At 35.7% G+C, this 70335-nt stretch overlaps 8 protein-coding genes across 8 annotated transcripts in view; 3 read left to right on the top strand and 5 right to left on the bottom strand.

Annotated features, from left to right (window-relative positions):
* Positions 1-4485, bottom strand: part of LOC137748764 (NAC domain-containing protein 75) — a 5362-nt gene extending 877 nt beyond the window's left edge. The window contains exons 1-6 of the mRNA XM_088689434.1: positions 4366-4485; positions 3679-3969; positions 3270-3447; positions 2384-2988; positions 1460-1789; positions 497-616 (exon numbers count right to left, since the gene is read on the bottom strand). Coding sequence (XP_088545560.1) covers positions 497-616; positions 1460-1789; positions 2384-2988; positions 3270-3447; positions 3679-3801 — 1356 coding nt within the window. The 5' untranslated portion in view covers positions 3802-3969; positions 4366-4485. The remainder of the gene's footprint in view (positions 1-496; positions 617-1459; positions 1790-2383; positions 2989-3269; positions 3448-3678; positions 3970-4365) is intronic.
* Positions 4486-10001: 5516 nt separating this feature from the next.
* On the bottom strand, positions 10002-14068 carry LOC137747543 (mitochondrial-processing peptidase subunit alpha). Its single transcript, XM_068487673.2, has 13 exons — positions 13699-14068; positions 13013-13273; positions 12605-12901; positions 12343-12510; positions 12067-12234; positions 11897-11977; positions 11673-11739; positions 11360-11457; positions 11193-11265; positions 11034-11104; positions 10874-10923; positions 10414-10523; positions 10002-10319 (listed from the first exon to the last, which is right to left on the bottom strand). Exons 1-13 carry the CDS (start codon positions 13735-13737, stop codon positions 10258-10260), a joined length of 1545 nt encoding a protein of 514 aa, XP_068343774.1. The 5' UTR covers positions 13738-14068; the 3' UTR covers positions 10002-10257.
* A 1752-nt stretch (positions 14069-15820) lies between these two features.
* Positions 15821-19313, top strand: LOC137748308 (ATP-dependent 6-phosphofructokinase 3). Its single transcript, XM_068488444.2, has 13 exons — positions 15821-16298; positions 16398-16444; positions 16637-16676; positions 16807-16869; positions 16959-17096; positions 17181-17339; positions 17426-17479; positions 17571-17639; positions 17748-17877; positions 17974-18239; positions 18340-18388; positions 18492-18646; positions 18908-19313. Exons 1-13 carry the CDS (start codon positions 16056-16058, stop codon positions 19109-19111), a joined length of 1617 nt encoding a protein of 538 aa, XP_068344545.2. The 5' UTR covers positions 15821-16055; the 3' UTR covers positions 19112-19313.
* Positions 19314-20567: 1254 nt separating this feature from the next.
* LOC137748566 (AP-4 complex subunit sigma) lies at positions 20568-22365 on the top strand. The gene is made up of 4 exons (XM_068488737.2): positions 20568-20825; positions 21709-21795; positions 21888-21956; positions 22076-22365. The coding sequence occupies exons 1-4, from the start codon at positions 20685-20687 to the stop codon at positions 22208-22210; spliced, it is 432 nt and encodes a 143-aa protein (XP_068344838.2). The 5' UTR covers positions 20568-20684; the 3' UTR covers positions 22211-22365.
* Positions 22351-26020, bottom strand: LOC137748565 (glutathione hydrolase 3-like). Its single transcript, XM_068488736.2, has 7 exons — positions 25732-26020; positions 24739-25079; positions 23841-24359; positions 23496-23731; positions 23145-23409; positions 22926-23063; positions 22351-22839 (listed from the first exon to the last, which is right to left on the bottom strand). The coding sequence occupies exons 1-7, from the start codon at positions 25847-25849 to the stop codon at positions 22567-22569; spliced, it is 1890 nt and encodes a 629-aa protein (XP_068344837.2). The 5' UTR covers positions 25850-26020; the 3' UTR covers positions 22351-22566.
* A 2186-nt stretch (positions 26021-28206) lies between these two features.
* LOC137747309 (uncharacterized) lies at positions 28207-36509 on the bottom strand. The gene is made up of 22 exons (XM_068487399.2): positions 35244-36509; positions 34972-35087; positions 34595-34803; positions 34348-34467; positions 34036-34164; positions 33817-33942; positions 33400-33455; positions 33225-33324; positions 32992-33109; positions 32644-32853; positions 32160-32490; positions 31811-31904; positions 31321-31429; positions 30862-31133; positions 30604-30731; positions 30201-30435; positions 29893-30081; positions 29503-29792; positions 29243-29426; positions 28877-29119; positions 28680-28765; positions 28207-28585 (listed from the first exon to the last, which is right to left on the bottom strand). The coding sequence occupies exons 1-22, from the start codon at positions 36062-36064 to the stop codon at positions 28438-28440; spliced, it is 4314 nt and encodes a 1437-aa protein (XP_068343500.2). The 5' UTR covers positions 36065-36509; the 3' UTR covers positions 28207-28437.
* Positions 36510-37567: 1058 nt separating this feature from the next.
* LOC137748862 (inositol oxygenase 4-like) lies at positions 37568-39948 on the bottom strand. Its single transcript, XM_068489049.2, has 10 exons — positions 39825-39948; positions 39475-39664; positions 39081-39367; positions 38799-38858; positions 38656-38708; positions 38446-38568; positions 38279-38348; positions 38115-38193; positions 37895-37976; positions 37568-37808 (listed from the first exon to the last, which is right to left on the bottom strand). Exons 1-10 carry the CDS (start codon positions 39853-39855, stop codon positions 37782-37784), a joined length of 1002 nt encoding a protein of 333 aa, XP_068345150.2. The 5' UTR covers positions 39856-39948; the 3' UTR covers positions 37568-37781.
* Positions 39949-63346: 23398 nt separating this feature from the next.
* Positions 63347-65168, top strand: LOC137748310 (zinc finger CCCH domain-containing protein 20). Its single transcript, XM_068488448.2, has one exon. It carries the CDS (start codon positions 63399-63401, stop codon positions 64614-64616), a length of 1218 nt encoding a protein of 405 aa, XP_068344549.2. The 5' UTR covers positions 63347-63398; the 3' UTR covers positions 64617-65168.
* Positions 65169-70335: the final 5167 nt, after the last annotated feature.

Below are 70335 nucleotides of genomic sequence, written 5' to 3'. Positions count from 1 at the left end.
GTTTTCACAATGTACATTGCTATGTAAATAAATATTTACATAAATATTTATATATTGTTAGGGTTGGTCCTATTAAGTTACCTCATTTAAGGAATAAAAGAATGGGTTTACAAAGGTGACATGAACAGAAATCTTGTGTTTTGATTTTTCGGTTTGAAATTATTCAACATAACGACGGCTTTACAGTCGGGTAACAAGAAAGATTATATTCTGTATAGTCTTTTCTTTTGGGGGGAGGATTATAAAACCACCAAAAACATATATATAAATGATAAGGCAAAAAAAAGAAAAGATAAAGAGAAGGGGGCAAAAAGGCTTTGGCTTCTCTCAATCTTTAATTTAAATTAATACTTAAAGAAATTGGTTTTTATTGCTTTTGGTTCTTTCTAATGATCCTATGCTTACTTTTCCTTTCTTTTTATCTTGTAATTAGTTTGTATTATGACAAATCAAAGGTCATGAAATTCAGAGTCAAAAAGTTGGTATATGTACTCACTTCTTTGATATCACTACTGCTAGAAGTGCAGCCCATTATTAGTTCCTCCAAACCAGATGCAGACCTAGCTCCCATTTTATGATGCTGTTGGTGGTGGGGGTGTTGCTGCTGTTGCTGCGCCTGTTTGGTTATGAATAACAAAGAAATGCATTATATAAAAGACAAACTAACAAAAAAACAAAAGGAAATTAAATAAATATGTGCACATCTTAATGATATTGTCTTCAAGGACAAAAAAGTGAAAAGACAGTTTCATGTTTGCAAATACTAAAAGCTACAGAGATAGGTCTGCCACATGTACAGTACAGCATGGCATGGAAGCTAGGGTTTTGCCGGAGGGATTTTCCAATGTATTCGGAATAGTATACAAATACATATGTTAAATGTCATTATATAAATGGAGAAATATTTAAAAAAAAAATTTTTCTTCATTTATATAATAACATAGGTTTGGCGGCATAAATTAAACTAAGGACAATGCAGTTTTGACAACGAGTAACGTACTATAATTAATCATTTATTTATTTTATTTAAATGGATGATTAAATGATTTTAACTTAATTGATTTTTTGTAGATATAATTTTTAAATATTGATAATAAAGAATATGAAAAGTTTCGTTTTATAAAGTTTGTGTTATAAAAATATGCTAGTCATAAGTGGGTAGACAAGTAGCTAGGTTTGCACACAGGGTGAACACAAGTGTGTGTGCCAAGTAATAACACTTGACCACTAGAAGAAAAAAAAGAATAATGTAAAAATTAAACCAACTAGAATAAATACATCAATAAATTTAGAGGCGGTGAGCTCTAACTCAAGTGATGTTGGAGTAGGGTGAGAAAATGATTAGTTCAAATCTTAATCATACGTAAAAATTATTGTTTCATTATGTATAGATATATATGCTAGCTAGCTAGGGTTACTTGTGATAGTACGAAGATATGGACCGGGTTTGATGGATTACCTGGAAATTTTCGTTTTGGAGCATCAACCGGGAGTAGGAGTCCTGATCAAGAATGATGGACGTGTGGTGGAGAGGAGGTGGAGAGATGATGGTGGAAATGGGATGTGAAGGGCGGCTGATGTGGAAAGCTGCAGCTGTTGCAATTTGTTGATGGTGATGCAGTTGCTGCTGCTGCTCGTGATGATCAGATACTAGTTCATGGCTTATATGATGATGATGGTGATGATGAGGCTGTACTGGTACTGATCTCTGGTGGTGCTCTCGTATCTCTTCGCACGTGCCAGATGCCAGTCCTTCCCTTGCAGTTGAAGCCTCTCCTCCTATCCCCACCTGCAAATGTACACCTCCATGAACAAATTCGCTACCATGTCTTTTTTATATCAACCACATTTTATTCACTTCATTTTCTTATTAATTTTCTCTTTGTTTTAATTTGTTTGTGTGTGTTATTAGTCTAGTACCAAAAAAATTTCAAACTATAGACCCTTTTGGTGGGTGAAGTAGTTTTTATTAGCTGAGAAATATAATCAAGAGTGGCCCCATGAAATTTGTAATGCCGCAATTGCAAGCAATGGGTTATGAAGAAAATGACAACATATGGAAAACATTTTTATTATTAATATATAGTATATATATGGCTAATTAATTTTTTGGGAAAAAAAAAAATATTTACATGCATGTAAAACCTGTAAGTGTGTTTGATTTAATAATGAATAATGTTAGTCTTATCACATTTTTATATCACATATAACTTGACAAACGATTTGTAAATACAACGTTAGTTAAAATTTTTATCTTAATAATTAATAAACGTTAATTTAATTGTTTTGAAGTTGAAGATGTAGAAAGCATTAATCTAATGTATATATGAGATTTTGACAAAAAAAAAAAAATGTAAATATGAGAACATGAAAGAATTATTACCTCATCAAAGCTTTTTCTGAAGGGGGCAAAGCTGAAGTGATCTGACTTCAACTGATGAATGTCAATCCCACTGTAGCTTGAGATTGGAGCAGCAGCTGCAACCGCAGCTGCTGCTGTTGCAGCCATTTGGTCATGATCTCTATGAGGATGAGAAGGTAATATTTCCTTAGAAGAACTACTCCCACTCCCACTATCTCTTCTGCTATTAGTAGCCATAATATCACTGCTTCCTTCACCAGTTGTTGCACTCGCTCTATCAGACCAGTTGCATTGCCTTGGCTGAGTCTGATAGAATATCTTTGACACCACAAGCTCTCCTTCTTTCTCCTCCTCATGCTGCCCAAGATGGTATTGGTGCATCACCCAATTCGTCTTTTCGGGTTTTCGGTTTTTGCCAAAGTTGGTGTAGAGGACTAGAATTTTCTTGCACCCTTTTTGTTTTCCATTCACCATGACTGGCCTGGTCTTGCCTGTCTTGTGCCATCTTGTTTCCCCACCTTGCAAGTCACATTCTGTTTGGATTTTTCTTCTCTTTCTTGTCCCAGTTGTGTAGGCTTTTGAAGGTCTATGGAAGAAGTGCCTGCTCAAGCCATCTCTTGTGACTCCTATTGCAAGAAAATAATGTGATCAAGAAATTAACATTATCTCAAATCAAAAAGTTAGGTTGACTTAGGTATGAGAAAATGTGACACAATATTTAGCTTCTTTCAAATTAAGTCATAACCAACTGAAGTAGTGTATGGTAAGAAACAAACTAATTGCAAATCATAAAATTTCAACTTCACTAATTTTGGGGGGAGGGGGGGGGGGGGGCAGAGAGAGAGAGAGAGAGAGAGAGAGAGAGAGAGAAAGAGAGAGAGAGAGATTAATATTCAAATACTTTTACCTGGAAGTTTTTCAGGATGGGTGTAACAAATTCCATCTTCTCCTTCAATTGTAGGGATGAATTCATCAATCAAAGGGTGAGACTTGGAGTTTTTGGCTTCTACCTTTGCTTCAAGGTGTTCAATTAGTTCTTGGTCTGTTGGATCAAATTTCACTCCTGCTGGTAGACCTAACCAGTCCTGCAGTAAATTAACTCAATTAACACAATTCGAACTAAAAATACCATTAAAAGCAAAAAAAGAAAAAAAAAGAAAATACATTAAAGTAAAAGATAAAGATCGAGGGACCCTTTTTATATTAGCATAAAAAATTTACTCTAAATTTAAAACAATTACTTTCAAACAATATTATGCAAGAAGCATAATTCTTCATGTGCTAAGCTGTAAGAATTAATATGTGATTATTCGTACCGGCTTTCCTTCGAGTTTGTGTCCACAACCGGGACACTGCTTGGATCCGCACATCTGATGCTCTTCAAGCTTTGCATCAATGAGATCAGAACTTCTGATGGACCCCAAATTACTCTTATTCATTGCTCTTTTCGAAAGAGATGCTATCGTCTTCTTTCTCTCAAACTCATCAACATACCGTCTTCTGGGAAATTTTCGTCATCCTTGTAAAAACGCCTGCTGCTCATATCCCAGCCGCTTGCTCTATATATACGCAAATCATACACAACTTTGATTGAGATCTGGTGATGACTGTATGCACAAAAGGGTACTCTTAAAAAAGGGTAATGAAAAACATATATTCGATATATATATATATGTGGGTTAAATCTGGGAATTTGATCGAAGATTGAAATACGAACTAAATATCAAGCAAGAAGAACAGCTTCATCAAGCTAATGAAGAAAGAAAGCAAAATATCAAAAACAAGTTTTGAACGATTATAAAGTTTATTCCCTTTGCTGAATCAATTAATATGAGAAAAGAAGAGATTTATTTGCAAAACCCAAGTGAGAAATATGAAACCTAGCTAAGACAGAAATACAGATATTTTGATTGAGGAAAATCGGTGAGGAGGAAAGAAGAGGGAGCTGAGGTAAGCTAGGGAGAGAAAAAGAAACTGTCACAGCGAGAGATTGAACTATAAACCTGCTTTAACCATGGAAAACACCAGAGAGAGAGAGAGAGAGATAGATGAGAGTTTCCTTCTCCACTTTAACTGAAGGGGCAGTGAGAAAAAAAAAAAAGGAAAAGTTGCCCTCAAACCCCTATACTACATACCACCTTTAAGCATTTAAAGCCTTATTTCCTAGGCGGTTTGGGGGGGGAGAGAGAGAGAGAGAGAGAGAGAGAGAGAGAGAGAGAGAGAGAGAGAGAGAGAGAGAGAGAGAGAAGAGAAGAGGATAGAAAGAGAGAGAAAACCAAGTTGGTTAAAGAAAGCTAGAGAGCCTTGACTACAAAAGCAAAGGCAAGAAACGGCCTCCACAGCTGTTACTAAGGCACAAATACAAAAGCAAATGAACCCATCCTGGCAATATTTATATATTGTACAATAGTTTTATATATTTATACAAAAGTGTGTCTGTGCAAACTTATGCCTAGTCAATAGAACATTGTTATTTTTTCTCTAGATTCAAATTCGATATTTCTCTGTAATTTAGATAAATTTAATATAAAAAATTATTCATATTATAAAAATAAAAGTGTGTATATGTATAAAATAATGGTTGGTATTTTCATAAAAGGTGGATGTTAATAAAGTTGAAAAACAAATAGAGATATACTTGAGCGTATATGTCATCAGACTTTGAGTGACAAAGACGAAATCAGGAATTTGACAGTCCCAGGTTTGTTTAAAAAAAATCATATAATTCCTATCAGTTTTTTAGTTAAGAGGCGTACTAAAGCCAAAAAATTTCTTCATGGCAATGACAGAATGAAAAAACAAAGGGTAATTCTAGGGAAATAAAAATTTTAAATTAAATTATGTGATTGTTGATGATTGAATTATTACTTAAATATTAATTAACGTGTTTATTTCTTATTAGTAACATATCATTTAGTTTGTAACTTTGATTTAAAATTTGGCCCATTTAGTATTATCCAAAAACGAAATATATAGTAGAGAGAAAAAAAAATGATAGGTGCTCACATGGGTTTTGAGCTGGAGTGCTGATCATGATGCTTTGGTCATGGATGTTGCCGAGAGATAGAGAGGTATTAGAAGGTTGCTTGATATGCAAGGCAAATGAGCAGTATACTTGATGGACCACCACCACCCCTTCTAATTACAACTTATGCAAAAAATCACTTTATAAAAATAAATAAATAAAAAAATAAAATCCGGAGGAAACTTGAGGTAGAAGAACCCACCCGGTAAATAAATTACCTCATCCGAAAACAAATCATATGTTTCTGCTTGCAAAATATGTTTTTCAACTTTAATCCTTCAAGAAAATTAAAATTTAATAAAAATTTGTTGTTAAATTAGATATTGATTTTAGTCCCTTAATGTGTACTTAATTCAAATTCATATTACATTTTTATTTTAATTTTTAATAGACATCTTATTTAATGTCATTACATTAAATTTTAAATTTATTATTATACACATTTTAATTCATTAATTTTATTTACCTTCTTCTAATTAATGTACCTAAACGTCCGTATCATAATATATTTTACTAATTTAGTGTACCAAAATATCCGTACCTAAATATGTTGCAGTGAATTAGTGGCACATAAGAAAATATGAAAAAACTAGTGTACCGAAAATTCCGTACCTAACTATATGATATTAAACTAGTGTACCGAAATGTCCGTACCTAAACATATTATACTAACCCAGTGTACCGAAATGTTCGTACCTAAATATATTGTAATGAATTAGTGTCATATAAGAAAATATGCAAAAACATAAGTGTACTGAAAAATCTCTACGAAAATATTTTCTTATATAAGATACTCACCATAATGAGAATTAAAATGCTGACATTAAATCAATTTTTAGTCTTATATAAGACATTTTTCTAAACTTCATCTTATTTAGGAATTAAAATTTAATTTTCTAAAATATATTTATCTATGGCCCTTGTTTCTGGCTTCTGTTATTTCTATTTAGGGGAGGAGATCTAGGGTACTAAGCACACATACAAATTTTGTGGAACGAGTGGGGTCCCCAAAGGGTGGGACCTAGACCCTTGCGGCCACGGAAAATCTTGTGATATCAAAAGTGTCTTGATATGCATCAGATGATTGTGAGCCGTTCACGTTTATAACATTCATTCAAGCAGCCAAACATAAAATGATGGATGGTCCAACATGCTGTTTACACAGGAGAGAGATGTCCATGATTGCTCATTTGTCTGATATTTCCTCCCTTTTTTCTTTAATTAAAAATACGAATTCCTAATTTTGTTTTTAATTTTTTAAGCCATTTTTTAATGAAAAGATCAGATATCATTGATTCTGGGGAATATATAACATAAATACGTACAGGGGCAAAAGCCATGCATTCTACTTGTTTAAAGCCTTGGATTGGTCCTGTCCTTTTCATCCCTAAGGAATGAAAGAATCAGATTGTCCGGATTGTATTTTTTTAATAAAAACAGATTATCTCAACACTTTTTCTTTTTTTTATTTTTTTTATATTTTTTTATGCTTTATTAATGATACTTCGTACGTAGAAATTCTTTAGTGTGACCAAGTATTCTATTTATCGTGAAATTTTTTTTGTTGCTGATGATTTAGCTTGTTTGGGTTTATCATATAGTTTGAATCTTATTTTTTTTAAGCAAACTCCTCTTTCTTATCGTCAGTTGTTAATTACAGATATAAATTAGTTTTGTGACCTCAAGATATTCTTATGTAATCTTTATTTTTCCTTCGGGCTTTTGCCCCGTTGTCAACCAAAAAAAAAAAAAAATTCTTTGATAACAATGAATAGACGAGTGAATTTATAATGTTACGAGATCTGACATTAACACTCAAAAAATTTCTTCAATACATGCGGCATGCATATCCCCAAATTTTTATTTATTTTAAAACTGGAAATTGTTGTGTCTTTTCAGCAATGGGAAAAATTGGGACAAAAAATATTTACTTATAAGGGACAATTGAAATTTAGCATTGCATAACTATCACAGGGTGGTCCAATTGTTGGAGATGAATTTCAAACCCGTATTTCACACAACACGTTCTGAGTTCGGTTTTGGTTTTGGTGAATCACATGATGGTGGTTAGGGAGATGTTGAAATGACTCTGTGAGTTTTCCCGGCTCCTAGAAGGCTTGGATTGCCATGTCGAAACTACTAGCTGGTTCCTTTTAAAACTTTCAAAGCACTGCATTATTTGGGCACATTTATGGGGAAAATACTCCGTCTTTATGACTTTTTGGTGGTTAATACTTGGGTACACGTACGTGAGTATTTACCTTTTGGTTTTGTCTAATGATATTTTAAAACATGTTTTATTGTTTTAAAAATAAATGGACATGTTTTAATTTTTTCTTGTCTTTAAAAAATAAGGAACACATGATATTTTTTTTAATAGATCAAATCAGAAAGTGAGTACATAGAATACTGTACCTGAGTATTATCTTTTTTTGGTCAATCACTCTTTATGAATTATATATAAGTAAATACATGTATGAGAATATTAGTTACAAGTAGGTAGAACGACTAATTAATACTTGGTACATGTAAAAAGAATATAAAGATTATTCAACCCAACAATAAAAATAAAAACCTTGCAATTTTGCAAGTTATATTCATAAAACCCTTTGAATATGTTTCCTGAGCAAAATTCAAGGCAAGAATATCAGGAAGGAGAAGGACAGAAGGAGTTGGGTAAATACTAAAAAGCCATGATGTCTGAGACCAAAAGGAAAATGCTTCGTATGAATACCTGTATTCAAACACATGCTTTCAAATGTGGACATTTTTTTCTTGAAAATGCTTGATAGGCATGCCACATGCGAACACAGACACAAACGTTTACAATCGAATATACAGTTCCTGAATTTGTAGTGCAGTCAGATTTGACTTGAAATGATGTAAATGCTTCTCCGGCATCGCTAGCCAAAATTTGCATAGTCTTAAATGTTTAGGATTCATTTGGAAATGCTTTTAAAATAACTAAAATCGTTTTTTGTGAAATTGATTTTGAATTCCACAAGCACTTTAAGTGCTTTTTAGAAGAAGCACCATATATGTTCTTTTTGCAAGAAGCACTTAAAAATGTTTTTCTAAATTCCACTTGGATTTTTACTAAGGATTAGTTTCAAAAATATTTTTCACTAAAAGCACTTTCAGTCATTTTAAAAGTACTTCCAAATAAATCCTTAATTGTTTCTGTAAAGTAAAACTCGCTTCAAAATGTAGTGCATTGGTAGGATTTGTCTAGCCTCGCTCACTTGTAATCAACATTGTTCGGAAAACTAAATTTGGCTCATGGTAACTAGTTTATTTAAGGAGTATTTTGAGAAACTTGGAGTAAAAACATGAGTTTAGTCCATCTATTGGAGATGATCTTAAAGCTCTTTTGTTAGCAAACATTTACCTCCGCACTCAAGTTCATAGTTCAAATGGTCTTCAAAGTTTGACCTCTTTGTAACCAAACAAAATACACTACACATATAGTTGATGAATTTTGGTGCAAAATGCAAGAGGAGACCACTCATTTTTCCCTCTTTAGGAGTGGGGGTGGGGGTGCAAAGACCACTTTGTCATCAAAATTATGGTTGTGGAAAGCAAACAACGTACTTTAATTTGGAAGAAAATAATATTAATGATGACTATGAGTTAACCATGATGGTGTTTTTGCATGCATGTTTTAACACATTCCTCATTGCCAATCTCATCTCATTGTAAAAGTAAAACTGCATATCGTGGGTGAGAGGGTGAGTGGGTGAGTACCAAAATGCCAATGGATGTTCGACACAAATGGTAAATCCGTCGGCACATTCATGATTTCTCAAACAAGAAAGGGAGAGACGAGTAGGGGAGACAAAAGACACGAATAATATAATTTTCTTTTTCTATTTTACTTCTCTTTTCTTTTCTTTGTTTTGTTCTGTTCCTTTTTCCAGGTTGACAAGAAAATAGAAGATGCAGAGGGAGAAGAATAATGAGAGTTTTGTCCCTAAATCTCTTCAACATTATTTATATCAGAGTTGACGTGAGTTAGTTCAGTTCATCAGAATAGTATATTTACTTTATCAAACCAAGAGTTGGCTAATACATCGTGAGAAATACTAAGGGGACTCAAAATAGGACTCTCCATGGACTCTTTCGGTATCAACACTGTGCCAAAAACATGAGGTGACAAATAGTCCATGAAGAGTCTCCTTGGCATTTCTTGTATATCGTATAGGGTAATGATAGACCAAATTTTTACACCAAATTTGCAAACCAAATGATATGTCATTACTAAGAAATAAGTAAGTTAATCAACAGTTAAGTAATAATCCAATCAACAACCACATCATTTAGTTTCCAAAATTTAGTTTAAAATTTTGGTCTTCCTAACACTATCCATATCATATTTATGATCCCCTTAAACCAAGTTCGGATACTCTAATTTGTAGATTAAAATAATTCAGAGTATGGTCAATAGTTTAGAGTATCTTCTTGTGATAAAATATATTATCCGACAAATTTGAGTGTACGGACGTGCAAGATTTGTCGTTGTAAATTGTAAGTTTGGTAGGATAGGACTCCTAATGGTTGGGAGAGCATAGCAATGCTGATGTTAGGTTTATCTACCATATCTAACATTTGATTCCATTTCTTCAACAATTTGCACCTTGACTTCTCCAGCACCATTTGCTAATAAAATTAGACATAGTGATACAATAATAATGGCATAACCATCACTGTCTGATAAACTCTACCAACAAGAGATACATATACGCTCGAGATTACGTATGAAGTATCCTCATTTTATTCGAAATTTTTGTACGCAAGCTCTAGCGTATGGGATGTCAAGCACAACGATGGCAGCAGGTCAACTGACTGCCCGGTTTGGAACACGAAAGCAATCTCATTTTAAATGGAACTTTTTGCTGACTGAATCATAGCTTGGGACGCCGGTCGCGCTAGTAACTGCAAAACAACAATGAAGAACGTAAAATGGTAGTACAAGCAAAGCAAACTTGTGAATCATTAACAGAGGATTCGCACTAAGATCGGAACATACAATCTCCATATGTTGCCATTGTGAGAGGGGAAGATAAAAGCTTTTGACCAATTGAAGCAATATCTTCTAACGAAACCTCATCCACAGCCTTCAAGAGCTGGCTCAGCTTCCTAACGAGAACAAATATTTCCGTGAAGATAACACCAAAAACAGACTTCTTTCAAGTGGTTTATGAAGATGTACGAGGGAGAAGAGTACCGACACCGATGGTTAGTACTTAATTTAGCATACAGTAACTCAACTTTGTGAAATATATCAGGGCTATGTTCGAAATTCTAACAATAGTAATGATGGTACAATCTAAAAATATGCTCACAAAAAGCATTATCGGACAGTTCATTTTCATAAGACACAATAACTAACAAGCAAGGTCCGCATTAACAGTAAAAAAATGCATTAGACCTTGTTCACATCCAACACGGTTCAACACAAATATATACAGGTATGACAAAGGCCTTACCAGTCATTGTACGTCAGAATCTGTCTCCCAATATCATCTGCAACAACCGTCTACGGAATGCAAATAAAAGATCAGCGAACAAAATAACATTTTTTCATAAAAAATCTTGATAACAAAGTATGAAGCCATTGTTGCGAAAATACACTGATTGTTTACATACTCTGGATTCCAAATTCATAAGAATGGAAGACTTTGTTGACTTTTTAGCACGATCTAGTTCTACCTGGTCAACTGTGCAGAAGAGAAAAGAACGTGTTAGCAACAGTTTCAAATTTTCATGTAAAACAAAGTGATTAAGAATCAAAGATAGCAAGATAACCATCTCCAGGTGTTGCGATTGCAATAAGCTCATTAGCTGCCATATCAATGGCTGTTGTGACAAAATCTGGAGCCTGAAATCCAGAGACAGCTCCCAGAATTATTTAAGTATATATCAAGAAAATTCTCCTTATTCACATTTTCGCATGACATATAGTAGTTTCTTACAGTGGAGGCTTGGATTCCAAAATTGCCAGTATTGTTGTAGATACTACTGAATGCTAAAATCGAATGAAATTTTGAACATCGATTTAACACACGAGAATCTGGTCATCAGGCATAGCACAGTAATTCAGATGCCAAGGTTATTTAAACCAGAAAAAGAAAAGAGTGAACACTTCAGTTTTAAAAGAATGGTATAGCTTGTAAAACAAAGGGACCCTACTTAGTGGAGCAAAACCTCTGGAAGTATTAATGTCTGTGTCATGTCTTTTTTCTTGTTGGACTATTTAAATTTCTGTTTGTCTTTTGAAAAACTTACATAGACGTGAGTGCATCCCTTTTCCAGGTCCACCGGCTGAAAAAGAGCCACCTCCTCCCATTAGCACCTACAGTAAACTGGATTCATTACTGCTTTCCAACTTTCAATCCTAATAAAGAGAAGAGTAAAAATCTAAAATCCAAGTTTAGTATTAAACTCTCATTGTGGGAGGGGGGAACACAAGGAGTTATAGTTACTAGAGACAGACGATAATTGATATAGACCTGAAGAACATTCACAATCATTGCATCCTTCTCATTTCGCCAGCCACCAGGAAGTTCAAAGGCAAGTGCAAAATGAGTTTCCTGTCATGCAAGGCAAATCAAACTTTTAATTACTGGATGAAAAAGAAAGAAAGGATAGAAAAAGTAGTTGAAATACATAAGATACACACCCCTAAATCACCTTGACAGCGGTAATCACCTCCAGTATACACAGATTTTGGCTCCTCGGCAGTAGGGACACTAGGAAGATCAGACAAAAGTGGTTCTGCAATTTTTAGAAGTTCCTCATGTTCAACACCATAAGCTGCAAGTACCATTCGAGAAGCGGTATAATTTTCCTGAAATTATCATCACAACCTCAACTTATTGGGAAAGACCGACAAGGCAAATAATTAACAGCAAAACACAATGAATAATATGGATTTAAATATAACTAATAAACTTACAGCAACAAATTGCTCCAAAACATTACTGTTCAGCCTACTAATTGAAGATTCCTGGGCTAAAAGTGGATTGGCCAAGCCACCCTTGTAACCAATAGAGTGAACTGCTTCCAAAACAAGGGCTTCGGGGTTTTTGGAGGCTTCACTAATATCGTTTTTCACCTTAGGAAGCTGTAAAAGATGAAATACAACACCAATATTAGCCACAAATTTTGCACGGCATGTAAATTGTCAGCAGACGAACAACAACATTCTGGAAATTTACCTCCTCATTAATTTCCCAATCTAGGAAAACAGGGTTCCGAACACAGTCGATAAGCAGCTCTACCATTTCAGGAACATTGGTCTTCAGACCATTGAAGGTGTAAGCCATCTGCTCCCGAGAAGCTGAGGCTTGGACGTTACCACCAATAGCCTCCACCTCCCGCACAATACGCAAATGGCTTCTGTTCCTCGTGCTCTTAAATGCCATACGCTCCAGCAGGTGTGAGGCCCCAGATGATTCCAGTGTCTCATAGACTGAACCACAATTAATATATAAACCTACTGAAGCAGCTGGTTTCTGGTTGAACACCAAAATCCAGCAATTATTGAGTTAAATTCCTCCCTTTTGGTCATACGCAAAGTAGACAAGAAACTTCAAAATATGCACCCCCATGATGATCATACATACCTCTGACTTTAGAGAAGCTATTTTGATACCATTCGGGAGAGTTGTAATTTTGACATCCGCTGGTTGAACATGGTCAGGCAATGCAGGTGGGAGGTTGATGCCTGAAAGAGGGAAGTCTAATGGAGGCATAGACCTGGAATTTCCCCCAATCAGCCAGCCAAACAAACCTCCGAAAGGAGAGGAGGAAGAGGATGGCTTCGTTCCAACATCATTCAAACTTGAAAATCTGGCCACTCCCCTATGGAACGCACTTGTACGCCCCTAATATCCCCAATCGAAATCAAAGAATAGAAAGTTACAGTCTATCAGATTACCAACATACACACATAGACTGAACCTTTCGTTTTCGGGTAAATTACTGAGCCTCTCAACTTCCACCAAACCTTGCAGAGCCTTCAAAAAATTGAACCTTACTAACCTAGCGAATTGAATTTTTCTCTTTTGGGGCGTCATGAATTTTTTATTTTCCTTCTCAAAAACTTGAACTTTACTGTTCTAACGAATTGAATTTTACCATTCACGCTGAAAAAAAAATTTAACTTTACTAATCTAACGGATCGAATTATACTATCTTAACGTCTCATAACATTCAATTTTCCTTCCTACACTTTCTCGGCATCCAAACAACCATTACGCATTACTAAAATCCAGATGAAATCACTGAATAATCAGAGAGAAGTACTGACCTTGAGAGCCCTAAGGCGCGAAGCTGCGGTTTTGAACATGGCGGCGGTCCGATGGGTGCCGATCACCTTCAAAACCCTTGTCTGTACGGACTTTGCTGTCGCTGTAAATATTTGGTGGAAGGTTTTGGGAAGAGTGGAGGAGGAATTGATTGTCAGGGACTCACTCGTTGGCGCGTCCTGGTGGCATTTGCGGAGGTCGGACGCGTGTGGAATTTTTTGGAAGGGGAAATCTGGGCCGGTGAATTGACGACAAGATACTGATTGAACCTTTACATCGACGGCTGGAGTGGTGCCAAGTCAACACTCGTGTATGAGCATATATGCCTTGCTCTTCAAGCGTGCAACGAAATTTGGATTTGGGCTTTAAATCGAATTTTGGATTTGTTTTATTTTTCCTTGTATAACAAGAAAATCACACTCAAAACAAAAATAAAAATCCCACCAATTATCGTCTCATTAAATACCAGGCAATAATTTGGTTACATATAACAAAAAGTGAATCTAATAGTATTTGTTTATTTAAAAATGATTTGTTGGTCACTTCGTACGACTGTCTAGACTTACAATGACATTTTAACCTCCTTAACCACATCGTGTAATTTAATTGCGTCCAAAATTGAACTTGAAATATGTCGTATGAAATACGGACCTCAAATTCACCTGAACTACTGCACCACCCCGGAGAGGTTGAATCTAATAGTATTAACTAATGAGAGTTAAATAATTTTTCAATGTACACGAAAATATCGTTATTCAAGTTTTTACACTCCAAGGTCAAGTAGATGACGCTTTATCGTAGTGACGAAAAATAATAATGCATATGCACTTTGGTGTGAGTTCGATAACCACCAATCTCCTTCCCCCTAACAATTAACAGTTTAACCTACTAACACTATCGTTTGTCCAAAAAAGAAATCCAAGGTATTTGATCCATTTCAATCTTCTAACCACTTAAAATCTCGCTAAAACATACGAATTGATTCAAGATGAGTGACTTCTAATGTGTCATAAAATTCCTATATTTCGTTTAATGTCACCCTTGTGTTTTGTGTACTTATGATAAAATAATTCCCCTCTGTGAAGTTATCATGTTTTTGTTAGAATATTCATCAAACAGGTATACTATTTATCTTAGATCTCGGGTGTGACACGTGGTCCCATTCCAACAGTTCAATTATTCTAGCAACGTATGAGCATCAAAGAATGTGAATATATCCTTAGTGCTAGAAACTCATGACGACGCTAATGTTAATGAGACATTGATCCTTATTCAAAATGATGATTCCGTTTATAGATTGATCTGGAAAAGCAAGGTTTTAAAGGAATCCTGCCAACTTGAAAGCAAATTGGAACTAATTAAACCACAACATTTTGTAATAAAATCACATACCTTCAACGCAACATTGATTAGTAATAGGCTGCTAATACGTCCCTTTAAAATCTTGACATAACATATGCATAATAAATTAACTGCTCTCTCTTTTCTCTACTACCTGTCCTGCGGAGCTATTCCCTTCAATATTCACCTTCTCTCCTTTTCATGCACATCAATTTGCATACAATGACCATCTACAAATGGTAGTTTCATCATGTCTTTAGAATCCAAAAATATTTCGTTAAAATTGTATTCAGTCATTTTAAAATTAATTTCAAATGAGACAATAACGGAGAACATTATTAACCATGAATCCATACATTACGTTCATCTCTTTTACAAATAAAGTGTATCGATCCACCTATCGCCATTAAGATTGTGACAAGAACGCCTGAAGATGGTTCTACAGAGTCCTACACAGACCAAAACCATAACCCTAATCTGACCATACAACTACGTGTGGCACACGGCTACTGAACGTGACAAGTCCAACCTCTCCACAACACCCTCCATGAACCCCGGGCGCTCTTTTTCCACGTCAAGCAATCCCTGTGAACACAACAACTTTGCAGTAAACGGCGTGTCGTCTCCAACTACCCTCTCAAACATTACCGCCGAAGCTTCAACGGTCAAACCTTTCCCTATCTTCTTTCTGCATTTTAATTTTAAATCAATAAATATTTTACTTTTTTCCCGACGTCTGTTAATTCAACCCCTACAACCCAAAAAGTAAAACTTTTAACCGTTGACGTAAATAAATTCTAGAACCTTATAAATTTCCGAATTTGTAGTTTTGTTTCGTCCCCAAGTATTCTTGCGTGAAGCTCACTTTTTTATCCACCATCAAAAACCCAAGACAAATCAAAAGGAATTTTCACCCACCATTTTTGTTTTCTGGCTTTTCTTCGTATAAAAGTATGGTGGTCGTTTCTGTTTCTGAAGCTAGTTCAAACTACTCGTCGTTTTTTCCCTCTGCTTTCCGATGCATTCAGTTTACAGTTCTTCCTCTGCAATCGTTTCACTGAAGGGTACAGGTATTTCGGATTATTCGAACCCGGTTTCGGGTTCTAGAACTTGGTCCAAGAGTTTTTCGGGTTCGGGTCAGAAAGTCGGGTGCTTTTCTCGTTCCCAGATGGAGAGCATGGGTAATAAGGTGGTGGTCGGCACCGGTGGTTATGTTCTCGAAGATGTTCCTCATTTCTCGGATTACATTCCTCATCTGCCGGTACGTCGTCGTTTTCATCTTATCTTTTCGATTGTGAACTTTTGTTGTTTGTGGATGGTTTTGTGGTAAAATTGGTTGTATTTTGATGGCCTTTTGCAGACCTACCCAAATCCATTGCAAGACAATCCTGCATACTCAGTTGTCAAGTAAGTACTTGTATGACATTTGTGTAAAGTTGTTTGCGGTGTTTCAAGTGTTCTAAAAGTCCCGTCTAGCACCGCAGGTCCATTAGGCGCTAAACAGCTGGTCACTATTACGATTAATTTCTAAGCGTTTAATGCGTGTTGCTCAATTGGGTAATTTACATGATTTGTTTTTGTTTTTGAAATTATTTTCAGGCAGTACTTTGTTAATGTGGATGACACTGTTGCACAAAAGGTGAGCCTTTTCGATATTGAATGTAATTTTCCCTCCAATTTTCTGATGAAGAAATTACATGTTGGAATTGTACAGCGATTTTTACGATCTGTGTTGAATTAGTTCTTGTGTTCTCTTCTGCCTTTTGTAGATCGTTGTTCACAACAACAGTCCAAGGGGCACACATTTCCGGCGGGCAGGACCTCGTCAAAGAGTACGTTTTTTCGTGTAATTTACCAACGAATTTTGACATGATTAAATACCATGATCCCGTCAATGACTCTGTTGGTTCTTCGTCATCAGGTGTATTTCGAGTCGGATGATGTTCATGCCTGTATTGTGACATGTGGGGGTCTATGCCCTGGACTCAACACGGTGATTAGGGAGATAGTATGTGGCTTGCACCATATGTATGGTGTCAAGAAAGTTCTCGGAATTGATGTAAGTGATTTAAAGTATAAACCCATTTTGCGATTGCATGATTCAGTGGCGTCATTGGCTAATGAAGTTTTCCGAAATTTTCAGGGAGGATACCGGGGTTTTTATTCACGTAATACGATTCCTTTGACTCCTAAGAGCGTGAACGACATCCATAAACGCGGTGGAACAATCCTTGGGACGTCTCGTGGCGGCCACAATACCAAAAAGATCGTTGACAGCATTCAAGATCGTGGAATCAATCAGGTTTTTATATTGTTCTGTGCATTTCTTGGGGTCTAGATCCCCTTCACAATGCATAGATTTTAACTTAATTGGTTTTTATGTTACAGGTTTACATAATTGGAGGAGATGGAACCCAAAAGGGTGCATCTGTGATATACGAGGTAGTCTAATCTATAAGATTTCCAGTGTCATAATATCATTACGTTTACCTGTAAATTATTTTCAATGATATTATGGCTAATCGTCGTGCAGGAAATTAAGCGACGAGGTCTCAAAGTAGCAGTAGCGGGAATCCCCAAAACCATCGATAATGACATTGCGGTACATTTTTGGCTTAGCGTACCTGTTTGCAGCTGAGTTATGCAGATGATTTGTCACAAATGAACAAAATAGTTTGGTAAAATGTTCTTTCTTGTTGGTACACTACAGGTTATCGATAGGTCCTTTGGCTTTGACACTGCCGTTGAGGAGGCTCAACGTGCAATTAATGCAGCGCATGTCGAATCTGAAAGCATTGAGAATGGTATTGGTGTTGTAAAGCTGATGGGTCGCTACAGCGGTAAGCTCACTGCTTGTTCAAAAATCACTAAGATTGTATCGAAAAGTCTGCCCATATTTACTTGTTTCACCACTTAAACTGGATGATGGGATGCAGGGTTTATCGCTATGCATGCAACGCTTGCAAGCCGGGATGTAGACTGCTGCTTAATTCCTGAATCACCCTTTTACCTAGAAGGCCCGGGTGGACTTTTTGAGTACATAGAGAAACGACTCATAGAAAACGGGCACATGGTCATAGTCATGGCCGAAGGTGCTGGCCAGGAGCTTCTTTCTGAGAGCATTCATTCCATGACCAAACAGGACGCTTCCGGAAACAAGCTTCTCCAAGATGTTGGACTATGGATTTCCCAGAAGATCAAGGTCTAAATTCTAATTTCCAAAATGCATTCTCACCTGTTATAATCCGCTAAATAAGATTTTCGCGCAACAGGTTCGTTGATTTAACTTTTGTTTTCTGCAGGATCATTTTGAGACGGGGAACAAAATGAGCATAAACCTCAAATATATAGGTTGGTAAATAAACATACAAAATTTCTACTTATACATTTATGTTCCCATCAAGTGGGAAGGACTAGAGCAAATCAATCAAGCCTTGCACTTCATTGTTTGCAGACCCTACGTATATGATCCGAGCGGTTCCAAGCAATGCATCTGATAACGTGTACTGCACGCTCCTTGCTCAAAGCGCCGTCCATGGAGCAATGGCAGGTTATACAGGATTTACGGTTGGGCCTGTCAATGGGAGACATTCTTATATACCCTTTCATGTGAGTGCCTCATATCATGCATAAAATTAAGAGAAATACGCAGACTTTTAATAAAAAACAGAAGGAGAGGGACACCAAACATACAAGAAAAGAGTACTAAAACGCGTGCTAGGTACGGCTAAATGTCTGTTTAGTGTCCCCCAACTCTATTTAACTAGTTCCGTTAACGCATACTACCCTAAAATTAATCTATCTTTTAGTTTTTGATAAAACATGAACTAGGGATTGACATGAAGTGATTGTTGGATGGTTGATTTGCAGAGAATCATTGAGCAGCAGAACAAGGTTGTGATAACTGACAGAATGTGGGCACGGCTCCTATCTTCGACAAACCAGCCGAGCTTCTTGAGCACTAAAGATGTCATCGAGGACAAGAAGGAAGAACCACCAACCCAGTTGCTGGATCACGAAAATGGTTTGGAGGACAACTTGTTGAACAAGAAAATCAGCTCTGCTTGTAATTGAGATCACGACTGTAATGCTCCTTAATTTTAGTTTCATGTATTCGAAAGAGAGAGCGACAGTCGAAGTCTTATCTTTGTAGGCGTTCGGGGATGTAAGGCATCACATATCTGTAAGAAATGTTGTTTTCTTCATCAAAAATTTGTACGGACGTTTGTTTCCAGAATAATGACAGTAATAAGATGATTTGATTGTATATTGTAAACATATGATTTTGAGGCAGTATACCATGAAAAAAAGTCATGGATGACCAAGACCTCGTTTGGAGAGATCAAGAAGAGATATTTTACCGATTCTTTCAACTATTATGTCTTTTTGCTATTTAAAGAAGAAATTTAATCATCAATCGTCACGTCACGTGGTCTACAAAATATGGTCTCTCTAACATCATCCCTTAAAAAACTATGAGTTCGTGCTTCGTTTACCAAACCAGCACTGAACGTATCGGAAGGTTCAATGGTACACAACCGAACAAAAAGCTTGAACTCTTTTTGGGAACACATTCGGTAGACCTGTACCGAAATCAAAGTCAATTTCGGTGTATCTTGACTGACCTTATTCAGAGAGGTACTTTCGGTGCACTCCACCAAACACCTCACATGTTGTTGAATACACCCCACTTAAAAATGTAATACTAAACAACTTGTAACTTTAATATGAAATGACTATTCGAAGCCCTCAAAGCTACTCTTACTCTCCATTGTAGAATAAAATCCTAAAAACACAAACAAGTTGATGAAAATACATCTTTTGATGAACGGAACAAAAATATCGAGTTTTGCTCCTCGTTTATTTGTTGGTTTTCACATTCAAGAAATTATTTAAATAATGAAATAAAAATTTGACTTTTTGCAAAGCCCTGCTCTAGTTGGAATCCAAGAAATAGGAAGAAAACTGGAGAATGTTGTAAAATTTCAAGATGCAATAAATGTAATATTTTTGTAACTGTTTGATGATGAAGAAATTCAATGTTTTTTGGTTGGTTGGAATTGACATGACCTTAGTACCTACCATTTGTCCATCAGGCTTCTTAGAATCCAACGTGTTTATTCAAGAAAATTTGACGGATGTTTATAAATTAAACGGCAATATGGAGATTTTATACAATTTAATTCATCTTTCTTGTCTTTAAAATGTGGATTATTCTATTATGTGAAAGAGATGAAGAGTTTGATGTGAGATTTTATACAATTTAATTCATCTTTCTTTTCCTTAAAATGTGGATTATTCTATTGTGAAAGAGATGAAGAGTTTGATGTGTGGTTAATTAGTTGATGATTGTGGGGGTGTGGGGTGTACAAGATGTGAGGTGTGAGGGTAGTATTGGAAAATACGTGGGGCGTGTTAAGAAAAATTTTAATTTAAAAAATAAATATGAAGTGTATTAAATATATGAAGTGTAGTCAACAAAACGTGTGATGTTAATAAAACAAGCCAAATATTTATTTTTAATAAGAAAAAGGCAAGCTTGTAAAACTGGTTCATCCAAACAGATCCCCGAGGCTGCTCGAGCTGCAGAAAAAACGAGACGTCCGTCTGAGAAGTTGGAGAGAGAGAAAGAGAGGGGAGGAAGGAGATGGGGATCAGATTCATACTTATGGTGAACAAGCAGGGGCAGACCCGACTTGCCCAATACTACGAATACCTCACTCTCGAAGAACGGCGAGCTCTTGAACCTGAAATCGTCCGCAAATGCCTCGCCCGCACCGAGCAACAGGTCCTCTCTCCCTCTCTCTCTCTCTCTCTGCACTTTCCTTTCATCGATTTCTACGCTTGATCGTCAAATCTAAATATCCGAACCAGAATCTCCGATTTCTTTTGTTTAATACGAAATTAGCAATGCCCAATTGTTCAATTCTGAGTTTGCCTGTTCAATTGGGTTGAATTCTGAGATCTCAGTTCCCAATTATTTTGTTTAGATTTTGCTTGTGATCATTAAAAAAGTGGAATTGGGATCCAGAAATTTATTGGGTTATTTCGGTTTGTATCAGAATTAAGAAATTTTAAATTTTTACTGGATGCACTGCTTCCTGAAATTGAAGTCGCATACAAGTGAAATAGGATGTTCTTGTTTAGTCGCTTAGGTCGAATTCGAAACTCCCGAGTATAAAGTTTGATAATTTGAAGTTGGAATATAGGTTGTAAATATCAAGCACTTGCTACATTACCCTATGGTCCATGTTCTGCATTAGGATTTATGTTTAGGGGATTTGGTGGGCAATCTCATTTGTCACGAACCCTTTTCGAAGTTCATATTTTCGGGTCCTGCTGAACCTTTCATCATGTGGAAGATTTCACTACCTGCCTTCCTACCTTGAACAAGGTCTTTGTAAACGGGTTGTGTTGGTTATTAGGATGCTTACACATATAGGTGAATGCGGAATGCGGGATGCTAGTCATGTTTAGGACCAGTTATTTCTTTGCTTGCATATCTATGGAATTTGGCTGGGCTGTGTCCTAAGTTTCGTAGTTGAACAGCAAAAGTATATGAAACTTGATGAATTTGCGAACTTAATTTTTTGTTTGTTTGTTATTAGTAGATATTATGCAACAGGCGTTATACATGTCTTTGATGCTGATGTGTATTGTACATGGAACAGTGTTCGTTTGTTGAGCACCGGAACTACAAAATTGTGTACAGGCGCTATGCTTCGTTATTTTTTCTGGTTGGAGTCGACAATGATGAAGTAAGTTACTAACAACACAACCCTGTTCTGTTGATGCCTCCAACCATGTCTTCTTAATCGCTGTTTCTCTCTTCTTGTCATTTCCATTGCAGAATGAGCTTGCAATTTTGGAATTCATACATCTGTTGGTTGAAACCATGGACCGCCATTTTGGCAATGTGGTAAGCTCCTCTTCCAAAACAGATTAACTAAGTATTCTTTTTCTTCCAACTTTCGAGTTAATCTTGCAGTTTTGTGTATTTACTTCCAACTATATTGTTTTCTCTGTTCCCCTTCGCAGTGTGAACTAGACATCATGTTCCATTTGGAGAAAGCGCATTTCATGCTAGAAGAAATGGTCATGAATGGATGCATTGTTGAGACGAGCAAGTCTAACATTCTGGCGCCAATACAGCTGATGGACAAAATGACTTAGAAAGATGCCGTTGTAGATGCTAGTTCGCTATGCATTGTATCGAGTTACTCGAAGGGTTTGAATTTATTTGTGTTTGCCTGTTGTACAATAACTGCAAAGAGGATAATACCATATTTTTTCTTTGTTAATGAAAATCGTCGTTTATTTTGCTTGAATACACTTAACTTTGTTGAAATTCATTCAAAAACACAAGGGCAAGTAGAACATTGTGGAAATTTGTAACATTTGATCTTGTTGATGTCTGAGGAAGCACAACCTAAGCTACACATGATGTCTTTCTATGTACTGACAAATCTGCACAGCAAGACTAAATATCCCACAAGGCACTCTCCTTCCTAATCTACAGAAGCTTGCAATCATACAGCTGCAGGCTTCCCGTCCTTTCTCGGGTCACTTACAGCAGTGAGCCTACCGTGAAATATTTGTTCATTAGAATTCTTTCTGCCTTTCCGGCCTATGTTTGCAGGATTTTGAAGGGTTTGAACAATGAGCTGAGTGATGGCTCCCCCTGCCTGAGCCTGCAACTGATGACCCCGCTGTTGCAAGAACAGCTTTCTTTCGTCTGAAAGCTCGATGTGATCGCCATCTATGACAGTCATGTTCTCGTAGCAAACTATGTTCGGTATCAGCTGCACGGAATTAAAAGAATAAATTAAACAAACGTAAAGAGTTCATAATATCTATCATGGCTATGATCTGAATCAAGAAAACAAACCCTGTGGTAGATCCTTGGACTTTGAACTGCATCTAACGGGTCCATCCCTAACACGAAATGATTAAGGAAAACCTGTGTTACTGCTGGAATTATGTTCATTCCGCCACTGCCGCCAAGAACCCCGGCCAACTGATTTTCCTGCAAATGCCGAAAAAAATCCCTGTTATTGGCTACTATTATCTCAAGGACACATAGTATGCAATGCAGTAGTTTCTGTACCTTTGTGATAATAAGCGGAGTCATGGAAGATAAAGGCCTCTTGTTCGGTTCGATAAAATTTGCCGGAGCAGGAGGGAGATGGTCGGGGGATGTATCCGTTGGGGTTGAAAAGTCACCCATCTCGTTGTTGAGCAGAATTCCGGTAGAAGGAGAAAGCACTCCAGCTCCAAAAGGGTAATTTACGGTGCTAGTAACTGACACTGCGTTTCTGTCTGCATCTACTATGCAGAAATGACTTGTTCCATGATCTCTGAGCTGACTCCACCTGAATCATTGTGAGCTGAAAGAACTTTAGAGTAATGACTTAGAAGAAAAGCTCTAATTTGAACGAGAAAAGTCGAAACATCATGCCTGTGCAGATAGTACTCAGGAGGGAAAGTCGTGCTGTCAAATATCTTCTGCCGAATTTTCTCTGCGAATGATGGGGAAAGCATAGCAGAGGCGTATTTAGTTGTATCTACGAACGCAGGGTCGCCCAAGTTCATTCGGATTGCAAGCATGTGTTTCAACGCTTCAATCAAGCGGTGTAGACCAAGATCTCCTTTTGCAGCATCTGAAGTTCCATAGCTGTTGAAAATGTTCAGAACCTGTGTTTCAAAATGCATTGGCATCGTCATCCCATTAGGATTGAAAACTCTTGCTTTCATAAGCTATCGAGTTTGATGAAGAACAAAATGGTAAAGAGAAATAACCCACTAAAGAGAGCCCCAATGTTCCACTCGAAGGAGGAGGCATTCCAAAAATAGTGTAGCCCAACACATTCGCAGCCACTGCATCCACAACATTCACCTTGTAATTCCTCAGATCCTCCATTGTCAAGATCCCACCAGCCTCTTTCACATCCTTGACTAATTTCTCGCCAAGAGTGCCGTTATAGAATGCTTGCGGCCCAAGTTCTGCCACCGCCTCTAAGCTCCGGCCAAGTTCCACATTGTAGCATGTATCGCCTTCCTTTAACATCTTCCCATTTGGTGCAAACACTTGCCTTAAGCCGGGATCACTTAAAATTTCATCTCTTAATGCACTTAGATATCGTCCAAGATAAGGAGCAACCACATATCCATCTCTAGCTAGTTTTATTGCAGGTTGAAATAAAGTCCTCCAAGCGATACGCCCATGTTGCAACCAAGCTTCATGGAGACCGGCTATCTCACCCGGAACTCCCATTGACAGTGCACCTTCAGTCTTGGCTTTCGGATTGCTCTCATACATGTTCTGTTTGTTCACAATAACCATTTACACATAAAATGCAGAACAAAATTACTGCGAATATTTACCTAAGAGATTAGATTGGATCCATTGGCAGGGTACCCTGAGAAAACCTCGCTTCTACTCAGTTTTCTTAAACTTTGACCCCCATCCTATGAAATAGTTAATTGTTTTAAGGTGTAGAATCATCATTTCTCAGAAATTAGGTTTCTAATCGCTTAGGTTAACAAAAACTTGAAGCTCTAAAGGATCAACCATGTCAATAAATGGGATCAAAGTCGAAGAAAATTAGAAGTGAGGTTTTCTCAGCGCGTCCAATCTTCCTGCACAAACAATCTCTCCAGTGAAAACTAGCATTTCAACCGAAAAGATAGGATTTCAAGACCTGTGAAGCAGCTAATGGGGCAGTTTCCCTCATATCAAAAGCTTGGGTTTGGGAGGTTGCTGAAGATCTCACAAGCATGAAAGCTCCACCTCCTATCCCACTTGCCATGGAATTAACAACACCAAGGCACAATGCAGTTGCCACTGCTGCATCAACAGCATGCCCTCCCTGCCTGAGCGTTGATGCTCCGATTTCGGAACACCTTGCATCATCTGCAGCAACAACTCCATTTTCTGACTCAACTATGTCAGATTCGTTGCCTCCAAATTTCCCATCATTGTGTTTGTTTGATCCTTCAAGTAACCAGCCATTTGTGTCCCCGCCAAATATAAGGCCTACAACTAGAAAATTAAACGAAAAATAGAAAATTGGTCAATTATTAAACCATTTATCTTTACAAAGTATGGCCAATAATTATGTTTCTACTTTGCACAAACAAGTATTCTATAAAAAAGGGTAGATTCCCACTTCCCAAAAAATGTGATATAATATGTTAAATTTGGGGATGATGAACAAAAATTTCATAAGTCGTTTTTTTTTACTAACAAATTATAGTTTAACGTGCGTGTAAAAACTTATTTGTTTTGTAATTTTCTTGAGTTATGTTTGCGTATTCATTTACTGTGATTCCGTTGTGAGGAAGAATTGTTCTTACCCTCACATGGCAAAATTTCTGGAGAAAGTGAACGGATGGTGGAAATTACTCTATGAGAATGAAATTTAAATTATGAAAATTTTTGGTCTCCTCCATAGCTGCAAACTTAAGCACCAACACTTGGCTTGTATAAAGTCAAACTTATGGGAAAAAAAAAAAAAAATTGGTTCCTTCAATAAAAATGTTTGAAAGTCTGTACAACGAGAAAAGCCAGACACAGAGATCGTACACACACACACACATATATATATATATAGATTTATACATTTACATATATGTACATATACACCAGAGAAGATCAAAACTATAAAATGATCAGAGAAAGAGAGAGAACTGACAAATGATGATGGCTAGAAACGTAAACAGGAGAAGCCAGAGAGGACTGGTAGTCTTTTTGCTCTTATTGGCCAAACCATGACTGCCAAGGAGTGGAGCTTCCGAGCTCTGCTGCCCCATTATTCCTGTCTGGCCTCAGACTCACCGAGAGAGACAGAGGAAGAGAGAAGGTTGGGTGCTTCGACAGAGAATGGCAGCAATGCTTGTCGCTGGTGTGGCCCTTTCACCCGATACCTTTTTAGTCTATTTTTTTTATGAATTAGGGAGACGTGACAAATGCACACTTGCAACAAAAAATATCGTATTTGTCACGTTTATATGGAGGGGACGATGGTTTGGTTTTCATTATTTTAGTTAGAACATGACTTTTACGGTTTTATCTCTAATTTTTATATTGACTACCGTAAAGGAGAATGAAAGTATAAAATATGAAAGAAGAATTCTAATCTTTAGATTAAATAAAATAAAATAGAACGAGAGTAATGTAGAAAAAGAAAAATGATGTGTGAAAATCGCATCTCTATTAATTAATGAAACTTTTTTTGTCAATTTAAAAATGGTGAAAAGACTACTTAATCTTCTATCACAAAAAAAAAAAAAAAAAATTGATGGGCAATAATATAATTCTACATGTCCAACTTTTACTGTTTTTATTAAAATCTCATCTACAGGTAATGTTAAATATCTCAAATATTTAAAAAAAAAAAAAAAAAAAAAAAAACCTCCCACTCTTCACTGTCTCTCTCTCCCCTCTCATTCTCATTTTCTAAAAAAATGTGTTCATACACATAAAGTATATAGACAAATGCTAATGGTTATTAATCTAGTTATGTTTTGCGACCCAATACAGAGTTTTGAATATTATTGGCTTTTTATTCTTAGGATTAATCATCCTCCATTAACCATATACAGGGTTTAGATTCCGGCTGTCAGACCAAGAAACCAAATAGAAGGTTTAGAATTAGATTCCGTATGTACTTGATTAACTTCCACCAATTAACTGCTGCCGCATCGTACCAAAGAATAAAAATCTTGTTCCTTGATACTGTGATAATTGTGGTGTGCGTTCTGGACTAAATTATACAACGATTCAGCTTTAATTAAGTGTTAAACTTGACATTTAAAGTTGAATTTAAAATTTTCAATCATAAATGAAACAGAATATTATTAAAAATAAACTAATGAAAATATTTTGAAAATTTTGAGTTTTAACGATAAGGACAAAATGAATGCTAAAGTGAACAGTATTAGGATTAACTTTTTAGTGTAAAAATGTGATTTTTCGTTAAAGTGAATAGTACCGAGAGTTTTTTGTTAAAGTTCCCCATTAAATTAAACCGCAATTTGAAATAGTAAAAATGGAGAAATTTTTCATTGTGACCGGAACACAGGTGGTAAGTGATGGGAAATTTTATTTTTCAAATTATTAACTTTTTAACACACATATCCCACTATTTGTATAGTGACACGTAATGTACCACCCTATCATTTTTATCGAAGGCAACCGATATTCATATTGGTATCCAATATATCCATCAATATTTTCATAAATTCACATATCAATATTTTTACAGACCAACAAGATCCTCTTCGAACCCTCTTTGTGAGGATCCTGAAGATCCGTGAATCGTCCGTTCATCGTACATCGAGCAGTTAATTTTTTTTAGTTACTATTTATGTTTAATTTTAAATAAATAAATTTAAAATAATTTTTAACTGCACGATATACGATAAATAGACACGATTAATGAATTTCTGAAACCCTCACAAAGAAATCCTACAAAGATCCGGATTCTTTTACATATACCAATATTTTAATTACTGCCCAAACCCCACCCCCAACCCCACCCACCAACTCCCTCCTAATAAGTTTGGACTTTGGAAGAATAATGTGTTGGCTTGGGATTCTTTTCCCTCATCTTTCCATCCCCTTTCCTCTCATCCTCACATTTTTTATTTTGTCTTTGTCTTTCTATATAAAATTAATATAAAATATTAACGTAACTTAACCGTAACCGTCAAATAGAAGGGGAAGAAAGAAGGAAGAGAATCCTACTCCGTTGACTTGCCTAAAAAACAAAGTATGAAGTGGGGCCATGTCAAGTCCCTTCAAATTGAATGAGGATCCTCTCTCCAAATATATAATGAACGAACATAATTTGAGAATCTCTAAAATCCTCACACTGGGGATTCAGAGAGGATCCTCATTCATAAGATCAAAATTGTAAATTCCAATGTCCGTGCGTTCTCAAAATTTGACCTTGTGTTCTTTTGAAAAGTTCCGTTTCCTCTCACTAAACACCATTAGCATATACATCAAGCCATTTTAACACGATCGTTTCGTAATCAAATATGTCATGAATTTGGACTTTCGAGGATCGATAACGACGGTTTTTATCATAATGTCAGCCAAATATATGACCATAGAAAGCCGATTTGGATACACCGGCACAAACAAATGGACGAAAGGCATGGAGTGTGTTGAAATAATGTGCTCGGGTTGGCAACTGCTATGATGCTATCCATGATGTCTCGAAACATATGTACGAGAACTTTTCTTTTTTCTTTTCTTTTTCCATAAGACAGGCCACAATCTAAAAAATGACCTCGATCGAAAAAGAAAAATCTATATACGGTTCATATTTACCAAAAAAATTAAACCAAAAATTAAAAATAAATAAAACTTGAACTTTGTCAATGAACCTCTTTCATGACTGCCAGAAAACGTCGGGGTCATTGCTGTACAATGAGTGATCCTGGATTTCCTGGTTCGCCACATGGCAGTCGATGAGCCGCGACTGCACGAGTTTACACAGTGCCAGGCCACAGGGAAGCACCCACCATTCACTTTCATCCCTGAATTGATGCAAGAACTTTCATTAGTGAGGACTGAAGTTGCTGCAATCAGGGATATAAACAGTTTGCTGCCATGACGGGTTGAAAAACTTACATGCTAAAATTCCAGGACTGAAAGTTGGAGTGCTTTTTCCTCGAGTGGGCCGCATAATGAATCAATCCACACGTAAATGCAACACCCTGTAACAACCGAAAAATGTCAGGAATCACGCCGTTGAAAATGTGCATCGCTTGCTTTTACCCTATGTCATTGTTTTGAATACGAAAGCCACTGGATTCAAGGCAACTTACGACATTGATCAAGGATGTGATGTTCCATAAAGCATATATACGCGTAAGACCTGCTGCCCGTTTAGGTCCACGACTAAACAAAGCACTGATTCCAGCCGGGAAGGGGAACAGTAGACCGAGAGGAAGCATAAATAAGACTAAGAAAAAGTTCAACAGTGAAATAGAATATAGCTGCAGCAAACTGAGCAAGACTATGCTAAAATCTCCCAAGAGTAGAATAGAGATGAACAAACCGACAAGATCCTGTGAGAACGGAAGAAAGTAGGGAGAGAAAAATTAGAAAAACGTCTAAGAACAACTGGAAATCAGAATGAGGAATGACAAAGGACCAAGTCGGTACAATATAAATGTAGGCATGTTCAATACCTGATGGCCAACCGGTTTGCCATTATAAACTATGAAAGAATACGGATAAAATATAGCTGTCTTCTCTTTAAATGTCCTTAAGCTCTTGCTGTGTAAAATGCCTCCAGAAAATCTTTTCTGTGACATCCAATGGTCGATGAGTCTCAAATGCTCAAATGGGTTTTCCCAATGAGTTCTTGGCGTACTGCAAATAGGGTGGAAGAAACATGAGCCATATGATACGTAACTTGCTAGAAAGATAATCAGGAGCTGAATGTTACCGTGACAGATAATCCCGTGGCAACAATGCATCTTGAGCCTCCAGTGTTGGTGGCACACTTTCGTTGTCGATAGCATATATCAAAAGTCCAAACTGGCTATACCCAGACGCTGTTGGCTGAAACCAGGCAAGATCAACATGTACGCCATATGGCCTAAGAGTAGGGTTAGCATGCGTTTCAAGCCAGCTGATAACAAGACCAAAAGTTAACTTTAAGTGACCACGCCGAACCAATCGCAGTTGAGCATTTAGACCAGCTACAAGCCGATACCAGATGGTAGGTGGAATACTCTGAAAGCAGATCAAATTTAACGGTCACAACTTTGCTTTATAAAAATATCAATAGGAAACAACTTCACATCTAACACAACCCTAAAGGTAGGTAGATAACCTGACTCATGAGGCTAGTGAGAATGTTATCACTGCAAAGATGGAAAGGCGCCATGTAACTTCCATCTCCTCCAAAAATTAATGACAATGGAAATCGCTGATGAAGACGGGGAGGAAGACCAGCTCTTTTCTCATCTCCACCAAGGTAAAAGTCCACGTATGCAAGCATTAAATCAGAAGTTGCAGCTACCTGCGTCCCAAAACAGTAAATGATGCTAAAACTGTTAATGCATCTGTTAACAAAATGTCTCCAATTAGGTACACTTCAAAAGATGTTGGGAAGAGAATTTATGACTTCTTTAGATATACCTTGAGTCCTTCATACAGTGCACGTGAACGACAAGAACGCAAACACGAATGATCATATTCTGATCTAACATATTCACGAAGTTGTTGTAACTTCTTTTTCCTTCGACTCTGTAACCATGACCAGGCAAGTGGATAGGCAAACACGCAAAGAATGCTGTAGACTGATCCTTCCCACCACTGATAAGCAGCTAAACCATTTATCTCGTCCACAAATCTATTGAATGCAGCCTCATACCTGACATGTCATGAAATACTTTAAAACACTTACAGAAGTTTACGTAACTTGAATTAATATGAAACAATGAGTTAAATTATCAAGCTCAAAGCATGACTTGTGGCCATTATTTTTCAGTGGGCATCCGACCACCAAAGTCATAATACACGAAAGCGAAAGAGAGCTTACACAATCTCTGTGACTTGTTCTGGAGGGGAATGAGGTAGATGCCAAGGTTCACTGAATGTATTTGGCCCCATGAAAAACATCCTATGCACATGACTCTGAGATTCCTCGTTTCTATTTGTTTCCAAAACCTACACGAAAACAGGATTGTCACATCTAACATGATATGTCACACATTACAGGGCACTGTAATTTGGTTTTCAAATAACCATTCTTCCAGTTGTAAAAACGAAGTAGCCAAAGTTAAGATTGGAGGTGAACCTCATTCAACGATTCCAGGAAAGGGAAGGAATTATCTAAACGAGAGCCCTGTCGAGCAGGTAGAGGAGTCGGTAATTCGTCTCCAGTAACATACTTCATCCGTGCAACACTAAGCACAAGAGCTAACAGGATGAGGATGCTTAACAGAATAAAACCAAACCACCATGGTCCGCCAAAAGTATAAACCAACTCTTCAAATGCTGTATAACACTTAGGCATGTGATATCTGTCAGAAATGCACTTATGCGGACATGGAGTTTCGGTGACACCACCTGACCAAATTTGAATGAAGTTACAGAGATGATTTACCCAAAGAAAACATAATCAAGGCAAACCATGTAACACCACTCTCAACAAAAAAGATCCAATCGATCACAAATTCCAGTTCTTTAAATAAGCTCACAAGAAAACCATAGCAAAACTCTTGCCCAAAGTAGCCAGAGTAGAATTTAGGGATACCTCGAACCATGACATATATGGCACGATGTGGAAGCTCCAAAGATGGGCAAGCATGACAAAGGGCTCTATCAGAGCCACTCACATTCTTAAAGGTGCCAACAGGGCATTCCTGCAGTACAATTTGGTCAAATAGTGAACTTAAAAATGATATTTTCCCCGCCAAAAAGAAAAAAAAACATAAACATAAACATGAAAACCAAGAGAAACTAAGCAAACTCATTGAAAGCATGTTCATTACTATAATCACAGAGGCAAATATGTATATGAATATAATATGACCAAGATCTTGCTAACATAACTAGCCAACAAACTTTCCAATTAAACAATGTAAAACGGGCATCAACTAGAATTTTAAAAATAAGTCTACAACAACAAAACTTAACTTATACAACATGTTTCTTAATGCGATGCTTGATTTAATAGCATAAGCAGAGCCATAGTATATCTTAAGCTAAGTCAAAATGTCATCAAATACAAATAGCGAAGCTACCTCACAAAAGATACCATAAAGCCCTCTGGGACAGGCCTTTCCAGTAACAGTCCCATTTTGTCCAGCCTGACCATGACCTCTACCGAAGCCTCCCCTGCACCAAGGAGACGAAAAGAGGGTTAAAACTTGAGTGATATCTCAACACCAGAAACAACTTGTTATACAAAGAAACTATGTTATATTGAAAACAATGTTTATATTAAAGAAACTTACTAGAAGTGGCACAGGTTCTAGTACACCTATCATTAAGTGAGCAAATGATAGTAGTACTCAAAGAATTTTACTTCAACAACGTACAATGCATATATGTCAAAATTGTGAAAAGCAGTATCTATTTCCGGATACTAACCCAGTAATGATGCTTCCATTCACACTTGCTGTGGGTAGATATGCATCCCCAACTGGTATATCTGACCAGTGAAAGTGAATCCTTCCACCACCTCCTCCGCCACCACCACTAGGACTACCATGTCCACCAACAGTTGAGATTGTAGAAGAATTACCAAGTGCCAATGTTTGAACAAACAATAGAATAGTTCCACCAGAACCACCCCCAGGACCTATATTTGTAAAGACCCTATCATTTTTCTCCAAATATTTTTCTCCAAAGGATTCTCCGTCGGATCTAAGTGAACCATCAAGAGACAAACTTGACAATGAGCGCTCCAATGAACCCATTACTGTTTAGGGATGGAAAAAACACATGTTACTGTTCAAAAAAGGATATATGACCCAATAGCTATCGATCACAAAAAGAAAATCATCCATTGATCTGCTGATATCTTCTAAAACTTTCTCCACATTTTTTATTATATTTGTTTTATATTTCTTACCAATGATACCACCACCTGCAGTTGCACCAGCTAGGCTATCATTTCCACTACCACTACCAAGTTCACACGGCAAATCAGCATCTCCATAGGAAACACCACCGTCAATAAAATTTCCATCGTAATACCCATCCCCACCTTTGCCACCATGCCCACCACCGCCACCAAGCCCATTTGTGAAAAACTTTCCTCTACCAATCCCACCAGGGCAGCCTGTGTATAAAATAGAAATCCCTATGATCTTAGAAGGCATGGTTTAGGTAATAATTTATCGCTTCAAATCCAAGAAAACATCCAGGTTACATGTTCAGTCAAAACTGTTAAAAAGAAACTGAGAGTCCAAATGCATACCTAGGCCAGATGCACTAATTACCCCAGAAGAGTGGACCTCTACAGCTCTAACCCAGTGAAAATGTATAACAGATCCAGTTATACTGCCTTGAATAATAACATCTTCAACTCGACAGATCTGAAGCAGGAAGCCAACCATTTATCAGCAACACAAGGTGGACTCTGTTCAGCCTTCTTAAAAATTTAAATAAATTGCCAAAGAACTTAGTTCCCAATCTGGATCAATGGGAGACCTGAAGAGTGAAGGTCAATGTAGAGTTCATGTTACAATCTTCGGGTGGATGAAGTAATTCCATGGGGCAGTTTGGAAGTTCACAGTTGAGTTTGGGTTTCCTGCCAGTCCCAAAATGAGAATCACTTCCAAAGGAAAAAAATGACATCATTGAGAACTATGAATTTAAAACTTACGTCAAATTACCACCACCACTTTCCAGAGGCCCTTGCAGTGAAGATCCAGGTCCAATCTTCAGTATTAAAAGAAGAAGATTCAGCATGTACATGCCACAAGATACAAATAGTGCACAATCATATGGTACACTTCAAAATTCACACATGAAACAAAATCAGACTGGATGGATGAGAATACGTTCACATATTTGTAAGTGGATTTGCTGATACTGTGAAAAAGCAAATCAACAAATCAATATAATTTTCCAAATTTAAGTAACAGAAAACTGTGCCAACATAATTGTCCCTCAGATGCCAACAATTCTAGGTATATGATATTTTGGTGGATACTTTAAAACCTCTGCACCAAAAATTCATAAAACCTGGTATTAACGAAATGATGAAAACTTAAAAATACACACCAAATCTGCAACTTACATTGACACTGAAAAATAGAGACAGAATCAGGTGTTGTGCTTCAATCAGATCTCCTGGCCCAGACAAATTCAAGAAACCTTGTCCGTGAACTCCCAAATTCGCATTAGAATGTATCACAGATGCCCCCTGACAATCAAATACGGAAGCATGATTTGACAGTGTAAATCAAGGTTCCATCTGTTTCCTAGGTGTACAATCAAGGTTCTAGTTTCAACATACCCTGAGAACCACTACATTGCTTGCCTCAAGCAAGGATGTTGCCACAATTGCATCAGCAAGACCATCTATAAGCATTTTAGAATTCCACATCAAGTGCATTTTGACAGACATTCGAAGAGCCCCAAATATCTGAGTTTATCAGGAAAAGACAGCAGACATTCAAGTTTTAAAATATTTCAAGATATGAGGTGTGCGTGTGTATCTGTTTTTGCACTTTCTATTTCCGCTTCCACACCCAATTTATTTATGCCTGATTGTCAAACATTTATGAAAAGAAAGAAAGAAAGGAAAAAGGATAAGTCTTACGATTACCTTGATAACAGAATCACTCATCAGAAGCTCTTCTGCCATTAACTCAAATTCTGATGAAGCAAAATGTGCAAGACCAAAACTCAAAACTGCACCACATGATAAACGAATTTGACCTCGAACCTGCACAATACATTACAATTTCAGCAATATATGACTTCAAATAGAATATTTGTATTTTTTATTAATACTAAGACAAGAAAAGCCCTTCATCGCAAAGCAATAGAAGTTAGTTTAGTTCTTCAATGACCTGAACACGGCTCCAATACAAAGGAACCAAAGCCTTGGCATGATTTTGGATATCAACATTTGTCCAAAGTGGCTGTTTGGGAAACTCTAACAGAAGCGTGTCAGTCTGTGTGGACAAGTTATGATTATTGACTATAAGTCTCCGAGGTACAGCATCATAATATGTCCCTGCAGCACCTGCATTTTCCAGACAGCCTAAACTCCTTCCCCCTGCCAGAAGAAGCAGAACATCAACATACCGGTCGTAATGTACAAAAACAAAGTAGTTCCAATGGTTCTCTCAATAAGTTCTTCCTCTACATATACCAAAGAGAAACTTAATCAAGTTATTTGCTTTGATGTACAAATTATATTACAAAATGATAACTTTTTACTTACCATGAGCAAAGATATCTGTATTATCACGCCTGCTGAAAACTTTGATGGAAACTCTTCCACCTCCCCCTCCAGCAAATCCATTACCCCCCACTGCACTTATCCTGCCACTTCCAGTCCTGCTCTTCAAGGAAAATAATTGTAGTTACGCAATGAAAGAGGTACGTAACAACCAATCAAACAAACTATTAGCCTCCATGATTGAGCATATTAATAGATATAATCGTTATTGGGTCATTGTTTCAATTTAAACACACAACAGGTAAAGTACATACATTCTACGAGCTTTGACAAATATGCTGCCCCCTGACCCTCCACCACCCTTAATCCCACCATCACCGCCATCAGCCAAAACACTCCCACTAAGTTCAATTGAACTTCTTGCCTCCAACCAAATCCTCCCACCTCCTTCCCCACCATACTTCTCATCCTTACTAGTTGTTCCACCCTTACTCCCATAACTCACCGGCTCACTTAACGATGACCATGCATACGGATCCCCACCCCAAACATCGTCCGGGAGCTTCGTATTATCAATCACACAACTAGCACCTCTCCCGCCATGCCCTCCACCAGAACCCTGAACACCGTCCGGGGTGCCACTAGTCTGCGCAGGGGGTGCACCCGCCAATGCCGTAACATTTACCACTGAACCAGTTAAAAAGCTCGCATTCGAAGCATTAACCGTAACTAACCCGGCAATAATCATTGAATTTCTACCTAAACTGAATTCCCCACTAATGTTAACCACAATTTCGCAACCCAAAAATGGGCAGCTCAAATTAACACCGGAAAGTATAAATAAGCTCCCATTTCCTTCTATATACACATTATCTTCAAGAATCAAACTGGAATTCAGCTCACAAATGGTGTCCAGCGACCCAATTCCATTGAGACCCCCCTGACACGAGAGCGGGGGAGGGTGGGGCGGCGGCGGAACCGGCGGCGGAGAAGGAGGCGAATAGTCCCCGTGAATTTCGAACGCGAGAATTGAAAATTCATCGTCGGAATCAGCGCAGAGGCTAGGGTTTATGGCGAAGCTGATGAAGAGGTTGAGGATGAAAAGGTGGAGAAGAAGCGGGGCGCTTTGAGCCATCCTGAAGAGGCCAAACTCATCACAGAGATGAAAACCCTAGCTGGAAACCGATTGCTGAGTCGAATTCTGAGTGTTGGGGATTCGGGGTTTGTGAGAATTGGACTTAGTGGTGAGATTTTTGGATCAAAGACCAGAGTTTGGACGAGAAATTGTGGGGTAAATTAGGTAAATACGTGAACGCTTGAACCTTTTGAGAAATTTGGATTGGGGTCGAAAATGGTAAGAAATCTGAGAAAATTTATGGCGTCTGTGGTGGTTTCGCTTTGACAGGGAAGAAGACGAAGAGCTGATGCCCGGTGGAAGGAGAACAGACAGAACGGAACAGAACCGAACCGAACGGAACAGAACATAACGGAACAGAACAGAACAGACGAACGTGTGCACGGCACGTGCAACCTTCTTTGTTTAATTTAAGGGTTTAATTTTTTTTTTTTTTTCAGTTTCTGATAAGAAATGCACGCAGAATCTATAATGACCGGTGTATCATACGTATTATTTTTATAAATAGCTAGTTTTTTTTTTAATTTAATTAAAATAATTTAAGTTAGCAAATATTTGTGTATTATTTAATTTTTATATGCTAATGGAATTAATTAGTTTTGCGTCACATGATAGAGAGATTTTTCAATTTACCTGAACTACGGTGATGTTATTACACAAGTGGAGGAATTTTTTTAAGTGTCATTTCACTTGTATGTGCCACACTGAAAATCGCTTTTATCTGATAAGAGTTATTAGATTTGATTTAATAGGTCAAATGCATATAATAAGGTCACACTTCTTTTATTTCATGCAATATATTTTCTGTTATCATAAGCTATTATCTTGTAACGATATTATATTTTGCAATATATTCAAATGACAACTAAGTCATTCTCCGTGTTAGGTTCATCAAAAAAACTTTTAACCGTTTCTTGGTTGAGAAGGAAATTTTTTAAATGATGAATAGTAAGAATAGTTACTTTTATATTCTAATTTTTTATGTTTGGCTTTCAGACGAGAAGGGAATCAAATTCGAGACCTCTTCTAACATTGCAGCGTTATGATTGTATTATAATACTAGTGGATCGGTCACTCTGAATATGGGATTTGAATAATAAGAACACACGACTTTGGCTCTTTGATCTTTTTCTTCATTACTTAACTAATCACAGCTTGATTAACAAAATTCCAAACAGTGACTTGTCCCGGTGGGGACTAATTCTCAAGAAATCTGTTGGGGTGGAGAAATATCATGCAACAGCAGTATATGCGCCTCTTTTTTATCACTCATCAACTTAGTACGAGTGATGAGTGGGAAAGAGATAGAATACACTCGGGGGTACCATGCAGTTGAAGAAATGAAACATGAGCGCTGACCATTTTTCTGAAATGTGCTATGGATGGATGTAAATTAACTTTGGGCATAGACAGTAGCGGATTTAGAATTTTTTCGAGCAAACCTATAAGGGTTGAGAAAGAAGAATAATTGGAAGCATTTGGAATAATTACTGAAATGAAAGATACGCTGAAATTCATTTTTCTTTATTCATGTTTGAATTTGGTGCAGCAGCACAACAAGAATACATTTCTTAAAAGTTCCAAACATGAAATACAACTCAACAGCCTCTTCTCTTAACCAAACACTATGTACATCACTGGACAGATGAAGTCTTGAAGCAGAACAGAAAGGTGCAATTCTCCTTAATATATCAACTGTGTCGAAAACCTGAACGGATCACCATCTGAGCTTTGCTGGGAAATACTGCAAAAAAGAATTCACATCCAAATCAGAATATGAGTTGGTGAATGATCGAAAAATTTGGAATGCGCTCGATGAACAGTACTCACCTTCTCAATGAGGGACAAATAATATGGCTTAACTTTTTCGACATCAACTCGAACTTTGCTCTTGCTGTAGAGGTCATATTTGCTGCAAATGATAACAAAAAAGGCACAAATAAGGTCAGTTTGGTCCATGCAATTTGGCAATCACAAGATATATATATATATATATATATATATATATATATATATTATGTATATATGTTGAATTAGAAATGGAGCTTACTTGAATACTTGAAGCCACTTTAGATTCTCTTCGTCCTCTTTGTTCATAAGGTGTGTATATGCCCCTGCCCTATGTAAAGCTGCAACATAATAAATTGGAAGCTTAATATTTGTCACATTGGATGGAGTAATTTCAAGTCCGGGGGAATTTGGTGATGTACTTACGATAAAATGAGTGATACCGGATGATGAACAATCCTGCCTGAGGCAAAGTTGTTCCGTTTTCCTTGGCCACCTGCAGATTGATTTGAACATACAGGTTAACAAAATCAGGGTTTAATGATAGAAATGTCCAAAATTGTTCATTTGAAGCGATTTAGCGAAAGACGTACCAAGTACATGTAGTCATCATGACCCCATGAGATCATGACATTGTCTAGTCCACATCCTTTTGAGTAAATCCCATTTTTGGTGTTGTAGGAAGGATTGTTGCAATCTGGATTTTCCTTGAAATACTGCAAGGGCAAAGAATTTTTATGTAACTTTATTGATTTAAGATGTTTACTTAGTGCAACTAATTAATCTTTGAGAGTAAATTATACCTTGTGGTGAACAATGGATTCATCGAAAGCGCACCCGAGAGGATGTGTGTCTCCTGCAGCATAACATTTGGGTTATTTTTCATTAAATAGCTCAAAAATGGAAAAGGTGTATCACATATCAATAGGCAAAACGTAATGCTCACCAACGACAGCCCATTGAGGAAGCTGTCCAAAGCTAGGAAGAAGAAGCACTTTTCCGAGATCTGAAACCAATACAAGCTGAAGTCAAATGCAAGAAGAAGCACTTTATCAAATCCTAGAAGAATATGGTAAACTCTAATGAAAAAAGTTAGAAGCAGTTGTGGAATTCTATTTCTATCTATAAACAATTATATAGAGTCCGTCTACAGTGCGGTTAACTGCACTTTTAAAAAGGTGTAATTAGGTTTAAAATCAGAATAAAAGAATTTCAATTGCAAATATACCATGAATAAGAGCAGTCAAGTGCAACCAATCTTCATTGGGATAGTCTTTTCTAATGGCTTCAGCAGTTTGCAGCAAGTGCTCAATTTGTGGTTCATCCAAGTCCGGATCACTGTCATCCACAACATCATTGAGCAGCTCACAACATTCCCATATGCTCATTTCGACTCGATTCAACTTGCTGTACTCCTCCCTCATCCTCTTCACGAAATCATGCGTTTGATTAATGTGGTTCAACCGGTAGAATTCCTCCACGGATTTCTGCCTTTCACTTTCTGCATTATAATCCCTGCATTGCATAATTTGCATTTGTGCATAAACATATGTCAGACTTCGATATTTCATAAGAACCACATGAAAAATGTGACAAAAAATTAAGAAAATAATATTACAGACCTGAACGACTGGCCAAATGAATTGATTTCAAGTGCAATGAAAGCCTCATTAGATCCTGTAATTTCTTGTGCCACAATTCCATCATTTTTTGAGATCTCTTTGGGCACCACAAACCCACCATCCAATACCAAATCATTCATTTCTCCATTGTTCTCTGAAGAAATAATCTTCTTTTCCTCCACTTGTAACCCTAATCAGCAAATTAAGATCATAATTAATTAACTAATCATAAACAAGGAACAAAGGGAAAGGGTTTGTAGCTCGCTTGGTTCAGAACATTCGCCCAAGCATCCGAAGTTCTGTGTTCGATCCAAGAAAAAACAGATCAAAGCAAAGGGTAGAGGGTTTACCAATCTCAGGCTGCTCAATGAGGATAGTCATCTTTGCCTCCGCAAAATCGAGCAATTAAAATATGGCTCGATCGAAGCAAACAAGAATCCAAAAGCAGAGAAGAAAGCAAATTGGTTGTGTGGTACGATACGTTGCAAAAGTGGGTTCTTATAGTTTAACCTAAAAATGTCTTGCATGAAATCTGGAAGCAAGGGAGTCCTCAACTGAAAAAACGGCCTGTTGAAATTCCTATTTTATCCAACTAAATTTAAAAAATACTGTGCTTGCATGAAAATTTAGGAAGCGTGGGAGCCCTCAACTGAAATTATAATCCCACTAGTCCGAAAGAAACGTTCAAATTTCCATTTTATCTTTGCCCACATTTAGAAAAATAAAATGATTGGATTTTAAGTTAAATAAGACTCAGAGTCAGCTATTACGTGGATATCATTATCTAGAGTTCTTGCTTGGATCTACTGACTTGAATCTAGTCATGGCCAAGTAATGCACGTTGGAATTTTTGGATCGCTAGGCCCGTCTCATTCTAATAACACTAATATTGTTTTCAACTTTACCACATGCCCAATCCGTCAAGTGTGATATTTTACCATAAAAATATCAGTATTAGTTAGAGGGTGGTAATACTATTTAAACCTCTTGGTTTCTTTTCACCCCACCGATATGGGACTTTAACACTCTCCATCACGTGTAACCTCATTTAGTGGTTCACACGTGGAGATCCACATCGGTAATTGAAACTCAGAGGTTGTCTCACGTTGGGCCCACTTGTTTTCAATTGGAACTCAGCGGTCGTCTCTATATTAAGAGCTCAGGCTTGTTTCCTTCCCGATGGTGACAAGCTCGTTGGCTTGCACAGGCCCGCAACCATGGGCTCTGATAACATGTTGGAATTTTTGGATCGTCAGGCCGGCCCCACTCTAACGACACTGATACTGTTTCCAACTTTACCACTTGACCAATCTGTCACGTGTGAGATTTTACCACAAAAAACTTCGGTATTAGTTAAAGTAGGGTAATACCATTTAAACCCCTTGGTTTCTTTTATCCCCACCGATGTGGAACTTTAACAATGCATGCAAACTGTTATTATTAATTCGGTTCTTAACAGTCAGAAGAAAATTTTGGATCGCTATTTGAAATTGTATCAATTTCTTCACATTGTATCTTTAATTTCTAATTCGGTTTTGAACTATCTTGAAATTTCACCGGCTATCGTCGAATGTGTTAAATTTTTTGTTAAATTTATCATGTCGTGACGCACATAGTACGCTTATAAGGGACATTTGATCAATCATGATTAATTAATATGCAAAAAACATGCCTAACTTGTGGAAAGGGGGTTTTGATTTTTATCAGTAAGTGGAGTCCTCTATCAAATTATTTTTATTACGAGGGGTAAAATTGATAACTTAAATTTTTTTCAATTAATAAATTCCCTCTTGTATCTTAAAATAATAGTCACTGCTGAGGATTAAATTAAGGTCTCATACGTGCATAACGTCCACATAACAGAAACTCTAACACATTTGACTGCCGAAGGCGAATCGTTAAGTGGAGGTGAAAACCAAACTAAAAATTCGTGGTGAATTAATGTGGAACAATTCCAAAAGTTCATCAGACATTGCTAAACAATAGTAAAAGCTTAGGTTTTGATCCTTCTTATATATTTTTCATTTAAATATTGACTAACATGGCAGTGGTAATCAGAATCCACGGCCAGGACTGAATATTGGACGCCGACAACAACAGTAATCTTGCTGAGAACATCTACCTGCAACTTGTCTTCTTGTTGTAATGCAGATGCTATATATTCTTTATAATACACAGCTCGGCTATATATATATTCTTAGAGGATTCGCGGTAGATAATTATCCTGGCATAGATTAATACCATTGCCGGCTATGATTTACATTTGATTACAACCAATATTCTCTTATCAAACTGCATGACGCGACATATGAATGATCATCTTATAAGATTGTAAACGTCATTGCTTCATGGTTGATATTTGTTAGAATATACAATAAGTTAGTCTTCTGCATCAATCTCTTATTAATTAAGAATATTTATCCGGCATTGCAATTCTAACAAGAGGATATTATCAGTAAAAATATATGATGTTTTAAAAAGATTATACATAATCTTGTTAAGAATATTTATCTAGCACTGTAATTCTACCTAGAGAAAATTATTCGTAAAAATATATGATGTTTTAAAATAATAACATTATTTATATCTGCAACACTGTCACGGATTGTAATTATCGACCCCACACTAAGAGTGCATGACTTGCATCGCACTTGGGTATTCTTTTAAGGGATGCTTACCCAAACTTTTTCTTAATATGGATCGGAGAGATTGCTGATTTGATCCCTGCAGACAAATTTGATTCTTTCCTAATGATTTGTTGGCCATGAACAACTATGGGAAGAAAAACACGATTCACCTAATACTTGTGTGGCCAGGGCAGTACTCCGGTGGCATGAGTATGATAACACTAAGGCCAATGCACTCTCGGGAACCAGAGCTCGACATGAAGGGATTCCCAAATTGTCAGCACCGCCTAGTGGAAGACTTAAGATGAATGTTGATGGATCGTGGAATGGGGAGAAAAAATTGTTGTCAGAGAGGACTTGGTTTGGGCAGTAAACGGGGTTTTCTAAACTTCCATTGTGAAAGCGATTCGATTCAGATTGTGGAATCGTCAAGAGATCATTCTACTAACTTATCCAATATTGGGCAAATAGTAGAGGATATAAAGGTGTTACTCCGTACAATCACTGAGGCTACTATTACTCATACTCGCTGCCAAGCTAGTGTTATTGCCCATGGGCTTGCACGTTTTGGTTTGTCCTTGAGTCCAGTTTGTGATTGGTGCGACTCTCCTCCAAGTTTAATCGTACATTTACTTGTCGAGGAAAGTTTGTCGCCTTGAATGGCTCTTTGTAATGGATCTTTTGTAATGGTTTCACTCAAGGAATCTACTATAGTTTCCTTCAAAAAAAAAAAAAAAAAAAAAAGAATCCTTACAATGTTTATCTATTTTTTTGAGCTGCAGTTTCAATTCAATCTTTCAGAAATCTATATGGAAAGTCTTAACTACTTTAATCTTGAGTCTTTGCTATGTTTGCTTGAGGACAAGCAAAGTCTAAGGGGGTGTAGTCAAACTATGATTTCATAGGATTTTAATAGACTTTAAAATCAAGGTGTATTCAATTAGGATTTTAAAGGAAGATTTTACAAGACTTTGAAATCATAGTGTAGTCAAAATAGGATTTTAAAGGATTTTAAAAATACATCCCAATTCAATAGTAGTCAATTAAAATTTTAAAAATGTCCACACATGTTAGGTGTAGTGAGAATGCTATAAGGATTTGCTAGGATTTAGTACGGATATTTGATTGAACAATTATTCCTTACGGTTTACACATTTTTTATTTGGATTCTTGTGATTGTTTTTACTGAATTCAGTTCTATTTTACTTAGTTTTGTGTTCTTCTTAGGTATGAGAAGTAAAGATAAGGAAACAAGAAAAATGAGAGATTTGGTGATTAAAACAAGTTTTGCGTCCTCGAAGCAGAAACTGCCTGTGCAGACCAGCCAACTTGACGGAATAAACTGTACTTTCTAATAAGGAACTAGCTGTTGAGCCTTATATCATTGGAAAGATATGGAAGTTAGCTTTCAGTGGAATATTACGAATCATGATTTTGAGTTCTCTAGGTGATGTTATGAAGATTTTCATACAAAACATCAATCAGCCAAGTCTATACGGAAATCGCAATGTTGGGTTTTTTAGGTCATATTCAATTGAAGCCCAAAGCCCAAAAGAGGACGTACAGTCAAAGGGGTCTGAAGTAATTTAACTTCGACATTTACTTGCCACATCATCAGCTGTGCAGTGAGGAAAGGATTGCAAAAAAGAGGTGAAACAGCAGCCATTGTTATATCCTTTTACATCGTTCATAAGTTTTTTCAGGTTTTCTATACTTTTCACTATATTTTCGTATTCTATGAATAACTATGCTCTTTTTTAAGGCTAGGATGATGGCCTAGCATGAATGTTTATGCTTTTTAATGATTATTTTATGAATATTTTGTTTGATTCAAGTTCTTTGACTTGTCACCTTAAGGCTTTGCATATAGTAATTTGAAGATGGATTTGAGGGATAATTGCAATATAATTCGAATTAGCTTCTTGTGAATAAGGGTTGTGAATTACTTGTAACAAGATTTATGGTTGCCTGATTCTCTCTTTCTCTTAGACCTAATAAGTTCTACATGTTAAATTTATGCCCTAATTGGATAGATTGCATCTTAGGATATACGAGCTCTGCCCTAATCAAGAGAATCATATACTTTAGGAAAACCATGGTCTCTAGTGCCTTAATTGGACTTAGATACGAGAATTGTTATCTAAAGTTCCATTGAATGCATTTTAACCAGAACTAGATTGCTTGTTGTTGATTGCAAATCCCTAGACCTTTATCCCTTGCCTTTACACCCAACGTCTATTCTCTTTAATCTTAGATTTAATCTTCTATTCTCTTTTTATTTGCGTATAAAATCATCACAACAAATTATTCACAACTTGAATTGAATCGTTAATTAAGATCGAGCCTAGTTCGTTGTTTGTGTTTACATTTTCATGTTTTTATGTCTTTAATATAATTAGATTTGGTTTTGTTTATCAAATTGGAGATTGAATTAGGATCCTCGTGGGTATGATACATGGACTTGCTAAATGCTATACTGCAACTATCTTGTGCATTTACAGGTTTACACCAGGTTACTATTCATCGAGGATAAAAAGTCGAATAGTGATCCGACAAGCTACTATTCATCTACAGTGCTGCCATTGTAGAATCGTTACGTATGCAAAATCAACAGTAAAAGCCAATTTTTAGACAAGCCTCTGTTCACACGTGCTCCAACAGTCACTCCTACAATAGTTCAAGCCTCAATTCAAACAAGCCTCTATTCGCTTGCTCCAACAGTCGCTCTTACAATAATTCAAGCCTCAAGCTTCAATCTATAAATACAAGGCTCCAAAACCTCAGTCATCCAACTTTTCGATTTCAAGTTTTATATTCTCAAGTTTTCTAAGACTTGAAGTATAACTTTTGCATCAGAGAAATTATTACAATTACAATCATGCATTTCAGTTTATTTTTGGCAAGACTTCAGTAAAATCTTTTAGTCAAGGTTTCTGTAAGTTCATTTTGGTTAAATAAAGATTGGTGTTAATTTATTGTATTACTTTGCGTTAGTAATCTTAGATGATACCAAGTTACCAACAGTTGGGCAATAACAAACTGGCATCGAGTTAAAAGATATCGGGTAATAACAATGAAGAACAAAATTTGCAAAGTTACTTGAAATTGTTATCAAGATGCCAATATGTTTATTGATACCAACAGATAACAATGAGAAAGAAATGCAGCAGTTGGGCAATAACACATTAATGCAAATTAATAACAAAGATCCCTCAACCTTCACAGGGTGGTCCAATATATGGTTAGAGGCAAATTATAGGTTTATTGGTGATCAGGAAGAGGCAGAAATGCATTTGTCTACACATTTTCTGTTAATTTTTGTCATTTGATCATCTTCAATTCATTCAATCCGACAAAATTTTGACAAAGATGTGTGAAAGGTAAAAATAAGTATGTGGATAACACCAGATGAATGAGATAGGCATTCTAATCTTAGTTTACTGGACTAATCATTGTAATGGAATACAGAGCTCGAAATGACAAAATAGACTTAACCCCACTCCACTAATCACCAAAAACAAAACTAGTACCCCAATACATAATCTTATGCTGAGCTCTAGTAATTTCGAAACGAAAAGTAACTTCTGCACACTTGTTTTTACTCATTACCCGTGACTCGTTTATTCTTTCAATTCATTATTTATTTATTTATTCAATGCAGTAGCTGAAAAATTAAATAAATGAAAAATAAAAAAAACTGTGCACGAATTTGAAAATGGATGCATAAATTATTGAGAATTGTCATTTGGGGTGTGGAATTGAGGATATATTTGAAAGCGACAACTTTACCCAGTAGACCGCCCAAAATTTGGCGGCTCAAATCATTATTCTGTTGAACCGGATAAAAAAATATCGAGAAAACTAAAACGGGAGTGGCCCATACCAACCAGTTTTCTTTTGATTTACAGACCAACCAAATAAATTGGGTTGCTTTCCACAACCCAGGAAAATAAATAAACGCTGCATGACACGAAGATTTCTACACATTCGGGTTTTTTTTTTTTTTTTCCTACTGGCAGCATGTAAAGATTCGAATTAGGACATCTTACAATAGTGGGATGAAAAACACCGCTGGACTAAGAATTAGTTAGTCAACGTTTCTATGTACACAACTACTGAAAGTGGTACAATGAAAATGCGATAAAATCCCAAGCCAGGTATATTTTTCAGTCTTGAAATTGAGGCAGGGAGTTGACAATACATGTGATTCTCTGGTTGAAAGTTTTGGAAAGACGTATGCTATTTAATTGTATTTAGGGATGGGCTAAAGCTTTCGGAGCCCATTGGGATTTACTCCTATCCTTCGAGGTGTGGGATACCTCATGGCTCATGCTTTGACCAAAAAAAAACATTTCTACATAAACCTAGGAATGGATGCACTTTGGGAAATATACATGTGAAGGTTTTTCGATGGCTCTTTGAATGTTTGGTACATGTCACTTTTGTACCTATCAAGTGTTAAATGTAATACATACTAGTTATATCTCAACAGGTTGCGTCGACAATAATCGACAAATTATCTTAATATCACTAATCAGATTGCTTCGGCATATGTCAACTTCTGTTGACATGTCTCCAACATGATTTTGCCAACTACAACAAGCCCACGAAGTGTGTGACGAAATGTCTTAATGAATAAACTGAAAAAGAAATTTGCACGGTTCGCACTATATTTCTATCTAAAAAACTTGAATTTTTAATATTGGGACCCCGATAATTTAAATAATGAGTCGGCCACTGCATATACAAAATTTGTTTGAATTTTTGGACAACATTATTTATGTATACTATTGTTTTTGGTAACATCATTATTTCAGTTTACTTAATTTGTACATCTCTTTATATTATAAGACAGTCCCCAGTTTTTTTTTTTTTTTTTTTCTTTTGGAAACAAAGACAGTCCCCTGTTTGGAATGTAACTGTGGTTTACCATCTCAAATTTGTGGACCCAAAAGTACATATTTGTTTTCTGGGAATTTTGGTTAGTCAAAAGCTAAACATGAAAATCTAGTTTAGGTGAGATTGTTATCCACTTTTCAGGCCTAATCTTTAGAAAGAAGCCAACTTTAAAACATGCATGATTTGTTTAATCTTGATTCCTAAATCAAGTTATGTACTCTAAACTCCATCCACAAAATAATAATAAATAACTAATAAATTAATTTGCAATTGGTAATCTTATCCACGGGTCTAATCTCAATGTTGTGTGCTGCTGCTGTTATTTTCAAATTTTTAATCTCCCAACTTAAATAAGTAAGGGATTTTCCTGTTAATTAGATACTAATATGGACACACATAAAGTATGTGAAAATTTTTTTTTTTTTTTTTTTGAAATAGAATGAGAGAGGAAAAGAGAGATAGAGAATGTGGGAGTGAGATTTTTTTTTTTTTTAATTAGAGATATGTTAGGATTACATGTAGGTGAGGCTTTGAAAGAAAAAAAAAACAGAAAAATTTGGTTGTGTGAAATTACATTTTTACCCCATATTTCTTATTCATGTTCTGTTTTAATTAGAGGGTTAAACTGGTAATTTCATAGAATTTTAATTGACAATGAGTATTTTATTAATTAGTAGAAATTTATCTACAACTTATTGTGTTTCAATCATAAACTTTCTCCTTTTTTTTCTCGATTTAGATTAGAATAGTAATATTGTTTGTAATAAAATGAAAAACATCTCTTCAACTTAAAATAAACAAGGCCCTCGTTCACTAAAATAAATAAATAAATAAAATAAAATAAATAATAATAATAAGGCCCTTTGGGTACCTTTAATTGAATGGACGACTGACGGTCGCTGATCAATGTATGCAATATCATTAGTAGAACAGACATACATTAACGATTGACAAGTTTCATATCCAATACGTATCCATGCACATGCAAACCATTATAATTAGCATTTATACAATGATTTTTAGCTTACTTTTAAAGAACACAATTTTTTTAATACACGATATTTTATTCTAAACTACAGTACCGAGAGATGGAAGATTTAAACCCGTAATCCAGCGGAATTTAATTAAAAAAAAAAAAAAAACTATTTCCGTGATTTGCAATTCATATTCTTACATGAATACTTTATTGTTACGTCAATGATCAACCCAAACTCATCCATAGTTATTAATAATAATAAAAAATAAAAAAAACAAGGTATATGCCAATCAATTGTTACTTTCGTGATTTCATCGGTGACATACAAAAAGAAACCCGCACTTTAAGCACACTAGCCTTCTGTGCAGAAGGTATTTTTTGAATTACGGCGTGCTCGCGTAACTTACACGTTTTAAATGTTTTAAATGTATTTATATGCGTGAATTGACAAAAGAAAAGTCAAATATTTGAAGTAAATGAATAATCTTAGATCGTACTAAAAAAAACCCCTCACAAACCAATCAAAGCAGCTAAATTCACATAATAAAATTGATTTTTTAATTTTCATCTACATTCTATTGAATTTACATTAAGTATAGAGAAAATAATATTTAATAAATAATTGATTGAATCACATTATTGCTAGCCTATTATGAGGCTAAACCCACTCCCCTCCCCCTTAGTGTAGATAATATTATATGTTAAAAAAAAAAAAAAAAAACCCCTCACAAACCAATCAAAGCAGTTGAATTCACATAATAAAATCGATCTTTCAATTTTCATCTACATTCTATTGAATTTACATTAAGAATAGAGAAAATAATATTTAATAAACAACTGATTGAATCATATCATTACTCGCCAATTGTATGGCTAAGTACATCCCCTCCCCCTTAGTGTAGATAACCAAAAAAAAATAAAAAATTATTTGACAACTAATTTAATCACATTATTATGCGCGTGCAAAAAACTTTTTCTATAACCGGCATTACACGCCTCTTAAGATGTTTTGAACGTGTTTAAAAATAGAGAAAATAATATTTAATGAACAACTGATTGAATCACATTATTGCTAGTCTATTGTGGGATACTAATATATATATATATATATATATATATATATAGAAATAAAGAAAAAACATTGTACAAAAAGAATTTATTAAAAAAAATGTTAAAATGATGAAAATATTGTTTGTGCATTATTTTCGGTTGCTTTTGAAATTTTTTGTTTTGGGGGCATTTTTGTCGAAATGTTTTTTTAGTGAAGCTTGTAATTCCAAAAGGGATTGTTAACTTTATATATAAAGATAAAATTCATATACAAATTAGGAGAAACGCTAGAGAGATTCTATCAAAAGTATAACTCATTATGAATTATTTGTCACCTCATTTGACATAATATTTTATAATGTTACATATAAATTAACATTAAATTAATAGATAACAGAAAATAAATAGTTCTACTTTAAAAATCTAACTAGCATTTATCTTCATATTACATGCCAAAGACTAGAAGAAGCTATAAAAAGTATGATTGGTATAAATTTGGTTGGTACAGATATTATCAAATTAACAGTGACATGCGACGGTGGTTATTAAACCTATCCATATGTCTGTATCAGTGTGACTGGGAATCTCGTGCGACTGATAGTGTCACTTCCAGTTTTCCAATATCAATTCCATGTCCCCAACTTCACGGCAATTAGAGCATCTCTAATGTGGAACGCCCAAATCATTAACACTGAGGACTCATTTAAAAATTTTAAAAGAATATTTTGAGTCCTTAAAAAAATATTGTTTGCAAAGAAGTCTTTAAAATATAACTTTTATTGTAGAGACTTAAAATATTAAAAAAATTATTGTTTATTTCGTTGAAGTATTGTAGCGATTGATAAAAACAAAAATGTTATCTCTACCATTGATTTTCCTACGGTTCAAAAAAAAGGAAGATGCAGGAAACAACCAAAATGAGAAGTTGTTGTATAGCATTCCAACGCGGGTTGGTTAAAAAACAATAAAGAAACAAAAAGAGCAGTTGTTGTGTAGCATTCTCATGTTGGTGCCCAAGCCGGTTGGTTTCTTTCCCACTCAAAATCAACTTATATACGGTCCTTAGGATTTTTTTGAGATATCCGACGAGTCTTTTGTATATTAAGATATTTTGAGTACTTCTAGTTCTACCTATTTTAAGCCTTTTGCCCATATATTTAGAGACCAATGGTTGTAGGGGCCCAAAGAGTAGCTACATGTTATATATCATCTAGAGACGCTCTTACAACTTTCGTTAAGTTACGTGTTATATATCATTATGTGTACTTCTTCTTGGATAATACTTGTGTTTCTCTTTGGGGAATGCACGCATCTCATCTCTTTCGAAAAACGTATATTTAACATTAAATTTTATAATTGGAACTGTTCAGTTTCTTAATCTTCATTTTCCCTAAATTTATTAGAATCGGAAATCGTTTAGTCATCCAAATATATAAAACAAATTGATAGGAAAGTAAAAAGTAACATACTCATGATGAACCATTATTTAATACATTTGAATGACTAAACAATCTTTGATTCGAGTAATTTTTTAATAGGAATAATCTTCAAATAAAGATTAAAAATCTAAGTAATTATGATAATGGAGTTTATACGGTAAGGATACGTTATTAGCAAAATGTGGAATATGTACATTCCCCTATGGGGGAATAATTAAATCTTTCTTTTTATTATATGTTTACTTTTCACTTGATAAGAGAGATAAATATAAAGAAGTTTGTGATCCATTGCAGGTAAATTTTTTTCATCACCTTCAACCATGAGGGTATCTCTCTTGTCACCAATTTATTTCGTGTCAAGTGTTTATTATTGATAAATAGTTTAGATTTTGAAAACGTGAAAAATATCTATTAAACTAGTGATACATTAGGACTATATCTTCGTTGTAAGATTATTATTATTATTATTATTATTTTGGAGAAACGATAGTAGTAGATTGACAGAGAGGCCCAAGAAAGCGTAGAGTTACAGTACATAATGGTCACATTACATCCTCCACAAGGAGATCAATAATGAAACAAGGAGGCTGGTCAATCTAATCTAAATGACTGCTAGTATTTAGACTGAACCCAGCTAACCTATGAGCAACAGTGTTGGCTTGTTGGCGGAAATGGGCAAAAAGATCTTCAGTGATTGCGGTGAGCAAACTCTTCGAAACTTTAATAATATGCTCAATAGGAGACACGTTAGTTAAAGATCGTTAAAAACAACCACAATTTTAAGAAAATCACCGGAGCTGGATCCTATTCGAGGCAAACACTCAGGATCCTGCTGAGCGACAAACACGGGCTATTGGATTTCGATTCAACGACTACAATTATTACAACTTTAAAATGGACGTTTTGTTTGTAGTCGTTGGATCAAAATCCAACGGTCCGTGTTTTTCGCTCAGCAAGATCTCGAGGGTTTACCTCGGAGAGGATCCAGGTCCAAAATCACCTTCCATAATAAAAATTCCGAAAGCCCCTTATGCCGCCCAAACCACACTCACGAGCTGCCAAAGCTTCCCCCATTAATAATCTCTCCTCACCACACACCGAAATGTCTTTCTCCTTAACCTTTGCTTTATGTGATATGGTAAATTTGTGACCGGCCTACAGGCTGCAACAGCTGCTAGGAGACTACTTCAGTCCTACTTGGCAATCCCACAATGCTCTTGGATTGATCATGAAGGCTTGTTCACCTGGGAATGAATCTCAAATTAACGAGAGATGAGACAAGAATTTTGCATAAGCTTATAAGTAAGTTGGGCTACTCCATATATATTGACAATTTATTTACAATAGAACCTCAACTTTTTCATGGTATCAGATCAGGTTATCCCGCATGGGAAACACAACTGGCACATGTGCTCGACATCATCCCATTTGTGTTGTTTGCATGAGGGGGTATGTGAGAATGAATCTCACATTGATGAGAAAATGGATCGTGTATGAGCTTATAAGTAAGTTGAGCTACTTTCCATGCTACCAATGATTTTGTGGTAGAATCTCAAATTTTTTTCAGTTTAATAACCATTTTGGCTTTAATGAGTTTAGTTGTTACATTTATGCTTGAAATATGAAGAAATGAATGAATAAAGATGGATGATTGGAAAAAATGGAAGGAATAAAGAATAATGAATGAAATTAAAAACAACTTAAAGTAATTATTTTGTTGTTGATTCTTAGTTTTTTTTTTTACATATCCTTGTATATTTTCTCTACATCTCTATAACCATCTTTTCTTCACTCTTTTACATTCTTTATTTCACATAACTTGGAATAAAAATATCGAAACAATTCAACTGCTCCCGTAGCTTGTGCCAAGATTTTCCAAGCAATAGCAAGAAAAACTTGTGCGTCCAAAAAGTAAAGTTAGGTCATTAATCGATTACATTGAATTTGCATGGCAGAAACCAACACAATCAACGAATTTCACAAGTTAGGATTGGGAATTATGTGACGCAGACACAAAATGCGAAACTTTATGAATGCTTCCAAAATTATAATTATTCATCTTTTTATTAAAAAATCATTTCCTAGATACCATCTTTGGCAGAGTCGGAACTTTCAAATAATTGGGTCAATGGATTTATCCAAAAAAAACTTCATTAGACTATTTCGTCAAACACTTAATAGGAACCAGTTGATTCTTACCAACATCCGTCGAATGTTTACACCAATATATGTGAACAACTACTATGATATGTAAAGGCTCATTGAGGGTGATTACATGAACTGTGAAGTAATGTTGAAGACTGTCAAGGCTTGTCAATTGAGATATTTCATTGAGCATTTGGTGTGCACAATAGAATCGCACACAAATAGGGAAAATGAAGACATGTATGATAAACAATAGAAGAAGAAGTACGCGTAGGAGTTCTAATTTAGTTTTTTTAACTGTTTACAGTGTTATATACAACATATATGAGTTTTTTGAAGTTAAAATCGTGGACAATTAATAGGTCCATGCTAAATCTGCCACTCGCCACCGTATGCAATTTACGTGGATTTTTTTTGTTGTTAGAGAAATCAATTCGTGGGGATATATGAATGTCAAATTTCAATTCAAAACCAATTTGCAATTGGTGTTCAAACAGACGCATATGATCGAGTACTATGTCAATATAATGTAAAATATGAGAATTCAAGAATCATGATTTATTTTCTTTAGGATAAATAATTTCAGAGGGTGTCGAATTACCCAACACAATGAATTAGCTAATGTAGTATCATAATATAGTATCAACTTTATCATTTGTGAAAGTTGAGCTTAAATCTCCCGCCTAAAAAATTGGAGGACTATCACTAAATCATTAGTCCTAGTGACTACCATCGGAAATTTGGATTTCATAAGGAATAAGCTTGGGACAAGTACAAACTCCAAATCAAAACTCTTTGTATTCAAATCACATAACTTTATGGTTTATAATCAGAACCGTTCATATTATGAATCACTTTGTAAACTAAAGATCATCTCTGCAAAAAATGAATTAAAACTAAGGCCGTTTAGTCAATTTATTTTAACAAATACATAGACAGTTCGTAATGCTTTTATCAATTCTGTTAATTTGTTTTTATACAATTTGATGACTAAACGATCTTAATTTTAATTGAATTTTTGTAAAGATGATCTTTATATAATAGTTTATATTATGAACAATTCTGATTATAAACACAAAATTTTATAAATTAATAACAAATAATTTTAAATATAAATTTTACTTATCTTTTAAGTAATCAAATATTATTGTTTTAAAAAACGCCAAGCAATTTGATGGATTCTTATCTTTATCTTTGGCTTTGGAACATAGTAGGCAAAGAGTTGTTGATGGTCAAAACTAGGAGGATGTGTCCGTGCATAAATCAGTAAATCAAAATCTTCCATGTCGACATAGCTAGGTGGGTGTTTTGTCACATCATATGAGGGAGCAAATTAACAATGGTCTTGAGCAACATAATTAGGCACAAAGTTGTGGAATTAATCCATTTCTAGACAAGTAACTGCAACCTAGGGAAACCTTGGTCATACCCATCTCGGCATTTTTCTTGCTTTTGTAAAATTAAGTTTAATATTCTGTTGGCAATTTTGTTTATTAAAATCAGAAAACAGCAGATCAAGCCGACTGATTTCCATTCACTTTATAGTTAAAAATAAACATATAGTTAATTAGTATTTTTTTTAAGGAAAACTAATAAAAAGGATTTGAAAACTTTGAAGTTTAAAGATAATGATAAAATAAAGGGTAATGTGAATAATACCAGGATTGACTTTTTAATGTAAAACTGTAGTTTTTCGTTAAAATGATCAATACCGGAAGATTTTCGTTAAAGTTCCTTTTTTTTTCTTTGAAAGGGGATTAGCGGGCAGTCCATCCTTTTTTATACTAAAATGACTCATAAAAACATTTCAGCCTCCTCTTAGCCATCATCGTGTAAATCATCAGTGCTAGGAATCAAATTCAGAACGTGTCCTATGGACCACGAATTTGAATTTTGTCTCCAACCGTTGAACTACCCCGTGATTATTAGTTAATTAATTCTTAATTAACTACGTTAGAAAGAAACTTTTTAGCTTCCACCCTTATGAACCTCCCAAGTTAATTTGTTCTCCCTACGTTTTTATTCTTGTCTTGGTTTCTCTTTTATAATTCTTATACACTTTAGGAGGTACCCCCTACCTGCAGCTCTTTATTTTTGGCTGGTGCCCACAGTTTAACTAATTTAATGGGACACTAAAGTTCTACCAAACTTATCAAACTAACAGGTTAATTAATATTTTCTTTCAACTTTACCCCTGTAGTATGGAATACGATTTCTTCTTTCCTCCTAATTTGGAGCATGACTTATATAGAACGTGTTCATCGTCATGTGGTATTTCTTATTCAATAATACATTATTAAGTGCAAATCTTTTTTCACATGACAACATATTATTGAATCAAAATGTCATATAACTGTAAATTCGTTATATGTAAATTACTTCTCTTAATTTCGCCAGTGCGTGCAGTGTGCTTTCCCTTTCAATTAAACAGGCAGCAAGATCTTCTAAATCCCAATAACGTCGACAACTCCTCCATTAGTTGAAAAGGCAAAGTATATAAATATGTACATCACCCTAGGGTTACTGAACCAAGGCTCACCCCAAGAACTTGATTGGGCAGCACCAGATGAGATTGGCAAAACCCTCTTTTAGGTCTTTAGACTTTAGCAGCAGCAGCAGTAGTGCAATTATCATTCGCATGCATGCTTTTCTTTTCACTCGATCACAAGCTAAAGACTCTCCAACTTAATAATCTAAACTTGAGGATTTGAAAATCTTTCCGAGCAGTGATCGTGCCCACCACCACTAATGTAAAGTATATATCTCAACTAACAGGTTCCAAGGTTCAATTAATCCAAAATAATACACATATCATGTTTGTGATGATGTTGATCTACTAATTCTAATTATTTTGTTCCGAATCAAAATATTAACGGGGTTATTCGTCTTACTCAGATATTCATGGCCAAAAAATACCGTTGTACCGGCTTCTTTTTTTGCTATTGTTTCATCAATTTATCTAAACAGAAAGTCAATTAATGATTGAGTAGTTACTTAAAACAAAAACAAAAAAAGGAAGAAATTATGTTAGTGAGATTTACGATATTATCTTTGGTTATTTACTACTAATTTCTTTTAGCAAAAATAGAGCGCGATAGTCATTTTAGTGATTTAGATAGTAGCATAGAAGATATGTCGTTGGTTAATACTAATCATTAACTTAAATTGTAATTTATATAGTACAAACAAGAGGAATATAACATTTTCGATTGTCGATAAATTAAAATAAATCAAAGAGGATTATTAACTCAAGTTGTGTTCTTGATTCTATTTGTTTGATGAAAAGGATGTTCTTGATTCTATTTTGTTTTTTTGAGTTCCGATTCCAAAGATCGTGCACCCTCGATAATTTCTCAGTTGTTCTCTGCCTAATAATCGACCAAGGACACTTGTTATATTATATAGGTGAAAGCAATGTTCTTCGACATATAACCGTTTGACCTCCTACATTATTATTTCAGTTGAAATTGATCTCTGAATTGTTTTTAAGTAAATTAATATCTTGAACTATTTGAAATTAGCCAATTAACCCCTCACCATGATATTTGATGAAATTTCATTCACTTTGCTATTATATACTGGCACGACTTTACCTTCAAGAGTGAATGTCGTGTTGGTCATGTGCCAGTATTTAAAGGCAAAATATATGAAATTTCATCAAACCTGATGGTAAGAGACTAATTGGTCGATTTCAAATAATTTAGAGAATTAATGTATCAAAACAATAGTTTAAACGATCAATTTTAACAAGACTAATACTACATGAAGTAAAACTACAGTCTACTCTGTATCATAGTATAGATATTCATGCATTAGGACGTTTCTTTATATCAAAATTCAAAACAAATATAATCATGTCACGTAGTAAGTGATATCATATCATATCAGTGGTGGCAAAATGTCTTAATGTCACGTGCTTATATCTTGTTTGCAAGGCAAGTAAACAGTCTCTGTTGAAAGAGAACGACAGACTACCCTATAAATCTGTAACCTCACATATTATAATATAATTAATTTTCTAAGAATAGAAAGAAATCAATATTTCCTAATTTAGACGATCGAGAGTTGAGTGAAGATCATTGTCGTTGCACGTCGTGTCAAATGTTGTTCACCATTACCATGTAACTCAAATCAACAAATAAAAACAAATGTTAGTTGTAAAGAAAATAACGTGTAATTAATAAAAAATAAATTTATAATTAATATTAAATTCATGATTGATAGTTATAATATAGAATTAAATGGTCACTTTAGTATTATCCATAACTTATCCTTTATGTACTGTTTTCTAGCACACAAAAATATCGTCTTATTTTTTAGTGCGAGAAAATGAAATTTAAGTTTGATATTAAAGAGGAAGAATAAATGGATGTGTTTAATTTTTTTTATATCAAACTCAAGGTGGAGTGAGAGTTAGTCAACAAACAATCATAAATTTTTAATCACCAAGTAAATAAAAAACAAAATTCTTCACAAAATACAATTGCAAAACTAAAATTTCGAGTTTGCAAACCAAGATTAGAAAGGGAAAGCTTACTAATCCGGAGAGGAAAGAAACAAGCAGAAGATATTCTGAAATCTTAAAAACTAGCGTCTTCACAATCGCACCTACTCATATGATAAGTCATTTTTATTTTTGAACATACAATATTATTTGCAATAAAAAAATAAACTTAATTTAATATTAAATTAACCATAATAATTTGATACAAATTCGTTTTTAATCAAAATTAAACCTAAATTTTTGTACTAATGATTAGAGAGGTACCAATAGATGATAGTCCTCGTGACGCGACAAGTCATTTCTAATAACAAGCGAACGGCTTAAATCACGCATGCAACGAAGGACTTAAAATCCTAAAGAAAGTAGGGTTTCAATACAAACGTTGAGTTCCTCTAAACCTTATCCTATGAACGTAAATAAACGGTGTATGATAATCAAATCAAGTTCATTGATCATACCGTGATCTTGAGCCCTTGATGAACGACTGTTCTTGCTGGTATAGGTGCGAGACACAGGATTAGAGCTCTTCTATCCGATAACCTCAAAGCGGTCAACTGGAGCTAAAATCCAGAAACGTCAAAATCACGGGAATCTCAAGATCTAAGATGCAGCGAAATGATGCCACGTGGAACAAAGGTGTATGTACAGCAGCCGGTATGGGTCCTTACTTGTCGCTTCCGGGAGTAAGTGGAAAAGGACGGGGACACGTGTACGGCGACCGAGATGAAATCGGGACGCGTGGTGGGTGAGCACACGTACAGGCATCCCGGTGACTGTAGAGGAAGCTTAGGATATTTCTCGTACGGGGAGCTTGTTCTGTTTTGTCGGGACACCAAAACTTCCCCCCAAGTTTGGGACATGTGTCCCACATCCCACCCTTCTGATTTCCTTTGGCCTTACCCTTTGTTACGTCAACAATATTTCACGTGACGCTGCAATTTAGTACCAGTACTTTTTTGGCAACCCAAACAGCCTTATCCACAACATTTTGGCAAGCTAATTCCATATGTTGAAAACAAAATAAAAAAACACGTTAAAATAATATTTGGTTCAATATTTCAATGGATAATATGTCGAACTTTTATATACGTCTCAAGTTTCAAACTCTCTTATCTCTTTTCAATAAGTTAGTTTACAACCATCATCTCATCATTAATTGATGATAAGAAATTAGAAACACCAAAATTGTTAAAATCTGTCGTCTATGAATAAGTTGACTTCAAATTTTGATATTATTTGTCATCTATACGCGCATTAAACAACTTTTAATGCACAACTCCGTCATAATTGGTTACATTTGACAAAATAAAATTATAGTTATGTGTTTCTTTTAAAAAGCATTTGAAGCATACGCTTCAAATAATTTTACAATATTTCTAAACATGTCCTTAAGTATTTAATTAAATTTCAAATGTTTGTTGACAGGTCACAGTTCCCAATTGGGAGAATCAGACTAACAAATACTTAGCCCTCAAGAAAAGAAGGCTAGAGAAAGGAAAGCGGTTAGCAAAACGAGGAGTTTATAATTCAGTTGGTTACATATAAGTAATTGAAATCTCAAGTTTTAAAATCAAAGGGCATCGTCCCTAACAAGTTTCAAAAGAACCAAACGATTCGAAGAAGTTAATCATTCAGTGTGTGAAGATTATTTACTTTTGTACTTGAAATCTCGAGTCCTAAAAACAAAGGGTAACGTCGTCCCTAAAGAAAGTCCCAAAAGAACCTAAATAATTTGGCACAGTGATCAGTCATGCGAGCACATGTTGGACAAAAAGATGGTACTGCTTTAGAATGCGCTGGAAACCCTAGATTGATAGAACCATCAAACAGGACTAAACAATCCTGTCCAGACTACTGCCTTGCATCAGAGAGTATTGATTCTGCTTGTGTTGTGGTGGACAGATGAACCCTTACGTGCCGCAACAGAAGGGCCAAGTGTTGGTCACTAAGGCTCACAGCACTAGCATCCAGAGTCCCATGACCTGTATTATTACGGTGAGCATGCAGCGGTAGCAGCAGGTTTGCTAGGGTTATAATATTTTTGCATGGCTAAAGTTTGCTCTACATATATACACACTTGCCCTTTACCTTACTCCACCGCTGCACCTTTAATTGCACATGCCTGCCTCATTCTTATCCCCTTCAGTTGCCTCCACGTCTACCCCCAGTTGTACGCATCTCCAATCATTTCATATTATCTAATTTGAATTTGTTTTGTTATGGGGTTCAGATCCAAGAGAATAAGGTGACGATTTCAAATATGTTTGATGGCCTTATTTAAGGTTGAGACATGTTAAAAACAATTTATATACTTTATGGGTCTTCATGTTTTTAAAATAATATTTTATAATTTTGACACGAAAATGAACATTAAATTACGAGGTATTACAAAACCCATAGAAAGTTTGACGTTGAAAGAACCCAAGGATTTTATTTTGAGAGTTTTAATTAAATGTCCGCAGTACTGTTCACTTTAATAAAAAACCACATTTTTATACTAAAAAGTCAAACTTGTTACTATTCACTTTACCTTTTATTTTGTCCTTATTGTTAAAACTCAAAATTTTCAAACCATTTTCATTAATTTTCTTATTATTTTTTCAGTTTTAAACAGATTGCTTGTAAGACAGATATTTACAATCTTCTTTATTTAAATATTTTATTAATTTTTTTTTTTTTTCATTCTACAATGTTATAAATAATTTGAATCGCTTAATTTCTAACTCTCACTTAAACATCATCGGCAAATAATTAACTAAATTCAAAATTACGCCTTCATCGTAAATCGTAAAGAAGTTTTATCTGGGATTAGTAAAGTACTTATCTAGTACTGCTTCCTATGAATTATGTACCAACGACTCTTACCCACAGTCCTGAGCCAGTTTTATAGACTAATTCACCACACAGAAATAGAAAGACCCAACTTCTACAACAACCAAGGCACAAACAACTAATTACATAGTGGATTCTAAAAGAAATTGCTTCAACAGTTCGCACCAACCTCCTGAACCTCGTTCACTACACTCGAAGAAACATAAAACTTATTCTTTCTTGAATCACATAATGGTGCTTATGCTTTCGCAAGCATTGGCGCAGACACATGAGGAACCGAGCTGCAATCGTAAATGCCAGAGCATTTCACTAAATTTTATGAAATACGCACTTATAACTTGCTTAGCCAGTAAAATGTGATCTATTCACTCAGCTCAGTTACGTGCAAAAAAAAGTAGATGACTATGATCATGAAGTAATTTACATAATGAAAAGGAGAGTCTGGATAAAATACAATGATTCAAATGAGAAGGATATTAGTATCCCTAATTTTATATGTCAACCCCTTATCCTGATATACTAGCATGTGGTATTACAATTTTATTCGTATCATCAGCAAATTTCTCTCATTACGTAATATGACACATCAAATATTAGTGCCTAATATGTATATGGAGTATGACTATTATATTCTGTGATTTTAATTAATAATAGACAACCCTCGCATACCTGTCTGACAAGGCCTTTTTAAATTTAAAATCAAGTTTTGTCTATGTTTTAGATCTAATTACATATTTTCAGTAAAAATTGAAAAACCAATAAAGCATAATTAAGAATTAACCACCAACAAAATGTGTTGAAGATTCGTTTAAAACATGTACAACTTTTATTTTGTCCTTATTTTTTCTGGATAGTTGTTTATTGTTTTTCTCCAAGAACATTGTAAAGAATATTAGAAGCTTCACCATTCTTGCATCTCACTTATATGTAAATATAAATACAGCTAACAAAAGCGTATGATATATTTATTTAAATCTTACTCGTTCAATTTATATTTCATGCAGCATTGTAAATAATCCGGCCATTGTATGAGACAAACCATTTTTTTCATAAGTTAGATATTGTATAAAAAATTAATCAATTAATCATCTCATGAAAGTTAAATCAAATTCACCAAAAAAAAAACAAAAAAAAGTTAATCAACTAATGTTCTTGATTATAAACCCATAATTAGTTTTAGGAGCATAGACTTCTGGAAAAATATCCACAAAAGGTGAGCCCCATCAAGAGCTGCCGACCTCTCTGGTTATCATGGACAAGGGCAAAAAGACGAATTGCATAAAGCATTGGGGATCTTTGCTTCATCTGAAGTGGATAGCCACAAACTCGACCACACACGCAAATCTGCTGCTCCGTTTCAACAAGAACATTGTGGCCCAGAACGGTTGGATCCCAATGGGGGAACACATGCCTCTAATTGGTTAATCTCAGATAATCACATCTGCAATAGAGAAAACAACAATATTTAGGGTTTTATTAGACTTAAATAATTTGATCAAAAGCAAAATCGAGCAATTTTTCAATATTTATAACACAATCACATGAGTCGTGACTTATCATTTCACTCATATTATAACACGTAAATTTATTTTTATTAAATATATTTGGCCTTGTTCAAGGGAAATATCATTTTCAGGACAATTGGATGGGACATTGATCGTGATTAAATTGACCTTTCGAGTATGCTAAAAAATTTGTGGTGCACAGCACAATCTTACTAGTCAAAGAACGAAGCATAAGAATTTCGGAAAGAAGTAATTTAAGCAGTGTACATAGAGTTTTATCCATTGGAATTGACAATAAAATTAAACAAATTAGTAAAATTCGTACGTTACAAAGTATGAAATGTCTATTTTATACCTCTCGATTGCTACAAACCGAACAATGGGATCTGCATTGTCTACTAGGGTTGTTTGAGTTGAGACGAATCGTTCTTATTTCTACACTAAGGTCTAGGTTCGAGTTATGCATGGATTTGTGTAAAAAATAAAAAATAAAAATAAAAAAAGAAGCTGAAACCCTCTCTATAAGTCACCAAAGAAATTTATAGTATAACCCTGACCCTAAAATGGGGTCGCTTTCTCTTCACCTAAACTTTCGGGTGGCAAACAATGGGATCTGCATTACGTCCAAAATTAGTGTAGTGGGTACTACCTAAGAGTAGCATCACTCCTAACTATTTTTTTCACGCATTGATGTTAACTTCACTAAAGTTGACTTGGTGGAATAATTAAATCTTGATTATACCAATACTGTTGGAAACAATTTATAAGATGAGTTCTTAATATGGTACGTTCTGAGTGTTGGAGAGCAAAGATTGTGCTGCATCATTAGTTTTGGTGTTCAGGAGTACAATGCGGTACATCAAATATCGTAATACAACTAGTTGATTTTTTTTTTTTTTTTTTTTTTTTAAGTTTCAATCAATTATTTTATGACACTTAATATATCAGATTATGTGTTTAGAACATTGAAAATCTGTCCTTATATAGAATGCTTCTATGAGCAACAAGTCCATTTATAAAACACAATATATATTTTAAAAAGAGAATTGTTATTAACACTAAAAATATCTTATTCTACACTCTAAATTTTCTATATTAAAAAAAAAATACAATGTAAAATAAAATTTTTAGAATGTTAATAAAATTTCTCTTAAAAAAAATCCAAAAGTTTTTCACAAAAAGAGGATCCAGAAGCTTCTTGTTTGTTGTGAATTTATTCGGAGTTTTCTATTTTAAATTTATTTTGTTCCCTCTATTTTTCTGTTGTTTTATTTTTTTTGTCGGATCATTATGCTGCTGTTTTAAATCCTTTTATTCTGATTCACACACTCTCCACCGCCATCGGAATTCCAAGGGCCTAGCAGTAATAAAGTGTCGGATCAGGATCTTCTCATGAGCTTAGGAGGTTTGCGTAAATTACACGGTTCATTGAATTTGATCAAATGATTACAAATAATTTTTTTTTTTTAAAATTATAATAATTGTAGTCGTTAGATTTTGATCCAACAGTCTGTGTGATTTGATCAGAAACTCAGTCTCTTAAACGCAGGGGAGGATCTTGATCCATAAAATGTCCCGTCCAATGATCATCAAACAGCATGTTCATCCCATTCAGCTCACCTTCAAATCACCACCATCCACGTGGCAACGAAATCAACGCTAATGAACCTCAGCCGGTTGCGCGGGCCACGTGGAGAACAAAGGTCTAGCTGTCAGAACCCAACCGAACAGCCCAGTGACCGAGAAACTCCCCGTACGTTTCTTTTAACCGCGTGATAACTGGTGCAGCAGCTCCTAGAATTTTTAACCCAACCACGGTTAACCCACAGCTTGGTTAACCCAACCACGGTTAAAAACCCACTCGGTTTTTGGTAGTTTATAAACCCACACCTTACTCATGTTCCCCCAAACACCGCCATTCACACTCCAAAAAAAACCACTGAAAAAATGATGCTCGGAGAACCGCACCGTCCTAATCCAACGGTCCACGTCCCACCGTGGCTTCAGCTGGACGATCCTACGGGCGAGATGTACTCCCCGTACCCGCTCAGCGGGGTCTCCGTTAACTCCGACGGCAATGCAAGCGGCGCTGACTTCAACAGCCCGTACTATCTCGACGAAGCACTAACGACGCTCCAGCGCTTCTTGCCGTCCAACGAGACCGACCTGGACTCCGACTCTGACATTTCTGGCCGCGAATCCGACGCGCCGGTCGACGCCTACTCCTGCGACCACTTCAGGATGTTCGATTTCAAGGTCAGGAGGTGCGCACGTGGAAGGTCACATGACTGGACCGAGTGTCCGTATGCCCACCCGGGTGAGAAGGCCCGGCGGCGCGACCCGAGGAAGTATCACTATTCGGGTACGGCCTGCCCCGATTTCCGAAAAGGTCATTGCAAGAAGGGCGACACGTGTGAGTTCGCGCACGGGGTTTTCGAGTGCTGGCTCCACCCGGCTCGCTACCGCACTCAGCCGTGCAAGGACGGCACCAGCTGCAAGCGGAGGGTTTGTTTCTTTGCTCACACGCCGGAGCAGCTTAGGGTTTTGCCTCAGCAGAGCCCCAGAGGAGGAGCCAACTCGCTCAACTCGGCCGAGTCGTATGACGGGTCGCCGCTGAGGCAGGCGATAGAGGCCGCTGCCGCTTCGTGCGTGAAAACGATGCCATTCATGTCCTCCCCGCCGGAAGACTCGCCGGATGTGTCGCCGCCGATGTCTCCGATGGGCCGGACAATGAGCCGGTCTCTCGGGTCGAGCTCGATAAACGAAATGGTGGCTTCCCTGAGGAACTTGCAGCTCGGAAAGGTCAAGTCTTTGCCCTCTTCTTGGAACGTTCAGCTGGGAGGATCTTCCGGATTCGGGTCTCCAGTATCTTCCGGGTTCGGGTCTCCGTGCTCTTCCGGTTTCGGATCTCCACGCGGGTCCATGCTCCGACCCGGATTCTGCAGCCTGCCTTCAACGCCAACCCGGGTCCCGGTCCGTTCCGGAATCGGGTATTTGGATTTGTGCGAGGAGGAGCCTGCAATGGAGAGGGTGGAGTCTGGAAGGGGGCTGAGAGCCAGGATGTTCGAGAAGCTGAGGGAGGAGAATTCGTTGGGCCGGGTCGACCCGGGTCCGAACTGTACCGGTGCCCCGGATGTTGGGTGGGTTTCTGAGCTGGTTCAGTGAATTGAAGGATTACTTGTCTGATAACTTGTTACTATGATGACGATTCTATTTGGGGTACTTGATTCCGGTGGCCTCTAAATATTTTGGGTCTCTCTCTCTAGAATATGTGAACAGTGCATGAATGGGGAGAGAAAGGTGGGAGTTTGACTTTGAAACCAAAGTCAAGTTGGAAGAATTTGAAGATTACGTTGTTTTGTGCAGGTGTTTTTGGAGAAACAGAAGCAGTGGGATGTGTTCTGTCGGAGAATAGTAGAATCTATGTCTTTTTGGGGGGATTATCTATGAGATTAAGGAGAAGTAGATAAATTTTAAGGACGGTAATTAAGAAAAGAATTGGTCTTTTGTTGTTGTGTAGTTGAAGAAGTGGACAGCGGAAGATCATCATATCCCTCATTTGCTGTTGTTAATTATGGTGTTTTAAGGATAATTACTACCATCCCCACTTACTCATCTCTTATCAAATCATTGTAAAAACTTATGCCTCTTTCTTATGAGGAATGTAATGCTCTCTTTTGTGCTAATGCAATTATTAATGTAAATTATCATTTTATCTAGTTCTACAGTGTTGTGCTCCTCGTTCATCTGTGGTTGGATTTCTGAATTTTTTGTCAGCAAAATCTCAGTTGGCTGTTGTATGTAATTTTTACAGTATGGTAATGGTAGTTTGGGAACTACATCACTTCTGCAGGAAAGATTGGGTTTAAATGGAAGTTGGTAAAAAGACCCCCTTGTTGGGAACTTCGGAGAAAGTCTTTGGATTATGGGCACAGCCATGCCGCCTCACCCTTCCCCCCAAATCCAAAGCTACATGCATTGATCCATTAATCCTCGCTTGCGGTCAATGCATATTGCTTGGGCATGTGTTCAAAAAAGTGACTCACTTGTTTGAATAGTTGACATGTCACGATTATCGGTACTTATAAGAATTTTTTCAATTTCTCGTGCCGGTTAATTTACAAAGTGAATCACTTGTTTGAATTGTGGCATGTTACGACTGTTGGTATTTATAAGAATTTTTTCAATTTCTCTTGTGCCAGTTAATTTACGTTTGAGTTTGGAAATTTCTAATATACACCATTAACTCTATATAAATTTCTAACATCCTAAAAGTTTTATCACAATCAAGTGTACTACAATATTAGATCCTTTAAATAGCACATTCTACTCCACCATAGAACTCAACTGAGCCAAAAAATTACAGTAGAACGTTACGGTAAAAATTATGATATGCACTTTAAAATTTTAATTTTATACTCTCGTAAGAGTATTTAATTTTCTGAAGTTAGAAAATTTGGAAACATGCGTAAGAGTTTTTACTTTTTAAGTTAGAAATTTTGAGTGCATAATTAAAAAATTTAGGATGTCAATAAAATTTTTTTAGAATTTTTCAAACAAAGATCTAACTGTACCAGATCTTTTGGAGCACGCAAGAATTTTTGTTGAGAAAAAAATAAAGAGAGAGTCTACGAAATTCCAGTCTCCATACTCGACGTCTTTGAAATTGTGGGACATAGAATTGGAAATCAATGGGAAAGGAAATCTCTGGCAAAGAAAATAATCGTATTGACTTAAGGGGAAATCAATATAATCGCTTACAAAGAACAAAGCTATTTTCTCCTTCTTCCTTAAGGATTGAGGATCTTAGGGATTCTTACATCTTAATTATTCATCGAACATTATACGGTTAAAAATTATTTAAATTTTATTATTTAAAATTAAATATAAATAGTATTTAATGAAAACTGATCGTACAATATACGATAAACAGTTAAGATGTATGAATATCTAAGATCCTCATAAAGAGGATCCGGAGAGGTTCATCATCCCTTGGTTATTGGTTTTATCTTTTTACTATACTATATTGTTTAGTCTTGGATTTAGCCCTTCCAACACGCAGTGGTCTGAATTTGTGCTCTTGACTTTTATGTAGTCTTGGCGTGTTTCCACCGTTGGATTTCTGTTTACAAGACTTGTGAGTGTTAGAGTTTTCTGATCCGACGGTGAAAGATTCGTCAATAATACGATGGGTTTTAAGTCATTGATTTGGACCTGGATAATTACTTATGATTTGATTTTGAACGTATGGAGTAGGGTTTGTTGGAAGTATATTATTGGAGATGGTATAATGACAGGACACTAATAATAATTTCTGGTGTAATTTGTTAATTTTCTGAGTATTTCACTGACTTTTTGGAAGGCTGGCTCGTGGAGGAAGCTGCTTTTGGCTTTTTATTACTTCTTGAAGTGTAAGGATCTTCGTCGGATCATTTTCTTGAATATCTTAAGAATTATGTGATCGTAATTGTTTATCGTATATTGTACGGTCAATTTTCGTTAGATACCATTTATATTTAATTTTAAATTTTAAATTTTAAAATAATTTCTGATCACATGATGTATGATGAACGGTCACGATCACATGATTCTTAGGATCCCTAAGAAAATGATCCTGCAACGATCCTTTTCCCTTCTTGAAACTACCCGCTTCGGATTTGAATTTACCAAAAACAACTTTCAGCTGTTAACTGCAATATATGCGGCTGATAAGAGATATTAAAACACCTCGTAATGAAAAAAATCTTGTATAAAGACACTTTGATCACGTCATCTATAAAGTTATTTAGTGTAAGAGCTTTTCTGATACGTTCAAGCTGATGACATGCAGAAAAAATATGTGTGGTATGTATTTTGGTTTCATCGCACTTGATGCATATTTTATTTGATGTGATTGTTGTCTTAATTACATAGTTATATTTAAGTTTAACCTTCTTATAAAAAAATTTCTCTTAAAGTGAGATTCTTTAATTTTTTTGTTATCGTATTTTTTTTACATAATATTTTATAATATTAACACTAAAATTATATAAAAAAATAAAATGTCAGATATTACATAAAGAAACAATTTATGTTTGCTAACAAACAAATAAGAGGAGATTCAAGTTCCATCTCCAGTGCCATTTTCTTCTTCCTTGTGTCATGGACAGCGATACTGATTGCCAACAGGGTCCTCCCCGGAATCTTTTGATGAAGATTTCAGAGATTCGTAAATTATGTTTGTTTATCGTATATCGTACGATTAACTTTTATCAGTACTTTTTATGTTTATTTTTAAATAAAAATATTTAAAATGATTTTTGACTGCACAATGTACGATAAACGGATACGATTCACGAATTCCTAAAATTCTCATAAAGAGAATCCGGACTCTACTTGTTGAACCTAGCGGCACGGAGTTTAAGAATTAGACTTGAACAATTCTAATTAGTAGCTTATTCTGCTGCCAAACTTGTACAAATCAAAGGCTTCAATTTCTCTTTCGTACAAATTAAGTACTCAAATTTCTTGGTTCGTAGACTTTGGGAAAAGATGCAAATTCATGAGTCATACCCTATAGGCCGCATCACATGAGAGTGTCACCATGCATCTGCATGCTTGCCACGTGTATGCTTTGTGGCGCCAAACATCAATTTTGTTCAATGTCGCCTTTGCTAACCTCTTGGGAAGGCAAGTTTTGGAACCTACGGTCCTGAATTTCTCTCAATTATCTAGGCATATGCCACACAGAGGTAGATTGTCTGCCTTTTAGTTTGGATGCTCTTTCCATTCTTTTTTATTTGTACGATCACGATTAAGCCATATTAATATTTTATATTTTTATTATTTTTTGTCTTATTATCTTTATTAAAAAATCAATATAAAATGTTGATATGGCTTAACTGTGATCGCTCAAAATAAAAGAAGATGAGAAGGGCACCCAAACAGAAGGACAGACAATCTACCATCTATGCCACACACTGACCCGCCAGATTATTCTCAAAGAATATCCAATTTAGGGTACAAATAAAAATATAAAAAAAAATACCACATTTAGTATTAAAAAAATCACCCGTGTAGCAAATAGCATTATTAATAATATAGGACCACATAAAAATATATATGAACCTATCGAGGAATTAAAGAAAATCAGGTATGTTTGGCCTGCCATATGTAAATTGACATGTTTGGCTTCTAGCATTGGAAGAAAGAAATTGTGTAACTGGAGTTGTAAATTCCATTTTCAATCGAATTTAATCATTTAAAAATATTGCCGACAAGAGAAGTACTATGATCAATCGCTCATATTCATGTGTCAAATTTATATTTACTATTTACAAAGTGTCATTATTAGTTTATGCATATGCATGCGTACATTCCTCCTGGTCATTTTTGCTTTGTAAATACTATAAACATGAAGTACGCCTTGACAATTAATTTTTTTTATGGTAATTTATTTCATTTTTACTTCTCGATTCTATTTTATTAAAAATGTAAAAAAAGAAAGAATATTAAAGATAAGAGAGCACGAAAATCATTTTAATTTGCTCGTTGTCAATATCAGTTTAAGTCCACTGAAATCTACATTATCAAAGAAAATTTTGACATGGGGTCCATTTTTAACCAAAGGCAAAGTGAATATATAAATAAAATAATGTTGTTGGTGTGTATACTTGAGTTATAAATTCCATCTTCCATCGAATTTAATTATTTGAAAATATTGCCGACAAGAGAAGGATTATGATCAATCGCTCTCATCCATACGTCAAACTCATTTTTACTATTTACAAAATGTCATTATTAGTTTTCTTATATGCATACTTACGTTTATCTTGACGGTTCTTGTTTTGTAAATACTCTAAATATGAAGTACGACTTGACAATTAATTTTTTTACGATAATTTATTTTATTTTTGCTTCTCAGTCCTGTTTTATTAAAAATGTTAAAAATAAAGAATATTAAAAATAAAATAAAAAGCACGAAAATCATTTCAATTTGCTTGTTGTCAATATCAGTTTATGTCCACTGAAATCTCCCTTATCAGATAAAATTTAGACATGGGGTCCATTTTTAACCAAAGACAAAGTGAATATATAAATAAAATAATATTGTTGGTGTGCGTGATTGTCAAAGACCATCGGAGAAAGAGGAGGAAGAAATTGAGTAATTATGTAGTCTTATATCCCAGCAAATTGAGGTTACCGTCAAACCAAGTCACTAATGAAATCGAGTTAGTAGTTGCCAGTCGCTATCGTGCGCCGATGGGTTCGAAAGCCAAACTTTTGGATTCAGCAGTACCAATTAATATATTTCCAGTCTGATGTGTTTACATAGTTTAATTTATTATGCTGAAAGCATGAGTACGATGGTGACAGAATGGACTAAAATTCAAGAAATTATTTCAAGTTATGACTACAAATATTGATGACATGTGCGCTAGCAGTGAATTACTAAACAAGACTAAAACATGAACTACAACCTGAAAAGAATTAACTAGAATTCATGTATGAGAGAACCAAGAAGAAAAGCATACCTGCAGCAGTTCCAGAACTTGAAGCCATGACACCAAGCTTTTCAGTGAACCTTCTCTTCTCTCTCAGATGATCAAGAACTCGACTTACAAATAGGTTTAAGTCCCAATATGAGCGTGTGTTCTATGAGAAGAGAGACCACTATATATATACATATAGTCTTTTCCATAACAGATAGGATTCCCTATTAAAATCCTTATAGGAAACAAATACTTGTTTCTTTGTTCCATAAGAACTGATCTCAATGCTATACAAAATCCTTCTTTGTCAAGGATCATCATTCCTCTTATTAACAAGACTTTTCTATCAAACTGAATACATATAGCCGGTCCCAAAACTTCTCTATCTCATACTCATATTCTTACAATGTGAT

This window comes from Pyrus communis, chromosome 2 (assembly GCF_041283825.1).
Source record: "Pyrus communis isolate YQ-2024b chromosome 2, ASM4128382v1, whole genome shotgun sequence".
Classification (NCBI taxonomy): Eukaryota; Viridiplantae; Streptophyta; class Magnoliopsida; order Rosales; family Rosaceae; genus Pyrus; species Pyrus communis.
The sequence above is the reverse complement of the archived record's forward strand: the minus strand, read 5'-3'. Positions and strand labels throughout refer to the sequence as shown.

Excerpts from the sequence above, each read along its gene's own strand:
- LOC137748308 (XM_068488444.2), top strand. The coding sequence starts at position 16,056 with ATGCATTCAGTTTACAGTTCTTCCTCTGCAATCGTTTCACTGAAGGGT. Across the intron at positions 16,445-16,636 it reads CCTGCATACTCAGTTGTCAA|GCAGTACTTTGTTAATGTGG; the intron begins GTAAGTACTTGT and ends AATTATTTTCAG. Across the intron at positions 18,389-18,491 it reads CATAAACCTCAAATATATAG|ACCCTACGTATATGATCCGA; the intron begins GTTGGTAAATAA and ends CATTGTTTGCAG.
- LOC137747309 (XM_068487399.2), bottom strand. The coding sequence starts at position 36,064 with ATGGCTCAAAGCGCCCCGCTTCTTCTCCACCTTTTCATCCTCAACCTC. Across the intron at positions 35,088-35,243 it reads TTTGTCAAAGCTCGTAGAAT|GACTGGAAGTGGCAGGATAA; the intron begins GTATGTACTTTA and ends CTTGAAGAGCAG. Across the intron at positions 31,134-31,320 it reads CATATATGTCATGGTTCGAG|GTGGTGTCACCGAAACTCCA; the intron begins GTATCCCTAAAT and ends AAATTTGGTCAG.
- LOC137747543 (XM_068487673.2), bottom strand. The coding sequence starts at position 13,737 with ATGTTCAAAACCGCAGCTTCGCGCCTTAGGGCTCTCAAG. Across the intron at positions 11,266-11,359 it reads TTGGAATCCAAGCCTCCACT|GCTCCAGATTTTGTCACAAC; the intron begins GTAAGAAACTAC and ends TCTGGATTTCAG. Across the intron at positions 10,320-10,413 it reads AATGGCAACATATGGAGATT|TTACTAGCGCGACCGGCGTC; the intron begins GTATGTTCCGAT and ends GTTGTTTTGCAG.
- LOC137748565 (XM_068488736.2), bottom strand. The coding sequence starts at position 25,849 with ATGGGGCAGCAGAGCTCGGAAGCTCCACTCCTTGGCAGTCATGGTTTG. Across the intron at positions 23,410-23,495 it reads CCTGAGTACTATCTGCACAG|GTGGAGTCAGCTCAGAGATC; the intron begins GCATGATGTTTC and ends ACAATGATTCAG. Across the intron at positions 22,840-22,925 it reads GTCCAAGGATCTACCACAGG|CTGATACCGAACATAGTTTG; the intron begins GTTTGTTTTCTT and ends AATTCCGTGCAG.
- LOC137748310 (XM_068488448.2), top strand. The coding sequence starts at position 63,399 with ATGATGCTCGGAGAACCGCACCGTCCTAATCCAACGGTCCACGTCCCA.
- LOC137748566 (XM_068488737.2), top strand. The coding sequence starts at position 20,685 with ATGGGGATCAGATTCATACTTATGGTGAACAAGCAGGGGCAGACCCGA. Across the intron at positions 20,826-21,708 it reads TCGCCCGCACCGAGCAACAG|TGTTCGTTTGTTGAGCACCG; the intron begins GTCCTCTCTCCC and ends TACATGGAACAG. Across the intron at positions 21,957-22,075 it reads ACCGCCATTTTGGCAATGTG|TGTGAACTAGACATCATGTT; the intron begins GTAAGCTCCTCT and ends TCCCCTTCGCAG.
- LOC137748862 (XM_068489049.2), bottom strand. The coding sequence starts at position 39,855 with ATGACTATCCTCATTGAGCAGCCTGAGATTG. Across the intron at positions 39,665-39,824 it reads CATTGAGCAGCCTGAGATTG|GGTTACAAGTGGAGGAAAAG; the intron begins GTAAACCCTCTA and ends TTTGCTGATTAG. Across the intron at positions 38,859-39,080 it reads CTTGACTGCTCTTATTCATG|ATCTCGGAAAAGTGCTTCTT; the intron begins GTATATTTGCAA and ends TATTGGTTTCAG.